The following is a 61557-nucleotide window of genomic DNA, read 5'->3' on the forward strand; positions in this document are numbered from 1 at the left end:
ATGCCAACTGGTCATGGCTCACTTATGAGGTGGTTTAGCCTTATACCAGCATACTACATAACATAGCTTTCCACACTGTTAGTCACCACTTATCCAAATATAATTCCTACACTATGCACCTCCAGAATTTCATTAAATCATTATTATCATTTCTGTTAAGACAACTATTTTATGTTTAAAAAAAAACAACTATTTCTTCATAATAGTGGCGTTTCCATGAGTGTAAAATTTCCCCATCAGTAGCTAATTTAGTCATGGCATGGTGGGAGGAATACCATATTTCTAACATTAATAACCGTTCATAAAATCTATGAAATGGTACGGAAGATACATAGATGATTTGCTTCTTGTTTCTGACTATCAGGTTTCTGAGATATCTCTTTTTCTTGACTATTTAAGCAAGAATCAGTTCAATCTTCATTTCACTAGTCTTTTTTCACCCAGATTCAATTACTTTTCTGGACTTACATTTGATGGGAAGACATGGTTTTCCCGTCAATAGTAGCATGCACAGAAAAGTGACTGCGGGGAATACAATTTTACATGCCGCCAGTTTTCATCCCCCACATACTATTAATTCTATTCCTGTCGGCGAATCAGGGCCAAGAGAAACTGCAGTAACCCATCTTCTTTTCAAAAGGAATCGCATTCAATACAGCAGCGTTTAAAAAATATAAATTATCCCACATGATCCTTAAATCGTGCAGTCAATATCGTAAACTCAAAGACTAGATTGGATCTAATGAATCAAACTCCTAGCAGTAATAATACTACTTCATCCCATAAACCTACTTTACTTTTAACTTCTAGTATTCATTTTAAAGTCATCTCCAAAACTGTAAATCGTAACGCATATCCTGAGAGATGATAGCGTCATGGATTCAATTTTGCCGGAAGGTATCAAAATTGTTTCCCCACATGCACCTACTTTTGGAAACTCTCATTCACCTAGATTGTACTGTTCAGAAAAGGAATCAACTGCTCCCATACAATGGGCTCTACTTAAAGGATCACTTTAAGGCTACGTGCCCACGTTGCAGAAATGCTGCAGAAATGTCCGCATCATTTCCGCAACTCCCTGCCGCGGGTATAACGCATGCGGAATTTGCATGTGTTTTCCCGCAAAACGCAAGCATTTGGCAAGCATTTTTAGCTTGCAGAATGCTTGCGCTGTTCCAAGCGATTTGAAGCATCGCTTGGAAAAGTGATTGACAGATTAGTCACACTTATCAAGCATAGTGCATAGTGCCTGACAAGTGTGACCAACTTTTTACTATTGTTGCTGCCTATGCAGCATCAACAGTAAAAGATAGAATGTTAAAAATAATTTAAAAAAATAGGGATATACTAACCTTCTGTCAGCCTTTGGAGTCGTCCTTCCCCTCATTGGCGCTGCCGGCAACTTCCGTTCCCAGAGATGCCTTGTGACAATGACCTCTGATGACGTAGCATCATGCGAGACTGCTACGTCATCAGAGGTCATTCGCGCAATGCATCCCTGGGACCAGAAGATGCTGGCAGCGTGGCTGAAAGGTGGGAAGGACTCCAGGGGCCGACAAAGGGTAAGTATATCCCTATTTTTTACAGGAATATGGTACCCAGGGCATGGAGGAGAGTCTCCTCTCCTCCAGACTCTTGGTACCATCCGCACATGAAGCGCTCACTTTACGCAAGGTGGGCATAGCCAAATGTGTAAAGTGAGCGTTTCAATGCAATCGTATGGTGGCGGAATCACTGCGATGCCGCAGAAATAATGGACATGCTGCGAATTTTACCGCTATGCGATTTCACAGCGGTAAAATCCGCAGCATGGGCACAGCAACTGTGGAATCCCATAGGATTGCATTATTATTATTATTAGCATTTTTAAGCATTTCCGCTGCGGCAAAAACACGGTGGAAACGCATAAAAAACGCAACGTGGGCACACAGCCTAAATGTGGCCAGTCCTCATGTAAGACGTGTTCACACTCAGTCTACATGCAATTATTCTACAACTATGATGGCATTAAAACCTTTACTTTTTTCAATCAGATCATTTTTTAATGTGAAAAATATCAAGGTAAATTCACATTTTAATTTTGTTTTTAGAAACAATCAAAACTAAATAAAACAAACACACACATTAAAAAGCATTTAAGTCATTACGAACCGAATAAAAATTAAAACCTTTGCCATAAAAAAAACTTTCTTAATGGTAGTTCGGACCACATTGTCCTTATCATAGAATGTCGCACTTTTAATACATCGGTTCCACCATTATATATTTAAAAATCAAGAAAAAGGGAACATCTCTAGGACATTGTTCAACCCATTAACCAAAATATTTCTAATACTTCAAACCATTTAATTACTGAACACAACAGGAACATCTTCAGTTTCATTAGCTATGCAACAGAATTTGATCCCAAACATTTACGTGGTGGTGATATAGAGAACACTGTTCGCAACAAGGAAGTTTTTTTTTTGTTTTTTTTTTCTTTTTTCATTATTAAATATACGAGTTTCTAAAGGGTTGAAATAGAAATGGAAGGAGATTGTGTTTTATTATTGATTTAATTTTTACTTGTATTCATTTTTTGCCATTTATTTTATATGATAATTGTGTTATTTTATTCCTGATGTCATTGGTTGTTTTCACCTTATGCTTTCTCATGTGTATTTCACTTACCTTTTTGTCCATCCCGTTCACCTATTTTGTCCCCCCGTGCATCTTAATTAATTATTCATGAGAACATTTAATCTCCCATTCTCCTTACTTTCATTTCATTCAGATGAGTCTAACATAGAGCATTTGAAACGCGGTTTTTATTCTCCTCTGTACACCTCATCCCCAATTGAACTATGACTGTGTGCCATATAGTGTTGCCTTTATATGTTCATTTTTAATTCTTAAATAAAGAAAAAAGAAATTTTACTTCTATACGTCTCTATATGAAGCCGGATGTCTTTTTTTCTGCATATTTACTTGACGTTCATCAGCAACGTGATCCTGTTCTTCATTTTGCCGGAACTTCTCTAGATTATTCTCAAGGGTGAGCAGATTTCTTTTTTTTATTTTCCTCTATTAAGCATCTTGCACCACTGAGCCACACTAGGAAGCACCTATACATCCATCTATTCTAGTAAAAAGTTTCAGATATACAGTGGGTATGGAAAGTATTCAGACCCCTTTACATTTTTCACTCTTTGTTTCATTGCAGCGATTTGGTACATTCAAAAAAGTTCCTTTTTTTTCTCATTAATGTACACTCTACACCCCATCTTGCCTGAGAAAAACAGAAATGTAGAAATTTTTGTAAATTTATTAAAAAAGAAAACCTGAAATATCACATGGTCATAAGTATTCAGACCCTTTGCTCAGACATTCATATTTAAGTCACATGCTGTCAATTTCCATGTGATCCTCCTTGAGATGGTTCTACTCCTTCATTGGAGTCCAGCTGTGTTTAATTAAACTGATAGGACTTGATTTGTTAAGGCACACACCTGTCTATATAAGACCTCACAGCTCACAGTGCATGTCAGACCAAATGAGAATCATGAGATCAAAGGAACTGGCCAAGGAGCTCAGAGACAGAATTGTGGCAAGGCACAGATCTGGCCAATGTTACAAAAGAATTTCTGCAGAACTCAAGGCTCCTAAGAGCACTGTGGCCTCCATAATCCTTAAATGGAAGAAGTTTGAGACCACCAGAAGTCTTCCTAGACCTGGCAGTCCAGCCAAACTGAGCAATCGTGGGAGAAGAGCCTTGGTGAGAGAGGTAAAGAACCCCAAAATCACTGTGGCTCTGAGCTCCAGAGATGCAGTAGGAAGATGGGAGAAAGTTCCACAAAGTCAACTATCACTGCAGCCCTCCAGCAGTCAAGCCTTTATGGCAGAGTGGCCCGAAGGAAGCCTCTCCTCAGTTCAAGACATATGAAAGCCTGCATAGAGTTTCCTAAAAAAGAAAAACACATGAAGGACTCCCAGAATATATGAAATAAGATTCTCTGGTCTGATGAAACGAAGATAGCACTTTTTGGTGATAATTCTAAGAGGTGTGTGTGGAGAAATCCAGGCACTGCTCAGCATCTGCCCAATACAATCCCAACAGTGAAACATAATGGTGGCAGCAGCATGCTATGGGGTGTTTTTCAACTGCAGGGACAGGACGACTGGTTGCAATTGAAGGAAACTTGAATGCGGCCAAGTACAGAGATATCCTTGATGAAAACCTGTTCTAGAGTGCTCTGAACCGCAGACTTGGCCAAAGGTTCACCTTCCAACAAGACAATGACCCTAAGCACCCAGCTAAAATAACAAAGGATTGGCTTCAGAACAACTCTGTGACTATTCTTGACTGGACCAGCCAGAGCCCTGACCTGAACCCAATTGAGCATCTCTGGAGAGACCTGAAAATGGCTGTCCACTAACGTTCACCATCCAACCTGACGGAACTGGAGGGGATCTGCAAGGAATGCGGGAGCAGCGCCTCAGCCTCACTTTCAGAGAACACATCCGCAAAGTCTTTTAGGTACTCCGGAATACGCTCCAGACTTACAGTAGACACGGGACAGGTTTTACAAGTTTCAGACAAAAAACAGGTTTATGGGAACAGTCGACACAGTTGGATCTCCAATTAATAATCTCCCGATTCCCAGTCAATCACCGGGTTGTGGCGTTGAAGCCATAGCATGCCCAGCAACTAGCCCTGCTGGCAATTTGTCCATAACAAAACATTCCATCTCTTCCTTGTGGGAAGAGCCAATCTGCAAAGAAAATCTTTGGAAACATAAAGAATCCCTGTTCGGGGAAGAGGGGAAGAGTCGATGGCCACAATTTTTAGTGGTGTCTCCAGCCTGACTGTCCCTATCTTATGTTGAGAGACGACACAGGAACTGACCAGGTTGAGAGTTGAACCACTGTCCACCAATGCTGTAAAGAATAAACGATAGTTGTCTACCAATAGTTCTACCTTTAACAAGACTTTAGGACATGAGGAAAATAGTACCTGAAGGTCTGGGCAGCCTCCTCGACCGATACCCAGACCTAGTCGTTTCCCATCGTCTTATAGGATGACGGACAGGAGGGGCAATCTTTTCTCCAATGTCTGGGATCTCCGCAATAGAAACAGAGTTGTTTCTCCCGGTGACGCCTTCTCTTTTAGAGAGGTGATGCCAATTTCTATGGCCTCAGGAGTGGCCCCAGTCTCTTTGCTGCCAGCAAACAGTGAAGTTTAACACTGCATGACATTCATATGGCCTGGGTTATGGCATCTTCCAAAGTGTCAGGTGGAGGATGAAAGGCCAGAGCATCCTGGAGGCGTTCAGACAGGCCTCAGTGGAATAGCCCTCGAAGGGCGTCATCATCCCAGGACACCTCTGCAGCCCAAAGTCGGAACTCCGAACGGAACCACTCAGCTGAATGTCTTCCCTGACGTACACTCATTACCATGTCCTCAGCCATACTGACCCTATCAGGCTCATCATAGATGTGGCCCATGGCATCAAAAAAGGCATCAACAGTCATCCTCTCAGGAGCAAAAGGAGAGAGAGAAAAGGCCCAGGCTTGTGGATCCCCCCAAAGTAGAGAAATAATGACCCCCACCCTCTGGAACTTGACCCCAGAAGAACGAGGCTTCAGGGAGAAATTAAGCTTACACCCCTCCCTGAAGGACTCTGAACTCCTTTTTATCCCCTGAGAAGGAGTCGGGCAGTTTTACTGGAGATTCAGGAGATTCCAACGACACATCCCTACCACCAGTACCCAGAGACCCCGCAGCGACAGCCCCCTGTACAGTATCTAACAGTTGCTGCTGGGTCTGTGCATCGTGTGCTGCTCAACATTCAACTTCTGGAATATTTGCGTCAGGTGTTTTACCTGATCCGCTAATACCTGTATGGAATCCGTGAGGATAACACTCCTTAATCTCCCCCCTCAGAAAAACTGTAATGGTCGTTTATAATGTCAGGAACACCACACTGCACTTGCTCACTGAGCCAGTGCGCATGTCCTGAGTAAAGCAAATTGTGCTCAAAGATACCGGTGGAGCGAGGCAGCAGCTGTGAAGAAGATGCATGCTTCAGTCAAACAGGACCTGAAGCACGTGACTGCTGGGGGCGGAGCTGACCACAGGTCTCTCAGAGGAAGCAGGAACAGAGAGAGATTGCTTCAGGCCAGAGAGGACCTGAAGCACCTGACTGCTGGGGGCGTGGCCTAAGCTCCAGAGAGCTAGGAGCTCAAGGAAAACTCCTAGAAGGGTAACTACGGGACAAAGTTACCAAGGGGCACAGACAGAGACGTAAACCAGATCAGGCCGGGGTCAAAATACGAGATAGCACGACAGTACCAAAGGATTAGACAGAACAGATAGTCAGGACGTAGCAAGAAATCAGTAAACCAGAACGGGCAATAGACGGTACCGAAAAGGCAGGCAAGAATCACAACGGGTACGGGACCAGATCAGAAACCAAACAAACAGACAGTAGTACATACATGAAGCAGAGGCACACCAGGGTCAGACACACTTAGCCAAGGGTCAGAGTATAAACTACAAAGATTGGCCTCACAGTGAGGCTATAAAAAGCCTCCCAGGACCCAGAAAGAGGCCATCCGAGTTAACCCTGCAACTACCTGACCAGATAACCCAGTAAACCATGACAGTAACAAAATAGTCCAGAAAAACTTCTAAACAGATTAAAGGTGAACTAAAAGCTCAAGGAACATCAGTGTCAGATCGCACCATCCGTCGTTGTATGAGCCAAAGTGAACTTCATGGGAGACAACCAAGGAGGACACCATTATTGAAAAAAAATCATAAAAAAGCCAGACTGGAATTTGCCAAACAACATGTTGACAAACCACAAAGCTTCTGGGAGAATGTCCTATGGACAGATCAGACACAAATGGAACTTTTTGGCAAGGCACATCAGCTCTACGTTACCAGACGGCAAAATGAAGCATATCAAGAAAAGAACACTGTGCCTAGCATCATCAGCAATCATCAGCGCTAGCGGTATAGCATAGCGCATAGAGACCCCCAGTAGGGCATATAAATACAAGATTAAGTACACCCATGTGGAAGAGAAACATGGGAATGTCCCAGGAATTTATATTCTTGTTTCGTGTTGGGGATCTGTATCCTGTCTGTGCTCAGTGTATGAGTGCAGGTTCTGCAGCTCTTCACACTGCAAGGATCAGTTCCTCGGGGGGGATCATAGGGCACCGAGCTTCTAATCACGATATTACTTATATTTGGAGGCTGTCTGTAGTATTGGAGGGTATCTGAATATTCTTTTCAGCCAGTCAAGTTTTTTAGCAGTTTTTCTCAACACAAGTACACGTCATACACACAGCTCTGTACTTATCTTACACACGTGGCTACATTTCGCACAAGTTGGCTGTGCTACATACACATTGTACATACACGTCATAGACACAAGCTGCTCTGCTTTGTACATATCATATATGCCTGGCTCTGCTCCGTACATGTAGTTCACACGTGGCTCAGCTCCATACACGTCTTACACACATAGCTCCGCTCTGTACACATTGTACACACGCGGCTCCGTTCTGTACACTTCGTACACACATGGCTCTGCTCCGCATACATGCGGCTCTGCTCCGCACGCCTCAAACACACAAGGCTCCGCTCCATACGCACATGGCTCCGCTCCGTACACCTCGTACACACGTGCCTCTGCTCCGTACTCCTCGTACACACATGAATCCGCTCCGTACACCTCGTACACACACGGCTCCGCTCCATACTCCTTGTACACACACGGCTCCGCTCCGTACACCTCGTACACACGCGGCTCTGCTCCATACACACGGCTCCGCTCCATACACCTCGTACACACATGAATCCGCTCCGTACACCTCGTACACACGTGGCTCCACTCCGTACACCTCGTACACACATGAATCCGCTCCGTACACCTCGTACACACACAGCTGCGCGCCGTACACCTCGTACACACACGGCTCCGCTCTGTACACCTCGTACACACATGAATCCGCTCCGTACATCTCGCACACACGCGGCTCTGCTCCGTACACACAGCTCCGCTCCGTACACCTCGTACACACCCGACTCCGCTCCATACATCTCGTACACACACGGCTCCGCTCCGCACACCTCGTACACACGTGGCTCCGCTCCGTACACCTCGTACACACACGGCTCCGCTCCGTACACCTCGTACACACACGGCTCCGCTCCGTACACCTCGTACACACACGGCTCCGCTCCGTACACCTCGTACACACACGGCTCCGCTCCGTACACCTCGTACACACACGGCTCCGCTCCGTACACCTCGTACACACGTGGCTCCGCTCCGTACACCTCGTACACATGCGGTTCTGCTCCGTACACACGGCTCCGCTCCGTACAACTCGTACATAAGCGGATACGCTCTGTACACCTCGTACACACGCGGTTCCACTATTATGGCTGACCATTCTCTTACAAGTCCCCCTCTTGTACTCTATCCAGAGTACAACATACAGTACTGTAATATTCATGGGTGAATTATTGAAAATAAGAATATGGAGGTAATTCAGCACTTTATGCACGTGTGTGTGTAAGGCAAAAGTGCCTAAAAATAGCACAAACACATAATAAAAAAAATAATTAAATAATTCAAATATTAGTCCCAAAAATAAGTTGCACAATAATTGTCTATTGGTCTTTTCCTTCTCATTCTTTGGCTTCTGGATTTTCCTGATCTTCTCCCCCTCTCACACTATCAGAGTCCCACTGTATAGTGTGAAACATCATCTCCTGATCATCCAATAGGTTCATGGTCCCAGGAGTCGAATATGAAAATCTTCAGCGGACCTGGAGAAAATAGAAAAAAAGAGTGGAGTATCAGTCCTTACCAGAAATCTCAGTAAAATAATTAAGAAGTCTACACTGATTGATATGAACCATTTTAATCACCTTTTTAGCTTGAAAATTTGAGCAAAGACTTAATCATTGTTGTTGGGATGTAAGGCGCTAGCCCGTCCCCTTCAATGGGCAGGGACTCAAGGGAATTGAACAGAGATGAGTCTCCATCCTTCTCCTGTGCCTTTACAAGATCTTGAAGAGGAGAAAAAACAAGGGGGGGCTCTCGGGGTTTTTAGTGACTGCAGCGATGACTTCTTGGGGATATTTGTCATCGCCCGTGAGTGCAGCTAACTTGACTGCGTGGTCTACATGTGCATTGCCAAGGATGTGGGGGTCAGGAATCAACCTCTGGTGCCCTTTAATTTTACAGAAAGACCATAAATTTGGGAATTCTTTGCCCTGCTGCTCAATTTGTTTAAGAATTTCTGCATGCTGCAAGGGCTTGTTCTGTGAATCAACCATCCCCCTCAGGGCCCATACATTAAGATACAGAGTGAGTGACGACACAACATATGCGCTGTCACTGAAGATATTCATTGGCTCTGCACACACGAGAATGACCTGTAAAGCTGCCTCCAATTCAGCTCTTTGAGCAGAGAAATGACCTGGGAGTTTATACTGCAGCAGCAATGGCTTAGCTGGAAACCACACAGCGAAGCCTGTGACGTAATGCCCTTCATGCCAATATCGAGCTCCGCCTATTGAAAGTCTGCTCGAAATGGTGAGGGAGTGACATTAGCCTGTTCAATTTGACAATCGTGACTTTTTCCTGCATATTGCATCATCTGGGCTAAGTGATATTTCTCACCTACTTCAACTTGTAAGTCTCTAGTCTCAAAATCAATGATCCATTGGGCCATTCTCTGTGAATACCTGAAGCTTTTCCTTTCAGCAAAGTTTTTAAGGTGACACGCGGGGTTTGTAAAATTAAAGGAGCAAATCCCACTATGTCTCACTTGATTCATAGTCCAGTGCACACCCAGTAGGTGCTTCATGCACTGAGTGAATCCTTTTTCCACGGGGGTAAGCAACCTAGAGCAATAACCTAGGGCATACAACTGACTAGACACTTCTGGGCTTTCTTTGGGCCATTTTTGTAGGAGCACCGAAGAAATAGAGATATCACCAGTGTGAGTCTGAATGTAAAAAGGCTGGGAAGGGTCAGGGTTAATCAATGCAGTAGCTGCCGTAAGGGCGCACTTCAATCCCTCAAAAGCCTGTAAGGCTGCTCCTTCTACGGTCACAGGGGTAAAGTCATCCTCAGCATTTTTCAATAAATCATACAGTGGTTTAGCCAAATAAGCAAAATCTTCAATGAATTCTCTGGAAAAATTAATAAGACCCAAAAATTTTCTGAGTTCAGTAATGTTAGTTGGTATGGGGACAGCCTGAATAGCTTTAACCCTATCATGCATGGGCTTCTTTCCTTCTGCTGAGACCGACACACCCAGAAATTTAAACTCTGATCTCATCAATTGTACTTTATCTAGACTCATTTTGAGTCCTGCATTTTGTAAAGCCTGACAAACATTTTCAAGGGTCTCTTTGTGTTCACATTCATCGACAGTTTGAATCCATAAATCATCCACATACTGTAAGACTTTGTCTCCGTAGCCAAAGGGTTCTAACACTTGAGCCAATGCCTGATGGAAATACACAGGAGAACTGTGAAATGCCATGGGCAACCGCATGAACAAGTATTGCACATTCTCAAAAGTGAATGCGAAGCGGAGGGCAGAGTCAGGTGTTAGGAGTACTGAGAAAAAGCCATTTGCAATGTCTAAACAAGAAAATACTTTACAATCACTCCTCAGCTGTGACATAACTTCAGGGACAGATGCAACAAGGTGAGAAGCTGAGGGAGTGTACTTATTTACAAGTCGCAGGTCTACTACCATTCGAAAACTGCCATCTTCCTTTTTTACAGGTAGAATAGGACTATTACATGGAGAATTACCTTTCACAACAACACCTTGCTTCTCTAATTCACTGACCGGGACTTCCGTGTATCGGAATTTAAAAAAGCCCTTTATTTCCTTGTTGGCTAATTCTACGTAATTGAAAACAAATAAGAGTCATGTAGAATGTATTGTGGGAGGTGGAGGAGACATTAAAGGCATAGAGGTTTATTCAAATCACATGGCATAGCATTAATTCCAATTTTTTTTTTCAAGACGTTCGGAGTTAAAAAGATATTGACTATGTTAACTTTTTTATATTTTGTCAGATATGTATGTTTCACAACTTCCATGCTCTTCACCTTCTTTTGTACTTCTCCCACACTTTCTCCTTCATGATCCGCAGCAGTAGCATTTTTTTCATCAACTTTTTCTTCACCTTATTCATCTTCTTCTTTTTCACCTTCTTCCCATTTTTTTTTTTTCCATTCTTCATATTCTTCTTATTCAGCTATTATTAATTTTCATATGCTATTTCTTCATCTTCTTCCTATTCTACTTCTTTTTCTTCATTTTCTTATAGTGACAGACATTCCTGTAGTACTTATCTATAAAAGTTATAAGATTACACCTTACGTTCTGCCTGTCACAAAAGATTTACAACAGGATTTGTCCGTGTTCAGTTTGGCCTGCAGCAGCAGGCATTTTCCAGGGGCACCACGAGGAGGAACGGACTCACACCCATTTACTGCTTAGTCTTCTTCTGCTTATAATTTTGATTTCTTCTATGCTGTGTGATAAAACACTCCGGGATCGGCTTTGCTGGGGTCAAAGGTCACGTGCGTTCAGCATGAAACTCAGGCGCAGAGCTGGGATTCGGGTGTAACTGACCCTGGGTCAGGTTTATTAATGGTGAAAGCAATGCAAAAGGAAATAAAACATAAAACAAATCCTTGCCTGTCCGGCACTAACTAAACAATGGACAACCTAACTACCAACTGGCGGGCTTCTCCCGTCCAGCCAAACCACAGTTGCAGTTGGCACTGCTTTCACTCACGTGTGTCTCTCACACAGACAGGCTCTCTGTGTTCCCAGGCTGAGACACTCACACAACCACCTGGCCTCCTTTTATATCCACCTCCCATTATTCATTAGCAAGCAGGTGCGATACTGACCAGACTAGGCCACATAGGAAAGGAATCTGGGCGAGATATACCTGCCCTCATCCACTATTCCCACATGATTCTCACATATCCCCCCCCTCTGCTCAGACCACTCCGGTCGAGCAATGACACCCGCCAAACAGTGCACTCGGGACAGGGCATCTGCATTTCCCATCTGTACCCCTGGGTGGTGCTCCACCGTAAAAGTGTAGGCCTGCAGGGCAAGGAACCATTGGGTCACCCGGCTATTCCGTTCCTTGTTCAAGTGCATCCACTTGAGAGGGGCATGGTCTAGGGTCGTAATATACCGGGCTTTTCCTAACCGATCTATTAACTCGTCGACCCGGGGCATAGGGTAGGCATCAAATTTTGAGACCGCATTTAGTTTCCTGAAGTCATTGCAGAACCGGATGGTGCCGTCCTGTTTAGGAATTAGCACAATCGGGCTGGACCACGCACTGTGCGATTCCTCAATGACACCTAACTCTAACATTGCCTTCACTTCTCGGGAAACGGCTTCACGGCGCGCTTCCGGGATTCGGTAGGGCTTTACGTGAACTGTGACACCAGGTTCCGTTACGATGTCATGTTTCATTAGCATAGTCTGCCCGGGTTTTTCTGAGAAAAACTTTTGGTTGTGAAGTAGAAACTGCCTGACCTCAGTCTTTTGCCGCTCCGAGAGAGTCTCTGCAACCCGTACCTCCGGTACGGTATGCGAGCAGACGGGACGGGCCAGCTCCGCTGACAAGGCAGACCGATCTTTCCAGGGTTTTACCAGATTTACATGATAAATCTGTTCAGGTTTCCGTTTACCTGCCTGGTATACTTTGTAGTTTACTTCACCAACTCTTTCCTTAATCTCAAAGGGGCCCTGCCACTTTGCCAGGAACTTACTGTCCACCGTGGGGACCAGGATCAACACCCTATCTCCGGGTGCAAACGTACGGATCTTGGCGCCCCTATCATAGATTCTTTTTTGGGCTCCTTGAGCCTGTATCATGTGTTCTTTGACGATAGGCATAACAGCCGCAATACGGTCCTGCATTTGTGTGACGTGATCTATCACTGTTTTAAACGGAGTGACCTGAGCCTCCCAGGTTTCTTTTGCAACGTCTAACAGTCCGCGAGGACGTCGGGCGTACAATAACTCGAAAGGCGAGAATCCCGTGGAAGACTGGGGTGCTTCCCTGATGGCAAAAAGCAAATACGGAAGTAAACAGTCCCAGTTCTTCCCATCCTTGTCTATCACCTTTCTCAGCATCTGCTTCAGCGTTTTATTGAACCGTTCGACCAACCCGTCAGTTTGAGGGTGATACACGGATGTGCGTAACGGTTCGATTTGTAACAATCGGCAGAGCTCCTTCATTACCCTGGACATAAAGGGGGTCCCCTGGTCGGTGAGTATCTGTTTTGGTATACCGACCCGACTAAACACATGCACCAGTTCCTTGGCAATCGTCTTGGTGGCCGTGTTACGCAAAGGGATGGCCTCCGGGTAACGAGTGGCATAATCCAAGATGACCAGGATATGTTGGTGTCCACGTGCAGACCGTGGAAGGGGCCCAACTAAATCCATCCCAATCCTCTCAAACGGGACTTCAATAATAGGTAGGGGTACCAAAGGGCTACAGAACCCGGGCTTAGGTGCAGAGGCTTGGCAGTCAGGACAAGACTCACAATATACACGAATATCGTGATGCATGCCTGGCCAAACAAAACAGTGTACTATCCTTTCGGTGGTTTTCTGGACTCCCAGGTGACCTCCCATCACATGTCCGTGGGCCAGGTCCAGCACCTGCCGCCGGTAGGGTTTTGGCACGACTAATAGTTGCACCGTATCTTCCCCCTTTTTCTCTATCTGATAGAGTAAATCATTCTCCAGAACCATGTAAGGATATGCCAGCCTAGAGCCAGGTTCTACGGGTACCCCATTTATCACTTTTACATTTGTCCTAGCCTGAGAAAGGGTAGGGTCCTTTATTTGCTCGCTTTGGAAGTCATCTTTCTGAACTTCTAAATCCGGCAAACGGGGAGGTGGACGGCTGTCGGCCTCCTCCTCTTCCCCGGTCTCCTCCGTATCACCCGCCATGACTGAAAACAGGAACTGCAGGTCATTTCCCGCAGACTCTTCCCCCGAGTCTTCCGGGGAGACCTCTTCCAGGGGTTCGGGACCCACACGCGCCCTGGGAGAAGAATCATGTACACTATTACCCGAGGGCATCAACTGATTCTCCCACAATTGCCAGAAGTGGGGAAAATCCCAGCCCAGGATAACATCATGCAATAACGCCGGGACGAGTCCCACTTAATGTTGCACAGACCCATAGGAAGTAGTAATGCATATGACCGTGGTGAGGTACGAACAGGTGTCTCCATGCACACACGTTACAGAAAATTTGTCTGATGGTCCAGTCGGGGCTGACACCAGACTGGCCTTCACCAGAGTCACCACACTTCCCGAGTCTAACAATGCCACCACATTTTTGCCATCAACAGTTAAATCACACAAGTGTTTTTCCACATCCTTTTGACCGGCATTCACACTCACTACCCGTGCAACCATCGACATGCGGTTTTTAGAGTCTGTGACGTCGCACTGCATGGGTTCAGTAGTGACCGGACAGTTTGCAGCAATATGTCCCATCTCTTGGCAGCGGAAACACCTAACGGGCCCCTTGCTTAGACCATAGTTTGTTACTCTCGGCCTCGCATTGTGGGCAGTCCCGTTTTCCTCCCCCACTGTCTTAGGGATTTTTCCATCTCCCCTACTCCCTGGAACAGTCTTACCGGTTCCACGTGGAGACGATGAAGAACGAGGTGGGGTAGCGTCGTCTCGGAGTCCTTCCTCCACGGAGTAACGTTCAACCAGATCCACCAGTTGATCTGCCGTCGTAGGATTTCCATGGCTTACCCACTTCCTCAGGGCTGGCGGTAGAGCTCTCAGGTACTTGTCCATGATGACTCTCTGGATTATCTCTGGCGCTGTCAACACCTCGGGTTGTAGCCATTTCTTCGTCACATGGATCAGGTCGAACATCTGTGACCGCGGTGGTTTATCCGGCTGATAAGTCCATTGATGCACTCTCTGTGCACGGACAGCGGTCGTCACTCCCAGCCGGGCCAAGATCTCGGCTTTCAATTTGTCAAAGTCCTGCGCAGCTTCAGGTTCCAAGTCATAATACGCCTTTTGGGCCTCACCGGAAAGAAACGGGGCAATCAGGCCGGCCCATCGTGCCTTCGGCCATTTTTCTCGCACCGCCGTCCGTTCAAACGTGGTCAGGTATGCCTCGACGTCCTATTCAGTCGTCATCTTCTGCCAGTACCGACTCACGTGAATCACTCTCGACTCGGCTTCCAGGTTAAGCTCAAGTAAGCTTGCCAAGCGCTGCGCCACCTGCTGGAGAAGCGAACGATCGGTAACTGTCATGTCCACCAACTCCTTCAGCTGGGCCATCATCACCCGATTAGCTTCTTGCTGGACGGCGGTGGACTGTACCAGCGCTTTCAAAACGTCCTCCATGCTCATGCTTGCAACGTGATGCCCACGTTCTCCACCACAATGTGATAAAACACTCCGGGATCGGCTTTGTTGGGGTCAAAGGTCACGTGCGTTCAGCATGAAACTCAGGCGTAGAGCTGGGATTCGGGTGTAACTGACCCTGGGTCAGGTTTATTAATGGTGAAAGCAATGCAAAAGGAAATAAAACATAAAACAAATCCTTGCCTGTCCGGCACTAACTAAACAATGGACAACCTAACTACCAACTGGCGGGCTTCTCCCGTCCAGCCAAACCACAGTTGCAGTGGGCACTGCTTTCACTCACGTGTGTCTCTCACACAGACAGGCTCTCTGTGTTCCCAGGCTGAGACACTCACACAACCACCTGGCCTCCTTTTATATCCACCTCCCATTATTCATTAGCAAGCAGGTGCGATACTGACCAGACTAGGCCACATAGGAAAGGAATCTGGGCGAGATATACCTGCCCTCATCCACTATTCCCACATGATTCTCACAGCTGATTTTTAGTCTTATGCTTAATGTTCTTCTGCTTTCTGTTCTTCTGCTTTTGCTTCTTCTGCTTCTTGTTCTTCTGTCTTTTGTTCTGTATCTTGGTGGTTGTCTTCATGTTCTTTGTCCTCTTGGTCTTATTATTTAGGGTCATATTTCTGGTCTTCTTTGGTGTGGTCTTCAGGGTGGTCGTCATCAGGGTCGTCGTCATGGAGATCAATAAGGATTACCAAAGACAATTTCAAAAAGCTTGATCTTGGAAATGTAGCAGAAGGTACAAGAAGGCTGAGAAACTGGCAAGAACCAGCTGACAGTACTGGAACCCGTAGTGGCAGCAGAAGGAACAATAGCAAATGGCACTACTGAGGAACAGCTGACGGTGCTGGACCCCGGTTACTATGCAGGAGGTACCTGTGCTAGAAACCACTACCAAGGACCAGCTGACGTTGCTGGACCTCGGATACCGAAATGGAGGCACCTAGGCCAAAGGCTCTTGCGAGAACCAGCAGACAGTGCTGGAACCCGGATGGGTAGCAGAAGGAACAAGAGCCAATGGCACTACCGAGGACCAACTGACGGTGCTGAACCACGGTTACTAAGCAGAAGGTACCTGTGCTTAAAAGCACTACCAAGGACAGCTGACGGTGCTGGACCTCGGATACCGAGATGGAAGCACCTAGGCCAAAGGCTCTGGCGAGAACCAGCAGACAGTTCTGGAACCCGGATGGGTAGCAGAAGGAACAAGAGCCAATGGCACTACCGAGGACCAACTGACGGTGCTGGACCACGGTTACTAAGCAGAAGGTACCTGTGCTAAAAAGCACTACCAAGGACCAGCTGACGGTGCTGGACCTTGGATACCGAGATGGAGGCACCTAGGCCAAAGTCTCTGGCGAGAACAAGCTGACAGTGCTGGCACCCGGGTGGGTAGCAGAAGGTACCCATCCAAAGCAAAGTAGCCAGGCCGCAAGCCGGCCGCAGTTACCGAAACCCACAGTCCTACAGGGGGTCCATGTCCGATTGGCACTACGGATCCAGCCTTCAGTGCCAGTTCCCGCAGCCCACATAGGAGTCACCTAAACTGCAGGCACCGTAGAGTCGGCTAACCCAGCCGCAAGACAACAGGACAACGGATTGGTGGCATAGTGACCTTGACACTACCCGGAAACAGCTGGCGTGCTGGAACCAGGCTGGGCAACAGGGAGTACCCGTGCCAAAGACACTGCCGAGCACCAACTGGCGTTGTTGGAACCCAGGGACAATCATGGTGAAGGCCGAGGCCTACTTGGTGGTAGTTTTAGATTGTTTGTAGGCTACAACAGACTGTCAACGTGCTCCAATTAGGCATCTGTCTCCACTCTGTTTCCAGGATTTCACGTGACCACCAACACCGCCAGTTTATGCGTACAGTAGCCGTCTGCCCAATCCACACGTGTTCCTGTGTTACTGGGGTTCTGTAATGTCAGCAGATCCCCTGATGTGTGTCTGCCAATGTCTCCTGCTCTGTCCACCTTCCCACCGCTTGCAGTGGGAAGGTGGACAGCGCAGGAGACAGTGCCGGACACACATTGGGGGATCTGCTCACGTAACAGAACACCAGGAACACAGGAACACGTGTGGAATGCGTGGACGGCAACTGTGAGCAGGAACTGGCGGTGTTGGAGGTCAGGGGAAATACTAGAGACAGAGTGGAGACAGAGGCCAAATCAGAGAATGTTTAAATCTGAAGTAGTTACAATTTGGAGGCAGCAGCAGTTTGCCCTCCACACAGCAGGGGATCAGCTGACGTTACCAAACCCCACTTTCACATGAACGAGTGTTTTTTTCTGTGTGGACAGCACTTCCGAGCACCAACTGGCGGTGTCGGAGCCCAGGGAAAATCAGGTAGTAGGCCGAGGCCTACTTGGAGCCAGGTGTAAATCTGAGGTTGTTTGACTGTGGAGGGAGCAGGACACTTTGCCATACACACAGCAGGGGATCAGCTGACGTTACCGAACCCCACTTACACATGAGCGAGTGTTTTGTCTGTGCGGACAGCACTTCTGAGCACCAACTGGCGTTGTTGGTGCCCAGGGAAAATCAGGTAGTAGGCCGAGGCCTGCTTGGTGGCAGTTTTCGATTGTTTCTAGACTACTACTAACTGTCAACGTACTCCATTTAGGCCTCTGTCTTCACTCTGTTTCGAGTATTTCCTCTGGCTTCCAACCACACCAGTTGCTGCTCTGAAATGCCGTCTGCACAACCCACACTTGTTCCTGTGTTACTGGGGTTCTGTAACAGCAGCTTCTCCCTAGAGGTGAGTCAGGCAATGTCTCCTGCTCTGTCCACATTTCCACTACAAGTAGTGGGAATGTACACAAAGCAGGAGACATTGCCGGACTCACCTCTGGAGATGAGCAGATGTTACAGGACCCAGGTAACACAGGAACAAGTGTGGATTGTGCAGACGGCACATGAGAGCAGAAACAGGCGGTGTTGTAGGCCGGAGGAAATACTCAAAACAGAGTGGAGACAGAGGGCAAATCAGAGTACATATTAAATCAGAGGTAGTCAGAAGTTGTAGGCAGCAGAAGAGTTTGCCATACACACAGCAGGGGATCAGCTGACGTTACCGAACCCCACTTACACATGAGCGAGTGTTTTGTCTGTGCGGACAGCACTTCTGAGCACCAACTGGCGGTGTCGGAGCCCAGGGAAAATCAGGTAGTAGGCCGAGGCCTACTTGGAGCCAGGTGTAAATCTGAGGTTGTTTGACTGTGGAGGGAGCAGGACACTTTGCCATACACACAGCAGGGGATCAGCTGACATTACCGAACCCCACTTACACATGAGCGAGTGTTTTGTCTGTGTGGACAGCACTTCTGAGCAACAACGGGCGTTGCTGTAGCCCAGGAAATAAAGTTCATGTCATAGAAACATGAACACAACAGGAGACCTGGATCCTGTTGCCAGCCAATTATTTATTCTGGAAGAGGACTGGCAAATTCAGGTGAGATCCAGGCCTTGTTCATTTTCAGAAAAGTAAGCCGGTCAACATTATCGGCGGATAGTCGCGTGCGACGGTCTGTTACCACACCACCTGCAGCACTAAAGACACGATCCGATAATACACTGGCAGCAGGGCAAGCCAGCACCTCCAATGCATACTGGCTAAGCTCTGGCCATGTATCCAGCTTAGACACCCAATACTTGAACGGGGAAGAGCCGTCTGGGAGTACACTAACAGGGCAAGACAAGTAGTCTGTCACCATCTGACGGAAACGTTGCCTCCTGCTGACTGGAGCCGTCTGTGATGGTGTAGCCGTTTGTGGCGGTCCCACAAAACTTTTCCACATTTGGGCCAAACTGGCCTTGCCTTGTCCTGCGGCACTGCCTCTGCTACCTCTTTGTGCAGAGCTTCCTCCACTGCCTCTACCCACATGGCTGCTTTGAAAAGCACTACCAGCAACACTTGCGGGGGGAATGGAGAACATGATGGCCTGCACAAGTGTTTCTTGGTACTCCCGCATTTTTCGCTCCCGGTTCAACTGTGGTATGAGGCTTTGTAAGTTGTCCCGGTAGCGAGGATCTAGGATTGTGTACACCCAATAATCAGCCGTGTGGAGAATGTTGGCGATGCGGCGGTCATTTAACAAGCACTGCAGCATGAAATCAACCATGTGCTGCAGACTGCCAACTGGACCGGAAACGCTGTCCCCAGCTTGAGGCAGCATCTCAGCCTACTCAGCATCACCCCACCCTCGCTGTACACACTGACTACTAGAGCCTTGTGTACCTCCCTCCTCTGGAGAGATGTGTTCCTCCTCCTCCATTGACTCCTCGTCATCCTCCTCACTAAGTGTCCCCAGCCTGGGCCTTTGTGTGGAAGCACGTTGCGCAGACTTGCCAGAAGCAGATGGCATTTCTGACTCCTCATCCTCGACCTCTTCAAAAACCTCCTCACTTAGTGCTTGTAAGGTTTTTTGAAGCAGACAGATGAGGGGGACAGTCATGCTGATTAGTGCATCATCTGCACTGGCCATCCGCGTGGAGTCATCGAAGGCACGCAAAACTTGGCAGATGTCCCTCATAGTGGCCCACTCAGTGGTGGTGAAGTGTGACTGGTGCACAGTGCGACTTGTTTGCGCCTGATGCAGCTGGTACTCCATTACTGCTGCCTGCTGCTCACACAACCGCTCCAACATATGTAACGTTGAATTCCACCTGGTGGGGAGGTCACATATGATGCGATGTTCTGGCAGGCGGAATCGGCGTTGCAGAGATGCAATGCGCGATCTTGCCATGCTGGAACGCCGCAAGTGAGCACACTCTAGGCGAACCTTGTGCAGCAGTGCATCAAGATCCGGATAGTCCCTCAGAAAGCTCTGCACGACCAAATTGAGCACGTGTGCCAGACATGGTTTGTGAGTGAGGTTGCCTAGGCCCAGAGCTGCCACTACATTTCGGTCATTGTCACTCACTACCAAACCTGGCTGGAGATTCGCTGGCACAAACCACACATCGCTCTCCTGCTTGATGGCATTCCAGAGCTCCTGTGCTGTGTGGCTCCGATTCCCCAAAGAAATTAATTTAAGGACGGCCTGTTGACGTTTGGCCACACCTGTGCTCATATCTGGCCGAAGAGGCTCATGCAGTGCTGATTCCGAGGAACTAGAGTAGGAGGAGGACTCAATATGTGCAGACTGCATTCCTGCAATCCTTGGAGTTGGCAGAATACGTACAGAGCCACTCTCCAGATCTGTACCCGGCTCCACAACATTGACCCAATGGGCAGTGAGGGAAAGGTATCGTCCCTGTCCATGGCTACTGGTCCACGCATCGGTGGTCAGGTGGACCTTGCTACTGACGGCGTTTAGTAGCGCATTTTTAATTTTTCCCTCCACATGCTTTTGCAGGGCAGGGACGGCTTGCCTGCTGAAATAAAAGCGGCTGGGCACATTGTATTGTGGAACTGCCAATGACATCAAGTTCCGGAAGGTGTCAGTCTCCACCAGCCTGAATGACAGCATCTCAAGGTCCAGTAGTTTGGCAATGCCGGCATTCAGAGCCAGTGCTCGGGGATGGTTTGCCGAGTATGGCCGCTTTTTCTCCCATGCCTGTGCTACCGATTGCTGGTGAGTGGCCTGGGAGTGTGCTGATGACTGAGAACGTGGTTCAGTGGGTGGAATTTCACTGGGTCTCTGGACAACAGTGGCAGTGGTTCTTCCATGGCGTTCCAGTGAGGAAGCCGAACCAGCTGTGTGTGAGCTGGAGGAAGAGGCCCCAACACGAGCTGAAGAGGTGGTAGGTGCTCCTGAAGGTTGGCCTACATCTTCAGTGTGTCTGTGTAACTCCACCTCGTGCTTGGTACGCACATATTTCCACATATTTGTGGTATTGAGGTTGCTCACATTTTTCCCTCGTTTAACTTTCTGATGACACAGCTTGCATTTGACAAAGCAAATGTCATCTGCAACTGTGTCAAAAAAAGACCACGCACTGCAAGTCCTGGGAGCGCCCGTTTTGTGTTTTGGAAGAGGATTGCTCCTCACGGGTGCCAAAGTGGAGGCTACAGGCAACCAAGTCTGCCCCCGCCCTCTCCCTCCTCTTTTGGCCGTTCGGGGAATCTCTTCCTCAGAACTGCTCCCACCACCTTCCTGTGGCTGACGCCATGATGGGTCAAGGATCTCATCATCACCACTCCCCTCTTCAAGTACCGGCTGGTCCTGGGTTGTCTCGCCAGCACCATACGCACCAGAAATTGGCAACTGAGTCTCATCATCATCAGATGAGCACTGAGGTGTGCTGACAATAGGCACTGGCCCACCCACCTCTTCAGATTCAGAGGGACAAAGCAGTTGCGCATCACTGCATACTCCCTCTTCTTTCCGCTCTAGAATGCTGCTTGGCTGGCCACCTCTTTCCAAGCCAACAGATTCTGAGAACAGAAGTAAAGATTGAGATGGCTCCTGTCCAGGGCTCTCAGACTGCCTGGGCAATTTGGCAGGTGGTGAAGAGACAGATGGTTGCTCTTCAGTGCTCTGGCCTTGGGAGGATGCGGAAGTCATTGAAGTGGATGCGTTAGCTGCCATCCATCCGACAACGGCTTCAATTTGTTCGTCACGCAGCAGTGGGGTACGGCAAGGTGCTACAAAGCTGCGCATGAAGGACTGTTGCCTGGTAAAAGTGGGGGATGCCGGGTCACTGGTGGCTGCAGCAGACACCGAATCCCCACATCCTCTCCCTGCTGAATCCCCCCGTCCTCTCCCTGCTGAAACTCCATGGCCACGACCACGTGCCTTACTCCCTGCCTTCTTCATCTTGGTAGACTGATAAAGATAGGCAGAAAAGTAAAAAAGGGGTGGCTTAGTGTTCTTATTCCTGAACACCTGCTAACCAGTATAAGAAACACTAGTTTGGCTAAGAGTGTGTGTACTACACTTTAATATGATCTAATGTGGCCTAGACAACTGTAAAGTGGAGCGTTTGGTGAACTTTATTTCCTTTTTTTTTTGGGGGGGGGGGGAAAGAAAAGGATGTGACCAGAGTTTGAAAGCTATAGTATCACAAACTTTTTGGAGCGATTACAATGCAGGAAGCTAACCTACAATGCAATTGATGAGGCTCCAAAAAATAAGGTGATACTAGTCTGGTTGGCCCTGAAGGGCACAAGCCAGCAAAAAGGCTCCTCTATCTAATCCTATATAGTGTTTGCAACCAACCAATGACAATGGATGCGGATGGAAGCACACTAATATAGGAACAAAAATCTGGATAAATTAGCTGCAAAAAAAGGACTATGTATGAGGCAGTGACGCACGCTGAGCGGACTACAGCTAGCGGTGGCTGTAGAACACACTGCAACGTGAGCTGCACTCACACACAGAGAGACCTATCAGACGGCCAAAAACAGTGCAGGGAAATGGGCTATAGCACTGAAAGGCTGCTGAAAGGCTCCGCTGTCCACTCCTTTAGTGTTTGCAACCAACGTATATGGATACGTATGGAAGCACACTATACAGGAGAAAAAAAAAGCAGCAATAAAAGAAAAATTTGTATGAGGCAGAGACACACGCTGGGCGGCCTACAAGCAGACGTGCCTGCAGGACACACTACACAGCGTGGGTCTGCACTCACACAGCCCTTGCAGACAGCTATTAAAACAGCGCTGCTGGGCTACAAAAATGCTACAGTGGTGGATTATGTAGCCTGGTTAGAGCAATAGATATGTTTGATGATCGCTATTTCTAACTGTCCCTCACAGTCTTCAACAGCAGCCTGTCCCTAACTGAATTCACAGCAGAGTGACCAGAAATGGCGGCTGCTGCGGTTTTTATAGTGCATCATGACATCATTTCAGCAGCCAATCACAGCCATGCCAGTAGTTAACATGCCTACATGCCTAACAGGATGTGCCCACACTTCTGAGGATCCCCATTGGCTGAATCAAATCGAGCGGGCTCCTAGCATTATGGGAACTTCCGATTCCGGTATTCGATATGAAAAAAGTATCGGAACTAAGTATCGGAATTCCGATACAGCGAATATCGGCCGATACCCGATACTTGCGGTATCGGAATGCTCAACACTAATAATGACATATTACGAAGATATTAACGTTTCTCCAAGCAACACTAAAACCCATAAGTCATTGGTATCTATGGCTACTGTCCTAAAATCTTATCACTGCTTTCAGACTTGATCCATAAATTCATGCATTTGACATTCTAATTACTTTACTTTTCGCTACCACACTATCACGTATAAGCATACTGACCATATATTTGGTGACCTGTGGCCCTATTGATTGATCCAATCTTCCTCTATGCACATCTGCTGAAGTTGGTAAGAGACGTGATCTCATTTTCCATCCTCCATTTAGTACATTTTATTAGTTCTTTTGTAAAAGTTGAATCTTCTCTAACTTTCAACAAAATGGCTGCTAGAGACAACATGGCCGCTCAGTATATTATGGCTGACCATTCTCTTACACCGTACACCTCGTACACACGCGGCTCCGCTCCGTACATGTTGTACACACACAGCTCCGCTCCGTACACCTCGAACACACAGGGCTCCGCTCCGTACACCTCGTACACACGCGGCTCCGCTCCGTACACCTCGTACACACAGCTCTGCTCCGTACACCTCGTACACACACGGCTCTGCTCCGTACACCTCGTACACACACGGCTCTGCTCCGTACACCTCGTACACACACGGCTCCGCTCCGTATATCTCGTACACACGGCTCCGCTCTGTACACCTCGTACACACACGGCTCTGCTCCGTACACCTCGTACACGCGCGGCTCTGCTCCGTACACCTCGTACACGCGCGGCTCTGCTCCGTACACCTCGTACACGCGCGGCTCTGCTCCGTACACCTCGTACACACACGGCTCTGCTCCGTACACCTCGTACACACACGGCTCAGCTCCGTACACCTCGTACACACGCGGCTCCGCTCCGTACACCTCGTACACACGCGGCTCCGCTCCGTACACCTCGTACACACGCGGCTCCGCTCCGTACACCTCGTACACACACGGCTCCGCTCCGTACACCACGTACACACACGGCTCCGCTCCGTACACCTCGTACACACACGGCTCCGCTCCGTACACCTCGTACACATGGCTCCGCTCCGTACACCACGTACACACGCGGCTCCGCTCCGTACACCTCGTACACACACGGCTCCGCTCCGTACACCTCGTACACACGGCTCCGCTCCGTACACCTCGTACACACGTGGCTCCGCTCCGTACACCTCGTACACACACGGCTCCGCTCCGTACACCACGTACACACGCGGCTCCGCTCCGTACACCTCGTACACACACGGCTCCGCTCCGTACACCTCGTACACACACGGCTCCGCTCCGTACACCTTGTACACACACGGCTCTGCTACATCCCCCCTGTAAACCCCTCCTGACCCCACACATAAACTTCCCCCATCCAGCACCATGACAACCAGCACAGCAGAGTCCTGCATACTCTGAGGCCCCTGATCATGTGACCCCTGACTCCTCCCCTCCTGTGACCTCATCCCAGGTCCTGTGCGCACAGAGCAGCCATATATGTGGAGTGCGGCTCTGCAGGTGGAGGTAGGTGCTGGAGCCCCGTTATTCTCTCTCAGGATTAGCCGCTGGTCACACTCGGCCATTTTTCCTCCCCATATAATAAATGCTCTTTACCATCTCTGTGCTGTTCCGTTCTCCATGTTTCCCCCCTGAATACACACGTTCTCCCCCGGTCGCTGGGGTCTGACCTGTGACCCTGAGCTCGGGCTCTGGGGGTCTGGGAGGTTTGTGCTCGGCCTCCGCAGCATTAGGGGAATCTGCCCCCACATCGGCCCTGTGTGAGCCCCTAATCTGCGGGTGACAGACGCTGAGGGCAGGGACCCCCGGGCTCCTCATACAGTCACGGCCATAGGTGTTTGCCCCTTATAAATCTCCCAGAACATTATTCCAATGACCCGTTTTGTTATCCACGTGCTGAGCCTGGAGCTGAGCGTCACACGGGCCCCGAGATGTCGATAACAGGCTGTGGGTTGACAGAAGAGCGCACTATAGGGCACCGACCGGATACATGGGGCATCGGTGGTGGGATAGTCGCTCACATTGTGGGGTTGTGAAACGCACAACTATTAAAGAGGCTGATAGGAACGTCCAGCTGCCTCTGCTGTTCCGAGAGTCGGAAGAATTCCAGTAGAATATACCTAAAGGAAGAAGGAAAAGTGCATTATCTGCTGGTAAAACAACGGAGATCAGGAATAAGGGAATAGTGCCGCCCGGAGGCCACAACTAAGCGGGTTTTAAGCCGATTGGAGAAAATTAATCCCTTAAATACCGCAGTCAATTAAGTGGTTGCATGGAAGACACAAGACTTTCTTAGTAACCATCGGACCCCCGCAATAAGAATTGCGGGTCCCGATGGTTACCATGGTAACTTGAGGTCACGTGATGACCCCAGGGTGCGGTGGCCTGTGAGAACCAGCGATAGACCGGGATCACACTTGCGAGTGTGATGCGAGAATCTGTCATCCGGCACTCGGGTGTGCGGCTGCAAAAAAATACAAAAGTTACAGCTCTCAGAATGTGACGATGCAAAAACAAATTCATTTTGTAAAATTTTAGAGTGTAAAAAGAGAAAATCATAAAAAAATAAACGTTTTATCGTTGTAATCGTACCAACCCAATGAACAAATCAGTCTTGCCACTGTTACCGCTCAGTGGACGGCATAAAAAATAAAAATATTAACAGAATTGCTGTTTTTTGTTCATTCTGTCTGAAAAATCTGAATAACGAGCGATCATAAAACATTAAGTACCCAAGAATGGTGTAAAAAATATCTGCAACTCATCCTGCAAAACATAAGCCTTCATACAGCTCTGTTCACCAAAAAATAAAAAACTTACAGCTCTCAGACAAAATCCTACTTTTATATATAAAAAGAAGTATTTTTACTGTGTGATAGCAGCAAAAAAACTATATATATCTGGTATCGCTGTAATTGCACCGACCTGAAGAATAAATCTGTTTTATCACTTATGCCGCATGGTGAACTGCACAAAAATAAAAATAAAAACTGTTCTTGTACTGCTGCCTATTTGTTTATTCTACCTCCCAAAAATCGGAATAAGGATCAGTTCCTATTTATCCTGTGCTCTTCTCTGAGCGCTTACCACAGGGTTTCCCTGTAAATTCCCCAAAACCGTGGGTCCGGCAACCTCCCATGGAACCACTCACTTATGAGACAGATAAAGTCACTTTGGTCTGTGTTCCAGTGGTGTCCCATATTTTAGGAATTTTTTTAGTGAACAAGTGTGGACAACCAAAAAGTGTGCACACCTAAAAAGATGGATACCACCGGAGCAGCCGCCAAACTGAGTAAGTAGTGTCTCCATTTACCTTATTATGGTGGGTGGTTTTGTTTGAATCGCATTTTTATGGAATTTATACGGATACCCCGAAATTTGTGACAAATTTTGTGAATTTTTAAAAAGTTGTAGTTGAGAATTCAGCCAAAAACATCTGAAACCACGTCCTTATTGGTGAACATTAAAACAAACACAGATTAACACTTCACACATCATTTCTCCAGTAGGTAATTGGATATAAAGTGTCCAGTAATTGTATTGTTACGTGGGATTCTTTATGATGTTTCATTGGCTCATCTTCTTCCCATCTCATTCATTGTTAGGTCCCTATGATATCCGATCTTCGATATAAGAGAACTTACCCATCAAGGATGGATAGAGATAGGGACAAGATGATGGAGAGAATATTACACCTCACCCTAGAGATCCTCTTCCGGCTTACTGGAGAGGTGAGAGATTCTGATGACGTCACATTACATCATTCTTATCTATGGGAATAACAGATGGACAGAACTGGAGAGGTGAGGACTCTGGAAATGTCTGTAGTGAGATTTATTAATGTGTCTCTCCATAACCAGGATTACACAGTGGTGAAGAAGACCTCTAGTGAGCGCTGTCAGGACCCTGTGTGTGAGGGATGGGGAAGACCCCTGAGCCCAATAACAGGGCCTCCACCTCACCCCCTGATATATGAGGACATCAATGACCAAAAGATCCTAGAACTGACCTACAAGATGATTGAGCTGCTGACTGGAGAGGTGACACTGCTGGGAATGCTGTGACATTATACAGTAACGCTATGAAGGGATCGGGGGATGACGTTATCATTGTATGTGTCAGGTTCCTATAAGGTATCAGGATGTTGCCGTCTATTTCACCATGGAGGAGTGGGAGTATCTACGCGGACACAAAGATCTGTACAAGGACGTCATGATGGAGGTTTCCCAGCCCCTCATATTACTAGGTAATAGACAGGATTACCGTATATACTCGTGTATATGCCGACCTGCGTATAAGCCGACCCCCCTAATTTTGCCACAAGAAACTGGGAAAACTTATTGACTCGTATAAGCCGAGGGTGGTGCTGCACAAGGGTTAATGGTGGTCCAAAAAGATGCTCCATAGATAAATACCCCCATAAAATGCTGTAAAAGGGTTAATGGTGGCCCAACAAGATGCTCCAAGGATAAATACCCCCATATATTGCTGCACAAGGGTTAATGGTGGCCCAAGTAGATGCTCCATACATAAATACCCCCCATATGCTGCACAAGGGTTAATGGTGGCCCAAGTAGAAGCTCCACACATAAATACCCCCCACATGCTGCACAAGGGTTAATAGTGGTCCAAGTAGAAGCTCCATACATAAATACCCCCATAAAATACTGTAAAAGGGTTAATGGTGACCCAACAAGATGCTCCAAGGATAAATACCCCCATACATTGCTGCACAAGGGTTAATGGTGGCCCAAGTAGAAGCTCCATACATAAAATACCCCCCATATGCTGCACAAGGGTTAATGGTGGCCCAAGTAGAAGCTCCATACATAAATACGCCCCATATGCTGTACAAGGGTTAATGGTGGCCCAAGTAGAAGCTCCATACATAAATACCCCCCATATGCTGCACAAAGGTTAATGGTGGCCCAAGTAAAAAGTCCATACATAAATACCACCCACATGCTGCACAAGGGTTAATAGTGGTCCAAGTAGAAGCTCCATACATAAATACCCCCATATGCTGCAGAAGGGTTAATGGTGGCCCAAGTAGAAGCTCCATACATAAAATACCCCCCATATGCTGCAGAAGGGTTAATGGTGGCCCAAGTAGATGCTCCATACATAAATACCCCCATATGCTGCACAAGAGTTAATGGTGGCCCAAGTAGAAGCTCCATACATAAATAACCTCCATATGCTGCACAAGGGTTAATGGTGGCCCAAGTAGAAGCTCCATACATAAATACCCCCCATATGCTGCACAAGGGTTAATGGTGGCCCAAGTAGAAGCTCCATATTATTATTATTATTATTTATTGTTATAGCGCCATTTATTCCATGGCGCTTTACATGTGAGGAGGGGTATACATAAAAACAAGTACAATAATCTTAAACAATACAAGTCATAACTGGTACAGGAGGAGAGAGGACCCTGCCCGCGAGGGCTCACAATCTTCAAGGGATGGGTGGTAATACAGTAGGCGAGGGTAGAGCTGGTTGTGCAGCGGTTTGGTCGATCGGTGGTTACTGCAGGTTATAGGCTTGTCGGAAGAGGTGGGTCTTCAGGCTCTTTTTGAAGGTTTCGATGGTAGGTGAGAGTCTGATATGTTGTGGTAGAGAGTTCCAGAGTAGGGGTGATGCGCGAGAGAAATCTTGTATGCGATTGTGGGAAGAGGAGATAAGAGGGGAGTAGAGAAGGAGATCTTGTGAGGATGGGAGGTTGCGTGCAGGAAAGTACCGGGAGACGAGGTCACAGATGTATGGAGGAGACAAGTTGTGGATGGCTTTGTATGTCATGGTTAGGGTTTTGTAATGGAGTCTCTGGGCAATTGGGAGCCAGTGAAGGGATTGACAGAGGGGAGAAGCTGGGGAATAGCGGGGGGACAGGTGGATTAGTCGGGCAGCAGAGTTTAGAATAGATTGGAGGGGTGCGAGAGTGTTTGAGGGGAGGCCACAGAGCATGAGGTTGCAGTAGTCAAGGCGAGAGATGATGAGGGCATGGACTAGGGTTTTTGCAGATTCTTGGGTGAGGAATGAACGGATGCGTGAAATATTTTTGAGTTGAAGTCGGCATGAAGTGGAAAGGGTTTGGATATGTGGTTTGAAGGAGAGATCAGCGTCAAGGATTACTCCGAGGCAGCGAGCTTGTGGGACTGGGGAGAGTGGGCAGTCATTTACTGTAATTGATAGGTTCGTAGGGGGGGTCACGTGAGATGGGGGAAAGATGATGAATTCTGTTTTGTCCATGTTGAGTTTCAGATATCTAGTGGAGAAGAAGGATGAAATAGTGGACAGACATTGAGGGATTCTGGTTAGTAGGGAGGTGATATCTGGTCCAGAGATGTAGATCTGTGTGTCATCAGCATAAAGATGATACTGAAAGCCATGAGATTCTATGAGCTGTCCCAGGCCAAAGGTGTAAATAGAGAACAGCAGGGGCCCAAGGACTGAACCTTGTGGGACTCCGACAGATAGGGGGCGAGGTGAGGAGGTGGTGTGTGAGTGGGAGACGCTGAATGTCCGGTCTGTTAGGTATGATGAGATCCAGGAGAGGGCCAAGTCTGTGATGCCGAGGGATGAGAGGGTCTGTAATAATAGGGAATGGTCCACTGTGTCAAAGGCAGCCGACAGGTCCAGGAGGAGGAGGACAGAGTAGTGTCGCTTGCTCTTGGCAGTTAAGAGGTCATTGGTGACCTTAGTAAGGGCTGTTTCAGTGGAGTGGTGTGACCGGAAGCCAGATTGTAAGCGGTCGAAGAGGGAGCAAGAAGAGAGATGGGAGGACAGTTCAAGGTAGACGTGTTGTTCCAGTAGCTTGGAGGCGTATGGGAGAAGTGATATAGGGCGATAGCTAGATACAGAGGATGGGTCAAGAGAGGGCTTTTTGAGGATAGGTGTGATGGAGGCATGTTTAAAGCTTGAGGGGAAAACACCAGTTGTTAGTGATAGGTTGAAGAGATGGGTTAGGGTTGGGATGAAGACTGTGGTGAGGTTTGGGATGAAGTGGGATGGGATCGGGTCGAGTGCACAGGTGGTGAGATGTGATCTTGAGAGTAGAGTGGAGAGTCGATCTTCTGTAATGGTGGAGAAGTTGGTTTTGAAGGTGGAGGGCTGGGAAGTTGGGAGGAAGGGCTCTGGGGGTTGTTGACCAAAACTGTCCCTGATGTTATCAATTTTCTGCTTGAAAAATGAGGCAAAGTCTTCAGCTGAGATGAGTGGGGAGGGAGGAGGTGCTGGGGGGCGGAGGAGAGAATTGAAGGTGTTGAATAACTGTTTAGGGTTGTGAGACAGGGAGGATATGAGAGATGAGAAGTAGGTTTGTTTAGCTGTGGCGAGTGTGGTCTTGAAAGTAGTGAGGGACTGTTTGAATGCGATGAAGTGCTCGTTGGAGTGGGATCTTTTCCATCTGCGCTCAGCAGCCCTGGAAGCTCGCCATACATAAATACCCCCCATATGCTGCAGAAAGGTTAATGGTGGCCCAAGTAAAAACTCCATACATAAATACCGCCCACATGCTGCACAAGGGTTAATAGTGGTCCAAGTAGAAGCTCCATACATAAATACCCCCCATATGCTGCATATAAATACCCCCATAAAATGCTGTAAAAGGGTTAATGGTGGCCCAACAAGATGCTCCAAGGATAAATACCCCCATACATTGCTGCACAAGGGTTAATGATGGCCCAAGTAGAAGCTCCGTACTTAAAATACCCCCATATGCTGCAGAAGGGTTAATGGTGGCCCAAGTAGAAGCTCCATACATAAAATACCCCCCATATGCTGCAGAAGGGTTAATGGTGGCCCAAGTAGATGCTCCATACATAAATACCCCCATATGCTGCACAAGGGTTAATGGTGGCCCAAGTAGAAGTTCCATACATAAATACCCTCCATATGCTGCACAAGGGTTAATGGTGGCCCAAGTAGATGCTCCATACATAAATACCCCCATATGCTGCACAAGGGTTAATGGTGGCCCAAGTAGATGCTCCATACATAAATACCCCCCACATGCTGCACAAGGGTTAATAGTGGTCCAAGTAGAAGCTCCATACATAATTACCCCCCATAAAATGCTGTAAAAGGGTTAATGGTGGCCCAAGTAGAAGCTCCATATATAAAATACCCCCCATATGCTGCACAAGAGTTAATGGTGGCCCAAGTAGATGCTCCATACATAAATACCCCCATATGCTGCACAAGGGTTAATGGTGGCCCAAGTTGAAGCTCCATACATAAATACCCTCCATATGCTGCACAAGGGTTAATGGTGGCCCAAGTAGAAGCTCCATACATAAATACCCCCCACATGCTGCACAAGGGTTAATAGTGGTCCAAGTAGAAGCTCCATACATAAATACCCCCCATAAAATGCTGTAAAAGGGTTAATGGTGGCCCAAGTAGAAGCTCCATACATAAATACCCCCATATGCTGCACAAAGGTTAATGGTGGCCCAAGTAAAAACTCCATGCATAAATACCCCCCATATGCTGCACAAGGGTTAATGGTGGCCCAAGTAGAAGCTCCATACATAAATACCCCCCATATGCTGCACAAAGGTTAATGGTGGCCCAAGTAAAAACTCCATACATAAATACCGCCCACATGCTGCACAAGGGTTAATAGTGGTCCAAGTAGAAGCTCCATACATAAATACCCCCCATATGCTGCATATAAATACCCCCATAAAATGCTGTAAAAGGGTTAATGGTGGCCCAACAAGATGCTCCAAGGATAAATAACCCCATACATTGCTGCACAAGGGTTAATGATGGCTCAAGTAGAAGCTCCATACATAAAATACCCCCCATATGCTGCAGAAGGGTTAATGGTGGCCCAAGTAGATGCTCCATACATAAAATACCCCCCATATGCTGCAGAAGGGTTAATGGTGGCCCAAGTAGATGCTCCATACATAAAATACCCCCCATATGCTGCAGAAGGGTTAATGGTGGCCCAAGTAGATGCTCCATACATAAATACCCCCATATGCTGCACAAGGGTTAATGGTGGCCCAAGTAGAAGCTCCATACATAAATACCCCCCACATGCTGCACAAGGGTTAATAGTGGTCCAAGTAGAAGCTCCATACATAATTACCCCCCATAAAATGCTGTAAAAGGGTTAATGGTGGCCCAAGTAGAAGCTCCATACATAAAATACCCCCCATATACTGCACAAGAGTTAATGGTGGCCCAAGTAGATGCTCCATACATAAATACCCCCCATATGCTGCACAAGGGTTAATGGTGGCCCAAGTAGATGCTCCATACATAAATACCCCCCATATGCTGCACAAGGGTTAATGGTGGCCGAAGTAGATGCTCCATACATAAATACCCCCCACATGCTGCACAAGGGTTAATAGTGGTCCAAGTAGAAGCTCCATACATAAATACCCCCCATAAAATGCTGTAAAAGGGTTAATGGTGGCCCAAGTAGAAGCTCCATACATAAATACCCCCCATATACTGCACAAGAGTTAATGGTGGCCCAAATAGATGCTCCATACATAAATACCCCCCATATGCTTCTCAAGGGTTAATGGTGGCCCAAGTAGAAGCTCCATACATAAATACCCCTCATATACTGCACAAGGGTTAATGGTGGCCCAAGTAGAAGCTCCATACATAAATACCCCCCACATGCTGCACAAGGGTTAACAGTGGTCCAAGTAGAAGCTCCATACATAAATACCCCCCACATGCTGCACAAGGGTTAACAGTGGTCCAAGTAGAAGCTCCATACATAAATACCCCCCATAAAATGCTGTAAAAGGGTTAATGGTGGCCCAAGTAGAAGCTCCATACATAAATACCCCCCATATGCTGCACAAGGGTTAATGGTGGCCGAAGTAGATGCTCCATACATCAATATCCCCATATGCTGCTCAGGCCCCCGGCACTGGCTATATTCACCGTTCCCATCGCTGTTTTTCCCGGGTCCTGTGCAGTGACGTTAGCAGAGGGTGCTCACTGACTATGTCACCGCGCCCTCCACTAAGTCACAGCCAGAGGACCCGGAGAAAGCAATGGAACGGGGAGCGGTAAATATTGCTCTGCTCCCCCGTCATACTCGCCAGCCCCCTCCTGGCGCCCGGTCTCTTCAGCTCCTGCTTCCAGCATGATGTCGGCGTCCCAGGCTGTTCCTGCATTCAGCGGTCACGTGGTACCGCTCATTAAATATGCGCATATTCATGAGTTTAATGAGCGGTACCACATGACCGCTGAATGCAGGAACAGCTAGGACACTGAGATCATGGGGGAAGCAGGGGGGCTGCGGAGACCGCACCAGGAGGGGGGAGTATGGTCTCTGACACCCCCCACTCCCCTCCCCGCCGACGCCTGTATATGACTCGCGTATCAGCCGAGAGGGGGACTTTCAGCCCAAAAAAATGGGCTGAAAATCTCGGCTTATACACGAGTATATACGGTAAATACGCACGGCCTATAATTCTCTGTATGTAAATGAGTTCAGTCCCTGTATGTGTTTCCCCCAGATCTATCCAGTAAGAGGACAACACCAGAGAGATGTCCCCGTCCTCTTCTCCCACAGGACTGTAAACAAGAAGATCCCAATGTTCCTCAGGATCATCAGGTAGATGGAGAGAAGATGTCATGAGATCTCCCCTATGATGTGTAGACGGCTGTGAAGGTCTTGGGCTCAGTCTTGTTTTATCCACCAGTTTTACTGTATTTTTCGGACTATAAGATGCATTTTTTTTCCCCAAAATTTTTTGGGGAAATCGGGGTTCGTCTTATAGTCCGAATGTAGATTACCGGGGAGGGGGGAGCAGCAGTAGAGCGGGGTCACAGGAGACAGGGTAGGTGCTGCAGGAAGTTGGCGGCAATTTTGGGGCTCGCTATTGAGCCTAGATATAAATCTGCGCGTGTACTGCCTCCGGCGGACATTTTCATTAATCCCATTGCTGGAAAATCAATGTACAGAGCAGGGTGCTGCCTCATGGCCGACATTATCTTGAAGCCCAGAGCCCGCACCATTGCATAGCTGGGACACCCCCTCCTCCCAGCCCAGGGCCCACCGCATCGCCCCACTCCTGCCCAAGGCTGTGGAGTCGTTAAGCCAAACTTTCAACTCCTTAATTTCCCCAATTCCACGACTCCGACTCCACAGCATTGCACAGCACTCTCAATTCTAGCCATTTTTGCGTTCCAAAAGTCGAACGGTGCTCCTTCTCTTCCAAGCTTTGCTGTGTGCCAAACAATAATTTCCCCCACATATAAAGTTTCTGTATACTGAGGAGAAATTGCACAACAAGTTTTCGGGTCCATTTTCCCCTGCTACCCCTGTAAAAATAATTTTTATTTATTTAGAACGGTGTCACTTTTGGGGTATTTTCTGTTGTAAAGTCACGTCAAATGTGATGTGTTCCCTAAAAAAATGGTTTTGTAAATATTGTTGAAAAAATGATAAACTGCAGGTAAACTTTTAACTCCTCTAACTCCTCAAAAATGATGCAGATATAAAGTTGTCATGTGGGAACTGTTATTTATTAACTATTTTCTGTGACATGACTCTGGCTTAAAGGCATAAGAATTAAAAGTTTGAAAATTGTGAAATGTTCTAAATTTTTGCCACATTTCCAATATTTTTTTTTTAATTAAAATTTTATTGACATTTTTTCATGAAGAAACAAGGGAAACAGATTAGATAATTACAACAAGATTACAGTAAGATGTAAGTACAAGTATTGAAAGAACCTGGTTTGTGATCCAGTAAAAAAAAAGGCAACATGCTGATGATCTAAAAAGATGAGGGGGAAATAAGTTATAACATGGAAAACTAATGGAGGAACATGAAAGGTGAGGGGGTGAGAGATAGAAGTCAGCAGGGGAAGATTTTAGTAGAATAATTCGGACCTAGGGAACAGGAAGCGCCAAACCATTCCTGGAGGGGGAAGGAGGTCGATTTTTCAATGATGTGGAATAACCGTTTTAGCAACTTGCAAGAGTTGACGTAATAAAGATATTTTATAAGAGGATTTGGACATGAAAAACATATACAGGAGTGTTCTGGACTAGAGGAGATCAGTACTCCAGTAATTTCTTTGATCATTTTGATAACTCAAATTTCTGATATTTTAACAAATAAGCGCAAGTCATATCAAACAAATTTTACTACTATCCTGAAATGCAATATGTTACAAAAAAACAATCTCTGAATCACCGGGATCCGTTAAAGCGTTCCAGAGTTATTACTGTACCTCATAAAGTGACAGTGTTCAGAATTGTAAAATTTGGCCTGGTCATTAAAGCCAAAATTGGCTCCGTCATTAAAGGGTTAATTTTGGTGATAAATTCCCTAACTACTAACCTCTCTTCCTATATTGATTTGTAAGCTCAGCCCCATTTACACTCTCCACCCGACCATCTTAGAGACTCTACACAAATAATTGAACTTCTTCAAGGTATCACATGGAGAGAATCCTATTCTTTCAATCCCTAGATGTGTCAGCATTGTATTCCAATATACAACATGATAATGGGTGCTTAGCCATCCAAAAAAGGTTTATATCTAGACACCAGAATTGAGAGCAACTATAGAAGCTTCATCCTAGAGGGCTCAGAATTTATTTTTAAAAACAATTTTTTAAAATTTCAAAATGTCATCTACCACCAAAACGATAGGTACAGCTATGGGGACCTTGGTGGCACCTATGTATGCCATCTTTTCCATGGGTGTATTCAAAAGCGTCTACAATTATAATCAGAAATACTCTTATGTAGAGAATATGAGAATTAAGCCACATGATTTACCATACCACACTGTTAAAATATTGATTTACCAGCAGTGCAGAAGATAATTCCCTTTTCCGTCTTTCTTTGGCTATAGTAAGATTTTGTTAATAGAAGCCTTCAGCAGGACCCAGGCGACCATAGCAATCCATCAGCACCGGGTGATTGTGTCATACAGAAGGAACGATAAGCCCTACCAGGACTGCGGCATTTAAATGCCACGGTCGGAGACTGAGAGTAGTATTTATGTTGGTTAAACAGGAGCAATAACAGCAAGCTTTGATAAAATGAAAATGTTCTTAGGGCAAGAAGTCTCAAGTTTTGATAAAAAGCACAAAATTTGCTCCAAGATATCTGGGATACATAAAATGGCTCAGGGATGAACTGGAGTACATTTGTGACAAAAATTGTTAATTTTTAAAAAGTTGCAATTGTTGAATTGTCCAAAAACATCTGAAACTACGGCCTTATTGGTGGAAATAAAAAAAAAAACAAACAAAGATAAACACTCTGTGTGGTAGACAAAAATAGTTTTGTGATATACATGTTAGCATCATTTCTGTGTTTGATGATTGGATATAAAGTCTTCAGTAATTGTATTGTTAAGTGGGATTCTTTATGTTACATTGACTCATCTTCTTCCCATTCAGGTCCCTACAATATCGGATCCTCTCAGTGGAGATCTTCTATATAAGAGAATTTTCCTGATTTACCCATCACAGATGGATATGGACAGATACAAGATGGCGGAGAGGATATTACACCTCACCATAGTGATCCTCTTCCGGCTTACTGGAGAGGTGAGAGATTCTGATGACGTCACATTACATCATTCTTATCTATTGGAATAACAGACAGAACTGGAGAGGTGAGGTCTCTGGAAGTGTCTGTAGTGAAATTTATTAATGTGTCTCACATTAACCAGGATTACACAGTAGTGAAGAAGACCTCTAGTGAGCGCTGTCAGTACCATGTGTTTGAGGGATGGGGAAGACCCAAAAGTCCAATCACGGGGCCTCAACCTCCCTCCCTTATACATAAGGACATCAATATTCAGAAGATCCTAGAACTCGCCTACAAGATGATTGAGCTGCTGACTGGAGAGGTGACACTGCTGGGAATGCTGGGACATTATACAGTAACGCTATGAAGGGATTGAGGGGATCACTGTATCATTGTATGTGTCAGATTCCTATAAGGTGTCAGGATGTCTCCGTCTATTTCTCCATGGAGGAGTGGGAGTATTTAGAAGGACACAGAGATCTGTACAAGGACGTCATGATGGAGGTTACCCAGCCCCTCACATCACCAGGTAATAGACAGGACTAAATACACACGGCCTATAATTATCTGTATATAAAGAATGAATTCAGTCCCTGTATGTGTTTCCTCCAGATCTATCCAGTAAGAGGACAACACCAGAGAGATGTCTCCACCCTCTTCTTCCACAGGACTGTAAACAAGAAAGTCCTGATGTTCCTCAGGATTATCAGGTAGATGGAGAAAAGATGTCATGAGATTTCTCCTGTGATGTGCAGACGTCTGGGAAAGTCTTGTTCTCAATCCACCGGTAATATCGTATTTTTTCTCAAAAAATGTGGAAGAAAAATGGGGGTACGTCTTATAGCCTGAATGTAGCTTACTGGGGAGGGGGCGGGGCAGCTGTGGAGTGGGGTCACAGATACAGAAAGCCGGCAGCAGGAGTTGGGCTCGTCATTGAGACAAGATCTAAATCTGAGCGTGCGCAACCGGTGGCATCCATTTTCATTAAGCCCACCACCAGGAAATCAATGTACAGAGCAGGGAATCCGCTCCAGCCTCTTCGCCGACATTTTCTTGAAGCCCAGGGCCCGCAGCCTTGCACCGCCGGGACATCCCCTCCTCCCAGCCCAGTGCCCGCCACATCGCTCCACTCCTGCTCAGAGCTGTGGAGGCGGTAAGCCAAACCTCTGACTCATCAATTTCCCTGACTCACGACTCCTGACTCCAAAGCACTGCATCACTACTGAGCATGTACATAAAATGCACAGATTCACCTCAACTAAAAGCAGATATCCTTAGATCAGGAACAGAACAAACATTTATAGGACATTTAATAACTTTCCCAAATTCTTCTGAAAAATTTACAGCACATCCTGCATTGAACTACTTTACCCAATTTATTATAAATTTTCGGAGTTAGTCCATTTTATACCAGTTCTGTCATCTCTAAAATGGACACCGACTCAGCAGTCCTGCTCCTGCCACCTAAGCTAAATTCGGACAGTAAGACAGACCCCTGTTTTTGCATAAAAAATTTTTTTCCTATTTTACACCTCAAAATTTTGGGTGTGTCTTAGGCTAGTTTCACACTTGCTTTTTTTTGCAGCGCGTTTTTCCCGCAAAAAAACGCATTGAAAAAACGCATACATAAGCATACAACTGCTGCGTTTTTTTCAAGCATTTTTATGAGCATGCATGAAAAAAACGCAGCGTTTTTATGCGTTTGTATGCGTTTTTAGCGCGTTTTTACCGCGTTTGCGTTTTTTTCCAACATTTTTAGGTGGCCCCTCACACTACCCAAACCATGACTTTACTAACCCTAACCCTGACCCTAACCCTAACCCTGACCCTAACCCTAACCCTAACCCTGACCCTAACCCTTAACCAAATCATACTTAACCCTAACCCAAACCCTAAACCCTAACTAACCCTAACCCTGACCCTAACCCTAACCCTGACCCTAACCCTGACCCTAACCCTAACCCTGACCCTAACCCTAACCCTAACCCTGACCCTAACCCTTAACAAAACCATACTTAACCCTAACCCTGACCCTAACCCTAACCCTAATCCTGACCCTAACCCTAACCCTAACCCTAACCCTGACCCTAACCCTTAACAAAACCATACTTAACCCTAATCCTGACCCTAACCCTGACCCTAATCCTTAACAAAACCATACTTAACCCTAACCCTGACCCTAACCCTAACCCTGACCCTAACCCTGACCCTAACCCTAACCCTAACCCTGACCCTAACCCTTAACAAAACCATACTTAACCCTAATCCTGACCCTAACCCTGACCCTAATCCTTAACAAAACCATACTTAACCCTAACCCTGACCCTAACCCTGACCCTAACCCTAACCCTGACCCTAACCCTTAACAAAACCATACTTAACCCTAATCCTGACCCTAACCCTGACCCTAACCCTTAACCAAACCATACTAAACCCTAACCCTGACCCAAAACCCAACCCTAACCCTGACCCTGACCCTAACCCTAACCCTAAACCCCCTTAACTAACCCTAACTCTAACTCAAACCCCTAAATTCCATGGTTAAAAAAAAAAAAACGCATATGCAAAAAAACGCTTACATGAGCATGCCAGTGCGCACATATGCGCATCCATAGGCTATAATGGCCATTTTTAGCGCAAAACGTGCGCATATGTGCGCATGCGCTTTTTTGCAACATGATGCGTCTGGAAAATCCAATCGCACACCCCAAAAAAACGCAGCGCATGAAAATCGCATACATGCGCTTACAAGCGCGCAGGTATGCGCACCCATGTTAAATATAGGGGAAAAAACGCATGCGCAGGTTAGCGTTTTTTTCCAGCGCTAAAAAACGCAAATGTGAAACCAGCCTTAGAGTATGAAAAATACAGTATATGTTTTGTGCTTGTGTAATGAAACAATGAACATGGCAGGATTAGAGATGATCATAGATGTGACTTCTCCATCTGTCTGTGACTTTTACAATATTTGTTTCAGGTTGAAGATCTGACCCATATTAATACTACAGAGACATATGTGAGGGGTGATGAGCGGTGTAAAGAGGAGATTCCTACAGATAACCACCCAGGTGAGCAGTAGCCCCTCTATTTTTTTCATTAACTGGTTGGTACAATTATACGCTCACTTTTGTAGACTTTCTTTTGAATCCGTACTATGTTTTGAGCACATACCTCACAAGCTATGTATTTCTCATCAGTTTATTAAGCAACTGGTGCTGATCTTAGGACCTGGACATCCATCGATTTGTCAATTGAAGAGGACCTTTCATAATATTTTTTAGTTTAAACTATATATATCACTAAAAAAAAGGGGCAGACAGTCTGATAACAACAGTTTTTTCACCACTGAATTGAGGAGATCTAGGCTATCATAGTTGAGCGAGCCCAATATATAAATTTCCTCTTAAACAGGCTGTTAACAGAGATAGCACTGGGGGAGGGGCTTGCTTTTTTCCCCTCTATGACATTACCCAATCATGCGAAAGCAGAGTCATAGAGGGAAAAAAAGCAAACAAAAGCTCAGAGAATGTCAAAACAGGCATTATTAGTTTGATTTAGCTGAGAACTCTTCACCTGTTTTGCTTCCTGCCATTACAAGCTGGGAGAGGAGGAGAGCTGCAGTGTGGAGACCCTGCAGCATTGACATCATGTGAGCAGAACTTGTCAGATACAGCACTCCGAACCTTCTACAGCTATCGGTTCTGCTAACCTGCACAGCAGAATGGACACAATCCCACCACTGCCTAGTACCAGACACCCGAGCATCCTCTGTTGCCTGGCAATCGGGGAACGCAGAGTCCCATGTTCCCTGGGCAGAGAAATCTGTGGCAGATGCAATGTCCCACATCTGCACTCTTACAACTACTCCAGAACTCATCACTCTAAGAGATTGGAACTGTTTCAGCTGTGAGAGAATCTAAAAATAAGAACCAGAAAATCACATTCTTTGATTTTTAAATAATTAAATTGGATTTTATTGTATGAAATAAGTATTTGATACAATAGAAAAACAGAACTTAATATTTGGGACAGAAAACTGTGTTTGCAATTACCAAAGTCAGAAATTTCCGGTAGTTCTTGACTAAGTTTGCACACATTCAAGCAGGGATTTTGGCCCACTCCTCCATACAGATCTTCTCCATATCTTCCAGGTTTCAGGGCTGACGCTGTGCAACAATTTTGTCCCTGGTGTCCTTAGACAGCTCTTAGGTCTTGGCCATGGTGGAGATGTTATAGTGTGATTGATTGAGTGTCTGGATATGTGTCTTTTATACAGGTAACAAGTTCCAACAGTGGTAATTAATACAGGTAATGAGTGCACAGTAGGAGGCTTCTTAAATAAAAACTACCAGGTCTGTGAGAGCCAGAATTCTTGCTGGTTGGTAGGTGATCAAATACTTATTTCATGCAATAAAATGCTATTTAATTATTTAAAAATCATACAATGTGGTTGTCTGCTTTTTATTTTTAGATTATGTCCATCACAGTTGAAGGGTACCTACAATAAAAATTTCAGATCTCTCCATTCTTTGTAGGTGGGAAAACTTGTAAAAGTGACAGTATATTAAACACTTATTTTCCCCACTGAACTTCGAGTATACCATACACACAACAAATACCTAATACAGACAACAAATGCACAGTACAGACAAAAAAATATATAGAGCTAAAATATTTCCAGTATACAGTGAAATACTATACTACCAATATACAGTGAAACAATTAACATACAGTGCCCAAATGTATAGCAAGAAATTAGGTCAAATTAATACTAATATACAGTACTTAAAAATACCAATATATAGTCCAATATACAGTATCCAAATAATGCAGGACAAAACTACTACACAAGGATAGCATCAAAAAAAGTCATTCGCAAATTAATATGCAATTCTTCTGCTTTGCAGCTTTGAGACATTCAGCCTCTTTGTAGTCTTCTGCCCTTGGGGTGTCTTCAACGGCGGAATGCAAAGCCTGCACTTAAGGGCCTGTCACACTAAGCGATATCGCTAGCAATATCGCTATAACGTCACTGGTTTTTGTGACATAGCGATATCGCTATGTGTGATACTTGCCTCCGACCGCTCCCTCGCTGGTTATCGCTGATCGCGCGAGAACGTCCTGGACTGTTTCTCGTCGTCAGCTTCCTGCTGTGACGACGAGCGACGCGTGGACGCAGGCGGGAGGACGTCAGGATCGCCTCGTCTGATAGGTAAGTAGCGACCCCCGACCCCTGCGATGTCGCTGGTGAGATCTGCCTGTGTGGCAGCTCACTAGCGACCACTTAGCGATGTATCAGCGATCCTGACCGCGTCATATCGCTGGTCGGGATCGGTGGTACATCGCTAAGTGTGACAGTACCTTTAGGCTCAATGAGGCGGTGGTCGGTCCACCAGTCTTGACCACACATCTCATTATTCTCCAGTCCATCCAGTGCCTTGTCTTCTTGCAAGTGGGTAGACGGAACAAAGTGTTGGTGATGACAAGGTCACGTGTGGCATATGTCTTGTGGAGCAGAAGGCCATTAGTGTTACACTTGTCAATGCCGTGTCTCCCATGACTCATTCCCAGTTTTGATTGCCTATTCCTACTCTGGCATTAAAATCTCGCAAGTATAATGAACTTGTCTGAATATGAGATCACTAAGATAAGTGTATCAAGTTCATCATAGAACTTATCCTTAATGTCATTTGGATTGGTCATGGTGGGAGTATAGGCTCTAATCAGCGTTGCATACTTCTTGTTTGTAAGTGGAAGCTGAAATGTCATCGGGCGGTCGTTTATGCCCTCCAGAAGCTGGGCAAGCTTACTAACAAGGTGAGATTTCATAGCAAATCCCATGCCTGCTTCTCGTCGATCAGTGCTGCCTCGACCACTGCAAAAAAGCATGTATCCACCACCACACTCTGTCAGTTGGCCCTTATCTGCTAAGGCCTGTTTCACACATCAGTTTTTTCTGTCAGTTGCAATCCACCAAAATGGCGGAAAACGGATCCGTCAGCGTACGGACATCAACGTGTGCCACCGGACCGTTTTTTTTTACGGATCCGGCGAAGGAAGAAATTTAAAGGAACCGCTGTCTGGGGAGGAGAGAGAGAGAGAATTTTTTCTCAGCCGCCAGATCGGGATTTAGGGTTTAATTTACTGCAAAGGCGATTCTGCTGGGCATGCGCAGTGTAAAGTGCAGATCCGGCCACCCAGAAAAAACATTGCATTGTCCGTCCAGTCTTGTCAGCGGACGCCAAAATCTTGGCGGATCCGCAAAAAAACGGATCCAACGGATGGCCATCCGTCAAGATCCGCCGGTAATGCAAGTCTATGGGGAAAAAACGGATCCGCCAAGAAAAATGACGGATCCGTTTTTTTTTTTTGCAAAACGGCGGATCTTGACTGATGGAGACAAACGGATGTGTGAAACAGGCCTAAGCGTGTTTCACTGAGAGCTGCTATGTCCACATTGTAGCGAGCCATATCCTTAGCAACCAGCGCTGTTCATCTCTCCGGTCTGTCTGTTTTGATATTGTCTAGCAGAGTTCTCACATTCCATGTGCCAAGGTTGAATACCATCATTTGTTTCCTTTGTGTGTCTACCACTATGAGGGGATACCTGCCAGCTGCGGTTGGCTGTTCATGTGGAGATGAAGCAAACTATCTTTGAGGCATCTTTTCTAACCCTTTCCTCAACGGAGCTGAGCAAAGTGATCCTAAAGAGGGCTGCTCAGACACCCAGAGGGCTGACGAACTCCACTGCTGCTTCGGTCCAGTGGAGAGTAACCCTATGCCCGGAGCCGCCTGCATGCAGGTTCGTGACTACAGTTTCCAGTGATTCCACACCTGCTGCTTCACCACTCCTCCATTGCCACAGGACTTTGAAGAGCAGTGATTGAAGTCTTGACTTGCGCTTGACTTGGATTAAAGTGAGCAAGAGTTGCGCAGGTCGTCAGCCTTACTTTTTCATCCGTGCCTATCGAGTCCTCGTGGCAAGAGCTAGTCAAGATGACTTTGAGATGTGTCAGGATACAGTTGATGGCCAGCAGTGTCCTATGTGTTCCTCGCTGCACCCACTCAGTTCTCCATAACGCTTTGCTAGGAATTGTTTTTCTGTCTGCCGAATTCTGCTTTCACATGCACGGATAGGCAAACCTTTTGTCACCGTGAGCCTCAAAACCAAGGGCTACCCTCACCTGGTTTGGCCCGCCTGCCGTGGCGGTGTTCCAGGGTGTACCCACTACTGCATGCTAGCAGTTACTTGGAGGTACAGGTGAGTGTTGAGTACCAGATGAAGACAAAAGATGGGTGAGCTGTCCTAAAAGGACATGGCAAGCCCTGCATCAGAGGTGCTATCTTTATCTGGACACCTCATACACCCCAAGAATAATAATAATGCTGATGTACAGTGTCCATATAATACCAACAACACAAATACTAATTTAGATTGCTCAAATAATACCAATATATTATCTCCAAGTCCAAATAATACCAATTAACAGAACTCATGTATTAGAAACCAAATAATGACAACATACAGTGTCCAAATAATACCAGAAAAATAATACAAATGTGCAATACCCAAATTAGACCAACATACAGTGCACAAGTAATTCTGTTCAAGTAATAAAACATCCTCTCTCTTCCAACCTGGTGAATGTAAAACTCCATTTTGATTCTCCTGGATCTCTGTAGCATTTGATACTGTGGATCACCAGTATCGAAATGGTACAGAACTACAGAGAAGTGTGCCTTCCAGGACTGACAATGACAGTAATTAAAAATCTGCTTTTATTAGATAAAAGTCACGCCCACATATTTCCACTGGGTGACCTCAGATTGGGGCTTGTCAATGGGATGTGGCTTGGTCCCAAAAAATTATAAGATCCCCAATTTTTAGGATATCTACCCACCTGGATGCCCCAGATAGGAGATATTAACCCCTGTCTGCCATCCAACATACTATACCATCCATGTGACCTGGGCCTGTCTGACTATGGACGGTATAGTACGTCATATCTTTAATGCAACCACATTAAAATTTGCATTAAAATTCTGGTGCCTTCTTACCTCAGGGAAGATGGTGTCGGCATCCCAGGGGGTATCCCCGCCCACCTGCACTCACAATCTCTATGATTGGCTGTTCAATTCTGAACAGCCAATCGCAGCCTCTCTCATTGTTTCAGCCAATCAGATTGGCTGAAACAGTGATGTCCCAGCCTAGGATCGAGTACAGATGTATTCGATCCTAGGCTGGTGCCAGGCATCTGCGAAAAACCTCTCACATTGGCGCGATCAATGTGATTGTTACCGTGCTGTGCCCTGCCGGTGACCTGCCTAGGATCTGTGCTGTAAGAGCACCGATCCTAGGCCGTTGCCTAGGAAAGACCAGGCATGGCCTGCAGCTGATGATTAGCGCGATCGATGTAATCTTCGATCGCGCTAATCTCAGGGCACAGCCGTGGTGTGACCGCGCTGTGCCCTGCCGGTGACCTTCCTAGTATCGGAGCTGTGAGCTCCGATCCTAGACCAGGTGCCTAGCAACACCGTTGTCACCAGGGCCACCTCTGATTAGTGTGATCGATGTCATCATCGATCACACCAATGACAGGTCCCAGCAGCAGTATGACCGCTCTGTGAGCTGTCTGTGACTGCTCTGCAGGTCCTCACACTAGCTGAGGATTCCTGCAGAGCAGTCACACTGCTGGATCTCCTGCTGTGCTGGGACTTGTGGTGCCACAGAAGCCTGCGTACCCAATGTTAAAGAAAGGTACGCAGGGAAACGCTGGACATATGCGGCAGTGGGCGGAGCTTCACAGACAAAAAAAGGAGGAAGTAGGCTGCCATCCGCAGCCCTCCTGAACACTAGTGTGAAACTAGCCTTAGACACTTTTTTATTTTCGTCACCTCCGTGCGCACATCCAGCAGCCACTGAACTTTGATAAGTGAAACAGTTCACTTATCAGAGCTCGTGCCTGCTGTTTTACAGTTTTCTTTTCACAGGCATTTTTTTTCTCCCCATTTGCTGCTTTTTCTTTTCAGACAAAAGTTTACACCAAACACTATCTCCCCTCAAACACACAAACAGTTAAAAATAAAGTACTTGATACAAGCACCATATTCATAAAAAAAAGTCCTGCACGTCACGTTCGTTCCAACAGCGCTATTCAGTGGAGGAGGCATATGCTTTCCTTGCCTCTGACACTGATAGCTAGGGAGAGGATCCCACATTTCTTTATTTCTCATCCTCTTCCTCATCTTCCTCGGGTCCTGCGGAACCGCCATGCAGATGTCCCAGGACAGAAGATGAGGCAGCGCCCACCATTCCAGAAGATGAACCAGTGCACCCCATTATGTACCCCATATGGACCCCGCTCCCTGAAAATTATGAGCCACTGATTCCTGCTTTTGTGGCAGAATCAGGAATCAAGTTTGACACCACAGGCCTCACAGAAATAGACATTTTCAAAGTCTTTTCTCTGAGGATTTTGTTAACCTGATGGTGGGCCAAACTAATTCATATGCTCATCAGTTTTTGGTACAAAACCCTTGTTTATCATTTTCTAACTGGTCTCCTGTAGACGCAGTTGAAATGATGCAGTTTTGGGGCCTGGTCCTACACATGGGATCCTGAAGAGGTCAGAACTTCGGCAATATTGGAGTGTTGATATTTTATGCAACAATCCAGTGTTCGGAATGGTCATGGCCCGGACGCGATTTGAGGCCATCCACAAATTCCTGCATTATACGGATAATGCACAGTGTCCCCCACGAGATAACCCTAACTTTGACCATCTTTTCAAAGTTCGGCCAGGCATCAAACACTTCAACAAAATGTTTGCTGAAGTGTACGTGTCCCAAAGGGACATCTGCGTTGATGAGTCCTTAGTTCATTTTAAGGGAAGGCTCATATTCTGTCAGTACCTGCCCAGTAAGAGGGACAGGTACTGAATAAAACTAAGCTGTGTGAGAGTACCTCAGGGTACACCCACAGTTTTAGAGTTTATGAAGGGAAGGACATCAGGATTGAACCCCCTGAATGTCCCCTGTTATGAAAGAGTCACCGTAGGAGGCAGACACAAAAATAGAAGCTACGTCCAGAAAACCAGAGAAGTTGGCAACTATCAGATTGCAGACCCCTGAACCTATCAACACAACTAGCAGTAGCCGTGGGGGGTTCCTACGGTGCCCTAGACCCCTCGATCACAGCCGGAGAGCTAAATAGCCTAAAGACAGAAAAGGAAATCTAAACTGCCCCAGAGCAGACCCCAAAGTAAAAGGCAGCCCTCAACATATAATGATGGTGAAGCAAGATGAAAAAACACTCACACAGATAGAAAGATAGGCTGAGCAAACGATGGGGCCCAAGCTAACTAAACAGGACAGGAAAGGAAGGTTGCTGTCTGCAATCTGCCAAAACCCTATCAAAGACATAAGCCAACAGGCTGATATGGAAAAAGACCCTGAAGCAGCTAGGCTTCAAAAACTATATCAGCACTCAGGTATTTTCTGAAGACAGAGCTAAAGGAATTCAGCTCACCCCAGCAGGGAATGGCAGAAAAACAAAGCAAAACAAAGTCAAAGCACAAATGCAAAAAGCAGAGCAGAAAACTTAGCTTTAGAAGAGCAGGAATTCAGACTGGTCTCCAAGAATCCCTCAGAGAAATCACCCGCAGGGCAGAAGGGCGTTGGCGGCCTTATATCCAGTCAGTAACTCCACTCAGCCAGTCATCATCATTAGGCTCAGGTGCTTGATAATCAGGCTCACTACCTTTCTTTACCAGAAGAGGGAGTTCATCGGGCCTCAGTGGTGAAGGGGAAAATGAACTCACAACAGTACCTCCCCCTTGAGGAAGGGTCACCGAACCCTCAACTACGCCACCAGGGCGATCAGGGTGAGCCCGATGAAAGGCACGCACCAATCTTTTGGCATGAATATCAGAGGCAGAGACCCAGGAATTATCCTCCTGACCATAACCCTTCCACTTAACCAAATACTGGAGTCTCCGTCTAGCCAGACGGGAATCCAGTATTTTCTCTACCTCATATTCCATGTTACCTTCAACCAATACAGGGTCTGGAGGTGCCACCCCCGGAACAACAGGTTCAACAAACCTCTTCAACAAAGACTTATGGAACACATTATGGATTTTAAATGTGACAGGAAGAGCCAAACGAAAAGAGACCGGATTAATAATCTCCAAAATCTTGTAAGGTCCAATAAATCTAGGCTTAAACTTAGGAGAAGCCACCTTCATAGCAATATTTTTTGATGATAACCACACCATATCACCAACCTTAAACTGGGGACCAATGGTCCTATGTCGGTTGGAAAACCGCTGGGCCTTTTCCTGGGAGAGAGATAACTTATCCACCACTTGGTCCCAGATCTGGTGCATTCTCTCCACCATAGTGTCAACATCTGGGCAGGCAGAGGGCTCCACCTGCTCTGAAGAAAATCGAGGATGAAACCCAAAGTTACAAAAAAAAGGTGACATCAAAGTGGCAGAACTAGCTCTATTATTTAAAGCAAATTCGGCCAAGGGCAAAAATGAAACCCAATCATCCTGATCAGCGGAAATAAAACATCTCAAATACGACTCCAAGGTCTGGTTTGTTCTCTCTGTCTGCCCATTGGTCTGAGGGTGAAAAGCAGAGGAGAAGGACAACTGAATTCCCAGCTTGGAACAGAAAGTTCTCCAAAATCTAGACACAAACTGAACTCCTCTGTCAGATACAATGTTCTCAGGAATCCCGTGCAAGCGAACCACCTGTTACAAAAACAGGGGCACCAACTCAGAGGAAGACGGCAACTTAGGGAGTGGTACAAGATGAACCATCTTAGAGAACCTATCACAAATCACCCAAATAACAGTCATCCTTTGAGAGACAGACATATCAGAGCTGGAATCCATTGAAATATGGGCCCATGGCCTCTTGGGGACAGGCAAAGGCATCAACAACCCACTAGAGCGAGAACACGATTTAGACCGGGAGCAAGTCCCACAGGACTGCACAAAATTCCTGACATCACGAGACAAGGAGGGCCACCAAAAAGACCGACTCACCAGATCTCTAGAACCAAAAATACCTGGATGACCAGCCAAAGCAGAGCAATGAACCTCAGACATCACTCTCTTCTTCCACTGGTCAGGAACATACAACTTTCCACTGGGACAACGCTCAGGTTTGTCCTCCTGGAACTCTTCTAGAGCACGTCTCAAATCGGACGAGATGGCAGAAAGAACTACCCCTTCGCCTAAGATGGTAGCAGGCTTGGTCACCACAGGAGAATCAGCAAAGAAGCTCCTAGAGAGGGCGTCTGCCTTGACATTCTTAGTTCCAGGAAGAAAAGAAACCACAAAATCAAAACGTGTAAAAAACAAGGCCCACCTAGCCTGTCTAGGGTTCAAGCGCTTAGCCGACTCTAGGTAAATCAAATTCTTGTGGTCAGTGAGGACCACGACTTGATGCTTAGCTCCCTCCAACCAATGTCTCCACTCCTCAAATGCCCATTTCATGGCCAACAGTTCCCGATTCCCCACATCATAGTTACGTTCAGATGAAGAGAACTTTCGGGAAAAGAAAGCACAGGGATTCAATTTAGATGTTACAGGATCCTTTTGGGACAAAACAGCTCCTGCACCAATCTCAGAAGCATCCACCTCTACCTGGAACGGAAGTGAGACATCAGGCTGCCGCAAAACCAGGGCGGAGGTGAATCTTCGCTTCAGCTCCTGAAAGGAAGAAACAGCCTCCGGAGACCAATTTAACACATCAGCACCCTTCTTAGTCAAATCAGTCAATGGCTTGGCAATACTAGAAAATTTTGCTATAAAATTTCCGATAAAAATTAGCAAAACCCAAAAACTTCTGGAGGGCCTTCAAAGAAGTGGGCTGAACCCAATCGTAAATGGCCTGTACCTTGGCCGGGTCCATTTCAATAGTTGACTGAGACAAAATAAATCCCAAAAAAGAAATCCTCTGTACTCCAAAAAGGCATTTAGATCCTTTGACATACAGGGAATTCTCCCTCAAGATCCGGAACACAGTCCGAATATGTTCCACATGAGAATCCCAATCCTTGGAGAAGATCAAAATATCATCCAGATAGATAATCAAAAATTTATCGACAAAATCTCGGAAAATATCGTTCATGAAGCACTGGAAGACAGAAGGGGCATTAGTGAGCCCAAAAGGCATCACCAGGTACTCAAAATGTCCCTCCGGAGTATTAAACGCCGTCTTCCATTCATCCCCATGCTTAATGCGAATAAGATTATACGCCCCCCTGAGGTCAAGCTTGGTAAACCAGCAAGCACCTTTAACTCTAGAGAATAGATCCGAAATCAGGGGTAACGGATACTGATATTTAGCAGTAATTTTGTTGAGGGCACGATAATCAATACAAGGTCTTAATGATCCATCCTTTTTTGCTACAAAAAGAAAACCCGGCACCTAAGGGTGACGAGGATGGTCTAATATGACCCTTCTCCAACGCCTCCTTAATATAGGATCGCATAGCCTCGTGCTCGGGTACAGATAAATTGAAGAGCCGACCCTTGGGAAATTTACACCCCGGGCTCAGTTCAATTGCACAGTCATAACTCCTATGAGGAGGCAGAGACGCAGACTCATTCTCACTAAATACATCATAAAAGTCCGCCAAATAGTCAGGAACATCATGCGACTGAGGAGAGGTGGAAAACACCGGAGCCTCACTAAAGGCACACAGACAACCCCAACTCACCACAGACACAGATTTCCAATCCAAAACTGGATTATGAATTTGTATCCAGGGAAACCCCAGAAAAATAGTATCATGCAGATTATGCAACACCAAAAATCTGCAATTTTCTTGATGGTCTGGGGCGACCCGCATTACCACCTGGGTCCAAAACTGAGGTTTATTTTTCGCCAAAGGAGTAGCATCAATCCCCCTCAAAGGGATAGGCGTCTGCAGAGGTGTCATCGGAAATCCACAACGTTTAGCAAAATCCAAGTCCATTAGGTTTAGGGCTGCTCCCGAATCCACAAAAGCCTTGGCAGAAAATGTGGACAGGGAGCAGATCAGAGTAATAGCCAGAAGAAACTTAGGTTGAACACCACCAACAGAAAACGTGTGTGCAAAGCGTTTCTCTCGTTTAGGACAGACAGAAATAATATGCGAGGCATCATCCACAGAAAAAACACAACTTATTCCGCCTTCTGAACTCCTGATGCTGCTCTCTGGACAAAACTCTATCACATTGCATAGGTTCAGACACCTGTTCAAGTGGTGGCAACACCTCTCGTGCAATCCTGCGTTCACGCAAACGCCGATCAACCTGAATGGCTAATGACATAGAATCGTCCAGACCAGAGGGAACAGGAAATCCCACCATAGTATCTTTTACGGCTTCTGACAAACCCTTCCGAAAGAGAGCAGCCAAGGCATTATCATTCCAGGTAGTAAGTACCGCCCACTTTCTGATTTTTTGACAGTACAATTCTGCAGAATCTCAACCCTGGTTCAATGCCAGCAGGGTCTTTTCAGCCTGATCAATAGCATTAGGTTCATCATACAACAACCCCAAGGCTTGAAAAAATGCGTTCACATTAGTCAGAATAGGATCATCTGGTTTCAAAGAAAACGCCCAATCCTGGGGATCGCCACGCAGCAAAGAGATGACAATTTTAACCTGCTGCGCGGAGCTCCCTGACGAGTTAGGCTTCAAGGCAAAAAATAATTTACAATTATTTTTGAAATTCAAAAATTTAGACCGATCCCCAAAAAATACATCAGGTGTAGGAATCTTTGGTTCAGCAGCATGTGAATGAGCAAGGTTGGCGGAAATTCCCCGCTCTTCCGCAGCGAGCTGCTCCACACGATCAGACAATTGCTTTATCTCCATTGAGAGAAAAAAAATTCCCCCTACGGCCTCAGAGATATAGAGGAAAAAATATACACGCTTTTTTTTTTTTTACAATTCTTTCCTGCTATTGAGTACCCTAGGATCTGCGGTATGGCGGGTGATTCTGTTATGAAAGAGTCACCGTAGGAGGCAGACACAAAAATAGAAGCTACGTCCAGAAAACCAGAGAAGTTGTCAACTATCAGATTGCAGACCCCTGAACCTATCAACACAACTAGCAGTAGCCGTGGGGGGTTCCTACGGTGCCCTAGACCCCTCGATCACAGCCGGAGAGCTAAATAGCCTAAAGACAGAAAAGGAAATCTAAACTGCCCCAGAGCAGACCCCAAAGTAAAAGGCAGCCCCCAACATATAATGACGGTGAAGCAAGATGAAAAAACACTCACACAGATAGAAAGATAGGCTGAGCAAACGATGGGGCCCAAGCTAACTAAACAGGACAGGAAAGAAAGGTTGCTGTCTGCAATCTGCCAAAACACTATCAAAGACATAAGCCAACAGGCTGATATGGAAAAAACCCTGAAGCAGCTAAGCTTCAAAAACTATATCAGCACTCAGGTATTTTCTGAAGACAGAGCTAAAGGAATTCTGCAGGGAATGGCAGAAATCCAGAAAAACAAAGCAAAACAAAGTCAAAGCACAAATGCAAAAAGCAGAGCAGAAAACTTAGCTTTAGAAGAGCAGGAATTCAGACTGGTCTCCAAGAATCCCTCAGAGAAATCACCCGCAGGGCAGAAGGGCGTTGGCGGCCTTATATCCAGTCAGTAACTCCACTCAGCCAGTCATCATCATTAGGCTCAGGTGCTTGATAATCAGGCTCACTACCTTTCTTTACCAGAAGAGGGAGTTCATCGGGCCTCAGTGGTGAAGGGGAAAATGAACTCACAACAGTCCCCCTGTCATGTGAGTGAGTGAGAAAATTGAGTGGGATTTGGTGCCCCCCCTTTGGATAAAGGTTATCACCTCTACACTGATAACTTTGATACCAGCATTCCACTTTTCAAATCCTTCTCTGTGCGCGGTACTGTCCGCAAAAATCAGAGCAGCCTTCCAAAAATGCTACTTGGGCAGATGCTGAGAAGGGGTGACAGCAGAGCCCAATATATCGACCACCTGCTGGTGGTTAAGTACAAAGACAAGAGGAATGTCCTTCTCTTGATCACCATACACGATGATGGCAGCGCCCTCGGCACTGTACGAGGTACCTCTGCACAGGTCTGCAAACCGGCCTTTGTACTGGGGTACAACAAAAACGTGGGGGGCATTGGTCTCTCTGATCAACTCCTCCAATTGTACAGTGCTTTGAGAAAGGCCAAGGTGTGGTACAAACAGCTGGCCGTGCACATTGTAAAAATGGCAATGCGTAATGCTTTCCTGCTGTCACGATGTGCGCGCCACATCGATACGTCGTACCTTGAGTTCCAGGAGATAGTGGTTAAGGCCCTGATATTTGGCACTCAGGAAGGAGCGGGCCCCAGTACTTTCAGAACTGAAGGTGCTCGTATCGTTCCAGGTCAGCATTTCCCGGGGGGTGGTTCCTCCAGCTGGAAAAAAAAAGTAAGCCGTAAAAAAGGTGCCGAGTGTGTTACAAAAGGGGAAAACGCAAGGACACCATTTATCAGTGCGACACCAGCCCAGAAAAACCTGGCCTGTGTATGAAAGATTTTTTCAAACTGTACCACACCTCCATGCACTACTAATTTACTTAAATTTACATAACAGGAAACAGTAGATTAGTTCCAAAAAGGCAGCACATCTAGATAAGTTCCTTGGGGGGTTCTAGTTTCCAAAAAGGGGGCATTTGTCGGGCATTACCACTGTTTAGGCACATCTAGATAAGTTCCTTGGAGGTCTAGTTTCCAAAATGGGGGCACTTAGTGAAACACTTGGGGGTTCAAAGTTCTCACCACACATCTAGACAAGTTTCTTATGGGTCTAGTTTCCAAAATGGGGTCACTTGTGGGACATTTCCACTGTTTAGCTACATCAGGGGATCTTCAAATGCGACATGACGCCTGCAGACCATTCCATCAAAGTCTGCATTCCAAACCGTCACTACTTCCTTCCGAGCCCCGAAGTGTGCCCAAACAGTAGTTTTCTCCCACATATGGGGTATCAACGTACTCAGGACAAATTGGACAACAACTTTTAGTTTCCAAAATGGGGTCACTTGTGTCTCAAAATCGCCAAAATCTGTTGAAGCATTTCAGAGTTATTACCTCAAAAGGGACAGTGGTCAGAATTGTAAAAATTGGCCCGGTCATTAATGTGCAACCCACCCTCGGGGGTAAAGAGGTTAATGCTATTTTTCCTATCATGAATTTAGCTTTCCGTATATAGGGAACATTGCCTATGTGCCGTTATCCATCTGTCCAATATTAATCTGTCTCGTGCTATAATTCCTGTGAAGACTAGAACAGTTACCCACTTCAATTTCTGTTCACATCAGGGTGTCATAGTTGAATACGGATTGGAATGAAGTGAAAACTCTTTTTCCCTTCCCAAGTTAAAATTAAGACATGCTTCAATGCTCAATATGAAGATGACATGTTTCCTCTTACGAGATGACTTTATGGATTTTGATCTCATTTTACCTTTCCGTCTATGACCGCTAGCATTAGAAGAGAAAATAAAAATTGAAAGCGCTCAACCTTTTGGATTAATATTATAATTTATTAGTCCTTGCATTGATGTCAGCTAGTAATTGATTTTTAATACGATTTGTTTCAAAAGGCAGCATTTATAACAAAAAATACTGTTTCTATTTTTTTCCTTGGCAGTTGACTGTGCATCAGAGGGACATCTGACATTTACTGATTTTGAATCAGCTGATTATGGTATCACACCATATATATATGAAGAGAATGACATTATTCCAGATAAACCGCCAGCCCTTCACAGCAAAAATCTGTTATGTATTCCTTATCAACAGGTCCTATTTTCTGATTCATTGCAGACAGCTAAACAAAATGAAAATAACAAAAGGGATGCTGAACATGATAAAGATCATATAGGGGAGAAACCATTTTCATGTTCAGAATGTGGGAAATGTTTTACTAATAAAACAAACCTTACTGTACATCAAAGAGTTCATACAGGGGAGAAGCCATTTTCATGTCATGAATGTGGGAAATGTTTTACCAAGAAAGAAAATCTTACTGTACATCAGAGAATTCACACAGGGGAAAAGCCATTTTCATGTCCAGAATGTGGGAAATATTTTACTTACAAACGAGATCTCATCAAACATAAAAGCACTCACACAGGGGAGAAGCCATTTTCATGTCCCAAGCATGGAAAATATTTTCCCTACAAAACAAATCTTGATGCACATAAGAAAACTCACACAGGGGAGAAGCCTTTTTCATGTCTAGAATGTGGGAAATATTTTACATATAAAAGAAGTCTTGATGCACATAACAAAATTCACACAGGGGAGAAGCCATTTTCATGTTCGGAATGTGGGAAATGTTTTAACAAGAAAGCTAATGTTTCCGCACATCAGAGAAGTCACACAGGGGAGAAACCATTTTCATGTTCAGAATGTGGGAAATGTTTTACTTATAAAAGAAGTCTTGATGCACATAACAAAATTCACACAGGGGAGAAGCCATTTTCATGTTCGGAATGTGGGAAATGTTTTAACAAGAAAGAAAATCTTACTGTACATCAGAGAGTTCACACAGGGGAGAAGCCATTTTCATGTCCAGAATGTGGGAAATGTTTTACTTACAAACGAGATTTTGTTAACCATAAAAGCACTCATACGGGGGAGAATCCATTTACATGTTCAGAATGTGGGAAATGTTTTACCAAGAAAGAAAATCTAACTGCACATCTGAGAATTCACACAGGAGAGAAGCCATTTTCATGTCTAGAATGTGGGAAATATTTTACATATAAACGAAGTCTTGATGCACATAAGAAAATTCACAGAGGAGAGAAGCCATTTTCATGTCTAGAATGTGGGAAATATTTTACATATAAACGAAGTCTTGATGCACATAAGAAAATTCACACAGGAGAGAAGCCATTTTCATGTCCAGAATGTGAGAAATGTTTTACCAAGAAAGAAAATTTAAGCGTACATCAGAGAACTCACACAGGGGAGAAACCATTTTCTTGTCTAGAATGTGGAAAATATTTTACATATAAAAGAGGTCTTGATGCACATGCGAAAATTCACACGGGGGAGAAGCCATTTTCATGTCCAGAATGTGGGAAATGTTTTACTTGTAAATGGAGTCTCATTAAACATATAAGAACTCACACGGGGGAGAAGCCATTTTCATGTTCAGAATGCGGGAAATGTTTTACCAAGAAAGAAAGTCTTATTGCACATCAGACAAGTCACACAGGGAAGAAGTCTTTTTCATGTCACGAATGTGGGAAATGTTTTACTTGCAAAAGAGATCTTCTTATACACAACAGAGATCACACATGGTGAGAAGCCATTTTGAAGTCCAGAATGTGGAAAATATTTTACATACAAAACAGTCTTGTTGCACATAAGAAATTTCATGCAGGGGAGAAGCCATGTTCATGTCACAAATGTGGGAAATGTTATTCTCAAAAAGGAGAGCTGGTTAGGCATAAAAGTACTCACACAGGGGAGAAGAAGTTTTCATGTTCAGAATGTGGAAAATATTTTGCCACGAAAACAAATCTTTTTGCACATTTGAGAATTCACACAGTATAATCCATTTTCATGTTCAGAATGTGGGAGAAGCCATTTTCGCATTGAGAATAGGAAACTGTTTAACAAAGAAATTACATTTTCTTAAACATCAGAGAAATTACACAGGGAAGTAGCCATTTCATAAAATTATTTTATTGATAAAATGTGCAAGAAAAGTTACAGTAAAAGTTATGTCAGAAGTCTGAAAGGGAAAGCAATTCCGAACATTAAATGATAACGAAATGTATTGTATGCAATGACCAATAATCATCAGCAAGTAGAATATATGTAAGAATCCTAAATATTTCACCATTTCCATAAAATATTTTACAGTTATGTGAACAAAAGATGACCAGTACTTCTCTGGTATACATGATTGAGGCAGTTGCCGAGGCAAATGTCAGACACCAAACATGTCACATTTAATAATTATGATGTCTTATTAATCAAATGAGACCAACTGGGGACTGGATGGTTCCCTCTTGAACTGTTTTAATCGGGTACAACAGCATCTACCCACAACTGATACCAGACCACATACAACAAAGATGCTTCTGATCACATCTTTAGAACTTGTAACCTAAAATTAATAAACATCTACCTTTAATACTAATATCCACCTGTACCTACATTTTTTATTGTTTATATGTTAAGAAATTGCCTCAGAACCTGTATAGTTGAGGGAGATCTGGTATCAGTAAAATTTTAGTTTTGTTTTGTAATTTATCTTCTCATTTCATCATTTATATATGTGAATATATGTATATATACAATACATTGTATTAATCCTAACCATCCTTCCAATCTAATTACTATAAGAAACCAAAAAAATGTAATAAATATTCAAAAAGAGGCGGTAGAAAACAAAGCGAACACTTCAACTTTTTTCAAGAATCGTCTGAGCAGTAAAAGCCGAACTCAACACTGGATGCTATTAATATCTCGTCTACTGCTCTATTCAAAACTGAGGCTGATCTGCTTTCACGTGTTTTCAATTTTTCACCCACTAATCACAGACATGATGTTTTTTTTCTGATATTAAGGACATTAACAGATTTCGTGTGAGGTTTGACAATAAAAAACATTTTTGGAACAGATGATTGTCGCAATGCCATGGATCGTTTTCTGGAAAATGTGGAAAGGGAGATTACAAAGGATGCCACCTTCCTTTAGTTTTCCCCCTACTAGTCTTCCTCAAGTGATACTGAACCACCACACACAGACACCCCAGAACAGCAAATGAGCCAGCACCCACCATTACCAAATCCCTATGGTTCTCACCTCCCAAAGATTATGAGCCACAGATTCCTGATTTTGTTGCACAATTAGGAATTTAGTTTTACCCTGCCGTCCTCACAGAAATCAACATTTTCAAAGCCTTTTTTTTTCTGAGGATTTTGTAAACCTCATGGTAGCAGAAACCAAAACCCCACTTCATCATTTTCTAATTGGACTCCCACATAAAGTGACTATTGTGGACTGATCTGGGTTGGACTAGTGGTATTGCAACCACTAGGGACAGCACCGGCAGTTTGCTTAGCCAGGAATAGCCAAGGTTCTGTACACAGTAGCTGCAATATAATCTTGGGTGAAGCAGCAGGTAAAAGGAGAGCTTGACTAAAGGCTGGGAGCTCAATAATCTTGAAATGAATGAAATGCAATACCAGGTTTAAGTAGGGTGTTCAAATTGGAGATTACGGGATGGAGACATCAGGAACATCACACGTACTATTATCTGGGTTAGCAAGGAAGTGTCCAGCGGGCTGAATAGTTCAGAGGGAAAAGCTTTCGCCCGGTGCACAAAAGCTGCTGGGTTTGAATCCTCACAGTACTCGCCTCCATCCAGGATGGCTCCTGGACATCTCAGGCACTGGCTTCTCTGGATGTCTGTGATGAAAGGCTCTTGTAAGCCTGGGGGCATGTGTGGCGCCCCTGAAGGTACAGTTGCCACAGAGGTACTGCATCTCCTCCTGAGGTGTGGTACCCCACCATCCAGGTGAGTTGGAGGCTCCTAACCACGCTCCAACACTCGCATCCCACACAACATGGTAGTTCAGCAAAGCCACATTGTGGCTCCCTGCTTGGAGGGTAGCAGAGCACCTTTGGTGGCTCCCTGCTTGGAACACAAAACGTGCCGGGAGGCGGGTGGAGTTTAGAATACATAAAGAGCGGGAAGGTTTAGGTTGTCAGTCAGTCAGTCAGTGAGTCAGAGAGAGTCACTCAGAGAGGAGTGAGGATCTCTGAAAGAGGGATGGAGCAAGGAGTGCTGCAGCTGCCTCAGTGATCTGAGCCAGCTGGCACAGGAAAGGAAAGAAGGAGAAAGACATTGGACTGAAACCTGATCTTCTATGATAGAGAGGGATTAGTACAAAACAAAAGAGTAAAAGGGAACACAGAGGACATGGGTTAGAGGAGAACCCTGCCTAGAAGTTCTAAGCGCAAGGCCAGGGCCCGGTCCCCGAGGTTGTATGGATACTGAAGGTCCTGCAGCAGACACCGGTGGAGTAGTGGGCTGTATATGCACTACTCCCATCTAAGACTTGGGGGCACAACAGCAACGTGAATAGTGAGCCGGGACTAAGGAGAGAGGAGTCCCCGAAGCAGGCTACAGCTGTATGCCGTACAAGTAGAGTTCTTGGGAACATCTGTCAGGAGGCACTAAAGTGTAACTCAGTACTGGGAGTACTTCACACGTAAAGGCGCTATAAGAGGAGATGTTCAGAAAGGCACATGTTGGCGGAGTGTTGGAAGGGAGCATTCCATCTGATCTGGAGGTTGACTGAGTCCCTGACCCGGAGGACACAGCACGGAGGCAGGCATCTGTGTGTGCTACAGACTGAGTAAAGCTTTGGAACTGCACGCCCTGGTGTCCTCCAATTATTCCTGCGCCAACACACCCTGTACCACTATATCTGGATATCAGCTTCTACACCGCCTGCACCTCTCCTCTGCCCCTACATCTACACTGCCCTGGGGCTACAGCTCCACCTGTGGGGAGCTTCACCATCTTGGCTGCAACACACCACCAGCCCCAGAGGATCTGCATGCAGCGTCGGCCCAACATCCCACTTGCCGAACACCACAGGTGGCGTCATGAACTATTCGATTAACTACAAACCACCATTTAACACCTCTGATTACTTGGGTGCCCAGGGCCATGGACCAGGTCACTGCTGCTGTGACACATCCCCCTGACACCGGCCCGGTACTGAGTACCCCACGGCCCTGGGAGGGCAATCCACATAAATGTGGCCCTCCGGCTTCCATGAATTGTATTCTGGTCCGTAACCCCTCTATTGCACCAAATACGGTAATCTTCCTCTAAATCTTCTAGAGTCCAGAATTTTATCCACAATTTACTATTCTTCACTATGGACTTTTTCCGGTGGAGGAGGTGGCTGAGTTCTTCCTGGAAACAGATTCTCACAGAATGCTTTGAGCAAGGACACATGAAACACAGGGTGAATTTTCAGGCTGTTAGGAAATTTTAAATGAAAAGCAATTGGGCTAATTTGTGCAGAAATTTGAAAAGGTCCTATGAATTTTTTACCCAATTTATAGGGATACGTTAGTTTTTAGATTTTTTGTAGAAAGCCAAATCTTGTCACCAACCTGAAGAGTAGGAGGGGCTTTGTGATGTTTATCTGGTGTTTCTGTAGGGAAGTAGACTGACCTATGGACCTGTCTGCAGCAGGAAGGTGAATGCAAGATGTGCAGTAAAAGTACTTGACGTGAACTGGTGTATATGTATGTGGGAAGACAGCTAGAGACAGTGAAAGACGGTAAAGTACTGGGTTTTGACCACTAGGGGGTGACCAAGCCAGCAGGAAAAGGAGACTGTGCAGTACTAAGGTTTGGCCGCAAGATGGAGGCAGAGAGCAGTGAGAAAAGGGCTTAACAGCAGCTTAAGGCTAGGGAACCGCATAGTCATGGTGGGCGGAGTTACGGGAACTCTAGAGGGGAATTCCCAGGGAGGGGAATAAAAAGGCAGAGAGAATTCCAGAAAGAAGCCAGTCCAGGAGGAGTTCAGCAGAGGAGAAGACTGAAGGAGAAGAGACTAAGAGAGAAAGAAACAGGGGGGTGGCCCTCACAGGAGAGCCGCAGGACAGAGGAAGCCCAGGGGTACCAGACAGACGGACTCGGACATGCGAAGTGCTGTGGTAGTAGGCCTAGGGCAGCCACAGTGAAAGAACAGCGGAGGGACATCAATTTAGGAAAGAGAAGAACGTGAAAGATACCCGTGCCGGTGTGTATGGAAGCTGTCATGCTGCTATGGTCGTCGGGTGGATGGCCAATAAAGAGGACCTGTTGAACGTGCATCGGTTTCTGTCTCCAGTCTGTTCGCGGCGAAAAAGGGACCACCCCCCAGTTGGCACACATACCTACATTTCTTGTAATTTACTTGGGTCTTTTGTAAAATCTCAATTAGTTATTTCTGTGCTTTCTGCAACTCTTAAAGCCCCGTCTCACATAGCGAGATTGCTGAAGCGTCACCGATTTTGTGACGCAACAGCGACCTCGCCAGCGATCTCGCTATGTGTGACACGTAGCAGCGACCAGGCCCCCACTGCGATATCGCTGATCATGCTCGAATGTCCTGGGCCATTTTTTGATCGCTGGTGTCCTGCTGGCCAGCGCGCATCGCTGTGTTTGACACCGACGAGCGACCTTGTTAGCGACTCAAATCATGGAAGCAGGCGGGAGTCGTCAAAATCGCTGCTGTATGACAAGGTCCCAACGACCGCTGAGGTCGTTATGCAGATCACTGGATCGTTGCTGCGTCATTGGGTAAGTCTACCTGCTTGACGGCCATGTAGCGATCATGTAGCGATGCACCAGAAATCTTTACCAGGTCATATCGTTGTAGTGCGTCGCTTAGTGTAACAGTACCCTTAGTCTGT

At 45.9% G+C, this 61557-nt stretch overlaps 1 protein-coding gene across 1 annotated transcript; it reads left to right on the forward strand.

Annotated features, from left to right (window-relative positions):
- Positions 1–24953: 24953 nt before the first annotated feature.
- On the forward strand, positions 24954–56475 carry LOC141055786 (uncharacterized). Its single transcript, XM_073552492.1, has 11 exons — positions 24954–25042; positions 27142–27267; positions 27397–27576; positions 27659–27782; positions 34036–34133; positions 36943–37092; positions 37218–37397; positions 37481–37604; positions 37688–37785; positions 40053–40143; positions 54759–56475. The coding sequence occupies exons 1-11, from the start codon at positions 25016–25018 to the stop codon at positions 56423–56425; spliced, it is 2865 nt and encodes a 954-aa protein (XP_073408593.1). The 5' UTR covers positions 24954–25015; the 3' UTR covers positions 56426–56475.
- Positions 56476–61557: the final 5082 nt, after the last annotated feature.

The sequence above is a fragment of the Dendrobates tinctorius genome, unplaced genomic scaffold (genome assembly GCF_039654945.1).
Source record: "Dendrobates tinctorius isolate UK_male_01 unplaced genomic scaffold, ASM3965494v1 ptg000192l, whole genome shotgun sequence".
Classification (NCBI taxonomy): domain Eukaryota; kingdom Metazoa; phylum Chordata; class Amphibia; order Anura; family Dendrobatidae; genus Dendrobates; species Dendrobates tinctorius.

Coding starts and splice junctions, on each gene's coding strand:
- LOC141055786 (XM_073552492.1), top strand. CDS start 25,016: ATGTGGAGTGCGGCTCTGCAGGTGGAG. Junction 25,043..27,141: donor GTGCGGCTCTGCAGGTGGAG/GTAGGTGCTGGA, acceptor ATTCATTGTTAG/GTCCCTATGATATCCGATCT. Junction 34,134..36,942: donor ATGTTCCTCAGGATCATCAG/GTAGATGGAGAG, acceptor CTTCCCATTCAG/GTCCCTACAATATCGGATCC.